Raw genomic sequence first — 72,089 nt, 5'->3', positions numbered from 1 at the left:
CACAATGTTTGGTACGCGTGTCTATCTTTGTTTGGTGTAATTGTTTTCGTGTACTAGTTGTTGTGTTATGGCTATTAACCATGCGCGTGTGTTTGCAGCTGGTAAGTGGGTTTCAGAAATTGAAGGAGATTGCCCAGTTCGCGGAGGCAGATAGAGAAGCGGTGGTGAAGCTGTCTGATGAGCTGAAGAACGTCCAGGAGGCCTCAAAGATGGAACGCGAGGAACTGGAAGATTTGAAGAAAGCTCATCAAGCGTTGAGTCTGGCCAAGATGCTGAAAGACACTGAAGCCGAAGATCTGAGGCAAAAACTACAGGGGGCGGAAGAGAACGCCCCGGCAAATGACCGAAAATTGGTAGGTTGAACGAGTATGCCTTACACTGCAAGAAGGTTGCTCAGGACGCTACCAAAGCCTATGACGTTCTGGATGCAGACTTCATTGAACTGGAGGTGGACTACAACGCTTTGAAGACAGATCATGCACACTGTACATCTTACCTCGGGGTAGAATAGGTGCCAGGAGGAATTAGTAGTGCTCCTGTTGCTCCAGAGGGCGTGCCTGCGATTGCGATACCGCGAACTGATGCCGCTGCGTCTGATGTGCTGATGAGTTTAGACTTGGATGGAGTATCTGTTATGGTGACTGGGAGGGAGGCTGAGATTGATGAATCACTCATGCCTGGAGAACTAATTGTTGAGCCCAGAGAGGGCGAGTTGTAAGGTGGTTATGTAATGCTGTCAGCTTATAAGCTGTGATACAATAGAGCTGGTTTCCTGGGGTAACCTAGGCAGCTCGTCTTCTTTTTATTAGTATGTTCCGATACTGTGAATGATCTGGTATCCCGTTCTGTTTGGGGATACCCATGTGAGGACGAATATTGTTTAGTCGGGTTGGATTTCCTGAGTAGTCTCAGCAACTCGGCTAACTTACTATGTTTCCAGCTTGTTAGGACAGGTCGTCGTTTGTGTGTATGCCTCGCTTGTTGGTTGTTCCCCTACTGTGTATGACTTGCTATATTGATCATAATTGTGTGTGATGATACTGTGTATAACAAAACCTGGCGGGTGCATTGCAGTGACCCCTTCCCTGCATCTGACTGGTAAGCTTGTATGAGCGTTTTGTTATTAAATTGCTTGTAGCTGTGAGGTGTTTGCTCGTAACGAGGCGACCAGGTCGCTGGACTCTGGTTCGTGAAGTAGGTCGAATGGTGTTGTGTTCAGTGTCGCTAACGGTAGTGTTCCCTCGCGTGCGTGACACGTGGAGGGAGACGAGCGGTTCAAGGAATATAATGATGGCGGGCAGATGGCGTTTGGCGTCTCAAGGTAATTATGGGGCGCTTAGGAAAAGACGTTTCCTATTGAATAAAACTGCTCAGCAAACACCAAAAAAGGTATTTGCTCGTCTTCTTGCCGAAGCTAAATCTGTCTTCTCGCTTTTCTCTTCTGCTGTGCATCATCTTCGTTGCTGCTCGTTCAGGTACGTTGATTCTCCTCTGAGAGTGTTATCTCATCAAGAAGAATTTGGTATAAAACTGTTGCTCATGTGACAGTACCTATGTTTGTTAGGTTTTATCATGGCAAGGTGTCGTCCCTTCATGAGTGGAGAAGACAGCATGAGAGAAACGTCTCCTCTGATAATGGAGAGGATGGAGTTTGAACCTCACGCACGTGGTGATCGCGGGAAGAGGAAAGCGGCTGCTGTAGAGGCGAAGGGTCATAAACGATCTAGGAGGGCTGGACGTACAGCGGGCGGCATTGTGTTTAGGTCACCGCAGCGGGTAGGCGACACGGATCGTCACGCTGCGGGGTGTAGCGACCTAAGGCAAGGTCGCTCAGTCGCTGGTGAGAGTTCGTCCCCACGCTGTGGTGATGTGGGGAGCGAATTCTACTACATGGGGAAGACGGGGAAGAAGCGTATGGTGAAACGTTCAGACTGTAGCTTCCACTTGGCGCCCATAGCGACCAGCGTTCTGAAGGGGATCGTGCTGGATGGTGACAAGGCAGAGGTGAAAGATGAAGGCATGGAGACGCTGCTGGGGACGATGGACATGGCCGCTTGTTTGGTGAGTTCATGATACACTAGATGATTATGTTGGTTTTCGAGGCAACCTGACTCTTTAACTTTTTCGTGCAGTTTCTTGCAGGATACGATAAACTGAAAGATGTTGTTCAAAACACGGAGACTGATGACAACCCTCACGTCGAGCTCGGGTGTATGCGAGCTGCGTGGGGGGCGGACAAGAGAAAGCTGGAAGTGATGACTACCAAGTACCAGAACATTATGGCTGAGAATGGTGTGTTAGTGATTGATGTGACGGAGTTAGAAAGGGAATTAGCTGTGGTGACTGCTTATGCTAAGAAGTGTTAGAAGGTGGCGCGCAAAGCGAAGAAAGCGTATACCGAAGCCTATATCGCCTACGCCGCTCTGGACGAGAAGTATGATGCATTGAAGAAAGCGACTGTGAGCGATGAACAAGGGCAGGGGATGCGTGTGATGCTGAGATCTGCCCGGCACACTGCTTCGACCAGCGCGGCACCAGAAGATAAGCATGTCATAATCTAGATTAGATGATGTCATCTACTTTTGTCCTTGTCAGCCATAATTTGTAAGTGCTGTTTACATTTTCCTCTCTTACATGAGAGTTAACAATAGAGCTGTGTCTTCAGGCTTGCCTGAGCAGTTCGCCTTTTTATTCAGAGAACTGGTTTCCACGAAAGTGGCAGTTCGATACTTTGTTAACTTCATAATGAACACCGATCTGGATTTTCTGGGTAATCCCAGCAGATCGGTGGATGTAGTTGTTCTGATGAATGGTCAGATAATGTTATTGGTTATGCTGCACATGCATGTTGTCGTGTACTTGTGTGTAACTAGTGTGCTACTTATGATTCTAAAACTATTCGTCCTGTTGTTTAGTCGACCCTAGAAATATAGGTCTTCGACGTGACAGGAATTGAAGAGGCTATGTAGCATGAAAGCTCTAGAGAGCTGTCTGCTCGCGGAGAGAGTTCTCGTTTAGTCGATCCTAGAATTATAGGTTCTCGACGTGACAAGAAGTGGAAAGGCTATATAGCCTGTGAGCTCCGGAGAGCGTTTGCTCGCGGAGAGCGTTCTCGTGTAGTCGATCCTAGAAATATAGGTCCTCGACGTGACAAGAATTGGAGAGGCTATGTAGCCTGTGAGCTCCGGAGAGCGTTTGCTCGCGGAGAGCGTTCTCGTGTAGTCGATCCTAGAAATATAAGTCCTCGACATGACAAGAATTGGAGAGGCTATGTAGCCTGTGAGCTCCGGAGAGCATTCTCGTCTATGAGAACGTATGGTGTGTTAAGCGTGTGAGAGCGGGGAAGTATACTGGTCGTGCAGCGGATGCGAACTGTAGGACATTCTGATGCCAGTAAATGGAATAGCTTATACTTGGTAACATAAAAAGTTAACTTTGAACTTACAGTGCTTTTTCAAAAGAAAAAACAGAATCTACAACAACAAAGGTTTTACTGATAAAATCTTTTCAGCAGATAAGTATTCCATGGTCGAGGTAATAATTTCCCTTCTTGAGTTTTTATCCAGTATGCTCCGTTGCCCACAACACGTTTTACGATGTACGGACCTTCCCAATTAGGGGCTAGCTTGGAGTCGCCTTTAAGTCTTTTTAGCACTAGATCGCCAGCCGGAAAGATCGAGGATGCACTCGTTTATTGTAGGAGTTCTTCAGAGTTTGTTGATAAGATGCGGCTCGGATGGTGGCTAAGTCACGCCGTTCTTCGAGCAAATCGACCTCTCCTGCTAAGACAGAATCATTGTGTCCGGTCTCAACGAGCTCGGACCGAGTCGTAGTAACCGGCTTCGGTCGGTGGGAATGATGACTTCGCCATAACACAAGGAGAGAATGGAGATTCGCCAAGATCGACCGAAGCCGTGGGTAATGCGGTGAGCCCACAAGATGTTCTCCAATTGGTTCGGCCATTGGCTTTTGTTCTTTTCAATCTTTTTCTGCAAGTTTTCTAAAATGGCTTTGTTGCTGGCTTCTGCTTAACCATTACTCTGAGCGTACTGTGGAGTAGAAAATGCATGAACTATCTTCCACTTGGCTAGGAATTCTTTAACGGTTCGGCCTTTGAATTGGGGTCCATTGTCCATTACGAATGTATGTGGCAGCCCAAATCTAGTGATGATATGAGTCCAGATGAAATTGCGGACATGCGATTCCTTGACATGTGCTAAAGGAATGGCTTCAACCCACTTAGTGAAATAGTCGGTTGCCGCTAAGACGAACCGAAAACCAATGCTTTTCTGGGGGACGAATGGTCCCATAATGTCCATACCCCACATGTGAAATGGACATGGGCTTGCTATATTGATCAGCTCGCGTGCGGGTTGAATGATGTTGTGGCCGAATGTTTGGCATTTTAAGCACTTGAGAACGTACGCTTTGGCATCGGTCTGCATACGGGGCCAAAAGTAGCCTTGGGAAATTGCCTTGTGGGCTAAAGAGCGACCTCCGGCATGGTTTCCACATTCTCCCTCATGAATTTCGGCAAATATCAATTGGCCCTGCTCTGGAGTAATACATCGCAAATGCGGTCCACCATAGATTTTCTAAATAACTTATCATGTAAGACGCAATAACGACGCGCTTGATATTGAATTTGTCTGGCTTTGGCACGCTCTAAAGGGAGCGTGCCCTGTTGGATGTAGTCCATGATGGGCTACATCCAGGTCTGGCGCAATTGATCGTCAGAGAGAGGGAACAGATCGGTTATAACTAGGGCATGTTCGACCTGGTATGCAGATCAATCGACGACCTCAATGAGGAGTTGTCGTGGAGCACAACTCGGTGTTTGAGTGGCTAGGTAAGCTAGGCTGTCTGCGTGACGGTTCTCATCCTGCAAAAAATGGTGTATGGTAGATTTCTTAAAAGAAGGCAACAAATGATGAACGACATGAAGATACTTCGAAAGGTTATCTTCCTGCGTAATGTACTCCTTAGCAATCTGGCGAACGACCAATTGCGAGTCACTAAAGACTTGGAGTTCTTGCACACCGAAATCAGAAATATCCATCTGAAGGCCCCATGATCAGCGCTTCATATTCTGCCTCATTATTGGAAGATGCAAAGTCGAGGCGAACTGATTTTTCAACCATAACTCCTTCAAGAGACACTAAGACGACGCCGATGCCACTCCCACCGGGGTTGCTAGAGCCATCTACAAAGAGAGACCAGATTGAGTTGATACGCTCTTTGACAACAGCGAGCTCCATATCTGGTTCCCAGTGCGGGTCCTGAACAGGGAAATCGGCGAGGAAATCGGCTACGACTTGACCTTTCTGAGATATGCGAGGTACAAACTCCATGTGGTGCTCACCGAGCTCCTCGGCCCATACGGCCATACGAGTATTTTTGTTTTCTTTGTGGAGGAGTTTCTTCAGTGGAAGGTCGGTCAGTACGTTGATCGGATGGGCCTGAAAGTACAGCCTGAATTTACTTGCCGAATACACCAAAGCAAGTACGGCTCGTTCGAGGAAAGAATAATTCTTCTCAGCTGGCGTGAGTGTCTTACTTGTGAAGTAGATCGGCTTTTCTGAGTTGTTCTCCTGTTTGAAAAGAACCGAGCTGATTGCGAAATCTGATAGTTCCAGGTATAGCCCCAGTGTCTCTCCGTCTACTGGTGTGGCTAAGACGGGAGGTGTGGTGAGGTATTCTTTGAGAGTGGCGAATGCGTGATGGCATTGATCGTTCCATGAGAACTGCTCGCCTTTCTTGAGGAGTTGTAGGAACGGACGACACTTGTCTGACGCCCTGGATATGAATCGATTAAGTGCAGCGACCATGCCTGACAACTTCTGTATCTACTTTTTCGTTTGTGGATCAGGCATGTCTAAGAATGCTCTGATTTGGTCAGGATTTGCTTCGATCCCGCGTTGTGACACTTGATAACCGAGAAACCTACCAGAGGACGCTCCAAAGAGGCATTTCTCTTGGTTCAACTTCATTCGAGTGCGGCGCAATCTGGAGAACGCTTGCTCAAGGTGAGTAATATGGTCGACTGCTTTTTTGCTCTTGACGACCATGTCGTCAATGTAAACCTCCATGGTCTCTCCTAACATGTCCCGAACATGTCGCTTCTAGATCGCCGATAAGTCGCCCGCCCGTTCTTAAAAGCGGAGCGGGAGGACGTTATAACAATAAATTCCTTGTTCAGTAATGAACGAGGTCTTCTCTTGCTCTTCCTCCGCGAGTGGGATTTGATTGTAGCCGCTGTACGCATCCATAAAGGAAAGGAGTTCATGTCCACAAGTCTGGTCGACAAGTCGGTCAATACGCGGTAGGGAAAACTATCTTTCGGCGTTTCTTGATTGACATTCGCGGAAATCGACGATAGCGAATCGTTCCATTCTTTTGGGGACCGCCACTATGTTAGCGACCCAATCAGGGTAGTCCACCTTTCTGATGAAACCAACTTGCTTGAGTTTGTCGACCTCGTCATTAATGGCTTTCTGAAACCGCAGAGATAACCGGGCGAGGTCACCGGGCTTAACCGGTTTAGCATTAGGATTAACATTTAATCGATGACAGGCTACACTAGGGTCTATACCGGGCACATCGATATACGACCAGGCGAAAACATCTTTATTCATAGCTAGAAAGTTTACAAGTTGTGCTTTGAGTGTAGGGTCAAGGTTAGCCCCTACATATACAAACTTGGGATCATTATCAGTTCCTAAGTTCACCGTTCTCTGTCGACCTGTTGAAGTGCTGGCTTGGGTGGCGACGCTTCTTCGCGTGGTGGTACTTCAGCGACCTGAGGGAGAGTGCACCTATTCTCCCAAACTGGATCGGCATCTGTGTTGACTAAAACAGGGACTGGAACGGCTTCTGTGGTTGTACTAAGAGGGGCTGGAGTGACTGTCGGCATGGAGACGTGTGGGGGAACACATGTCTGTGAATCCATAGGGATGCGAACTGGTGAGATAACAATAGTAGAGGGGCCCTCTGGGGGCGGGAATATGGTAGGGACAGCAACTGACGTGACTTTGGGAATCCGTTTTGATGGAGCGGCAACGGCTGGATTGACTTCTGGATTGTAAATGGACGACTTCCTCTTCTTACTGGAGCCCCCAGCGTGCTGCTTTGATGCGTTGGCTCTGACCTCTGCAACTAGGTCTTTGGCCATGGTATAACTGATGGGCTCGCTAGTTGTGTGGAGTGGTGTATTGTTGGTCTTTCCTGCTGACAAGATTTGGTTACAATGGTATGCTTCCAGTTGATTACTTCTCAGCTCCATCAGTCCTCTGGGGCCCGGGAAACGGAGAACTTGATGCAACGTTGAAGGTACAGCTTGCATTTGGTGGATCCATCGTCGTCCTAAGATGGCATTATAGGACGACGGGATGTCCAGGACGTTGAAGCGCGTATTGCAGCTGACTTTGTCCTCTTTAGATCCCACTGACACTGGAAGGATAATATCACCGACAGGGTCGGCCCTGGAACCATTGAACCCATAAAGGGGGGCAATCGGATCTATTAGAACGGACTTGGGTAAACTCATTTCTTGGAGAGTGTGGTAAAATAAAATGTCGCATGAACTCCCCGGGTCGATTAAGACGCGCTTTACTGTCCAGTCACTGATCTTGACGTGGACGACTAGGGCATCATTGCGAGGAAGGTAAACCTTGCTAAGGTCGGCCTCTGTGAAAATGATATCGCCTGAATGGCAATCTGAGCGACGCGGAGCATGTGCTGCTTGGGAAGTAAAGTGATACACTTCTTGAAGAGCGCCAACACGACGTCTTTTCTCTCTGGATGAAGTAACTGAATCATCGGAAAAAGTAATCATGTGAATTGTTCGGGCATTGTCGCGATCTGAGGAATGTTGTCTGCGCTCGTGACGAGAACGCTCTTGGGGACGTCCTCTACGGTGGGGACGAACTTGGAAGTCTTGATGATGACGGCGAGGGAGAGAGCGACTGCGCACTCGGCGAGGTGGAGATCGGCTATGCACGCGGCGAGCCATGAGCTTATGACGCAAATCACCGTCGGGAATGTTGGTGTACTGTTTAATGTGACCAGCTTCGACAAGGTCTTGAAAATAGTGCTTAAGCCCCTAGCACGCATTCGTGTCATGACATTTGGCTCTGTGGAAGACGCAATATGGCTTGTCAGGTCGATCTGCTGGCTGCTTCACGTCTGGGCGGAAGTACGAGGTTCGCCGGATCTTGTCGAGGATGTAACTAGGAGAGCGAGTCAAGACAGCGAATTCTCTGTTGTTATCTTGGCGGGTCCCAGCCTTAGGTGCCAGCGACCTGGATCGCTGTTTGGTACGCGGAGTATGATCAGAGATCGCTGCTACCTCCTGGTTCTCGGCTAAACCACTGGACTTCAAACTTTCTTGCAACTTGATATACTTGTCAACACGGGCGTACAGTTCGGATAGCGTTTCCGGGCGTTCCTTCATGAGCGATCTGGAGAGGTCGGTATTACGCACTCGACAAGCATTAGAAAATGCCAGTGTGGCAAAAGACTCTTTCAGTCTGCTTTCCATACACAACAGTTCAGCTTTGAACCGTCCTAAGAATTGGCGAATGGTTTCATCTTCTCGGAATGATAACTGGAACAGCGAATCGAGATCTGCCTTCTTACGTCTGTTATGCACATATTGGCTAGCAAATAGGTCAGTAAGCTGCTCAAAAGTTTTAATAGAATCGGGTTCGAGAGAGAAGAACCAATCAAGTGCGCCATCCTTGAGACTGGTCGGAAATAATCGACAGTGAAGATAATCATACTCAGAAGAACTGTAGAGGGCCAAACTCTGAATGTATCGAGCCACATGTTGACCGGGACAGGTGCTGCCATCATACATGGGGAAACGTGGCTGGATAAAATCTTGAGGAAAGGATTTGCTAAGAACGTTAGCAGTGAACGGAGACGCGCGGTATGTCTTGAGCATTTTTTGAACAATTTGGGTTGCGTCTTTTCTGACTGCACTTTGGCCTATCCTATATGACAATTCGTTAATCTGCTGATTAACCTCGTTGATGCCATTTTCAAAGAACATTGCCGACCGGTTCTTTGTTGATAAAAAGCCAACTTGGGCCCTTAAAGTAGCATTTTCTTGCCTGAGCAAGGAAATGCTTTCATTTGTTACACCCAGTTGTTCTGCAAGATGTTGAACCTGAGCTTCGAGGCTGACCATGCTTCGTGGGCTTGAGAATTGGAGAGTTTGTAGTTAGGGTAACGTGATTTCTCAAGTAATCGAAACCACAGACGGTGCCAATGTAAATGAGCGTTTTGGTTTTCCTTAGTGTTTGCGATAGGAGAGGGAAGAGGGTTGAGATTTTCTGGGTGGACCGAGTTCGCTTGTGAGCGAGCTGCCTACGTATCCTCTTTCTTTGGTATTTTCTCTTTTCCAGGGAGAGAGGAATCAGGCCCGACGTAGTTCAAATAGGTGGTATTTATAGGCTTGATGATATGTCAATTGAGAGACACGTGTGTTTCTTTCACACGTGTAGAGTGGAGATCGTGATGGAGTGTTGGGCTGGTTATATTATAAGTCATGTGATGATTGGGAGTTGGTGCGGCCACCCCTATTTCCCGGTGGTGGGAAGTGCAAGTAAGATCCTGGTAATGATTACCCCTAGTGGTGGCCTTATCCGAAGCGTTCTGTTTTTGGCCATGTGTTCGTACCGAGACATCTATGTTTGTACCACCTACCTGAAAGGAGCTACTCACAGATCAGTCTTGGATGTCGATGTACTGAGTTCGCTTATGCAGCGCACATATGTGTTCTCGAGAGAGCTGCTCACAGGTCGGTCGTGGAGGTCGATGTCCTGAGTTCGCTTATGTTGCACGCGTGGATGATAGGATATCGCTCCCCTACATGTACCTTATCTGTTCCCACTTGGAATATTAGTCTGACATGATATGGACAGCATGAGATGTATGATTCAATTTAATCCTCTTAGAGATGTTCTGCCTACGTTTTCATATACTTGTTTCTCCGGATATACATCGAGTTTACAGTAGAGAATACATGATGACAATATACACAAGTTGATCACTAAGCCTAGTATAACAGGTAGATCTCAAACAACAAAGACTCTTAAGTTTAAAAGAATGAATAATAAATTCGGGTGAAATTTTCACCAAAAACTATGGATCTTAAATTTAGGATCATCATCAAGACATCAACCTCCAGATATGTTATGCTTAATATATTATAAAAGTGGCACCTCATTCTGCATCAAAATAAATAAATGGTTTCTCATCTCTAACTGTTTAGACAGTTGTCACAAGGAGAAGGGCCATACATACAACTGTTTCGGTGGAAGCATTCCCCAAAGTGCATGAGAAGAGACTGCCTCCGACATTCATTCTGAAAATTCACGACAACAGAGAAACAAAAAGAGTTAGTTTAGGAATATTTAGGGAAGTCTGATTTCGTCATTGCAGGGATAATTGAGCAGGAAATACATTTTAGTAAATTACAGATGTACTGTTCGAAGACATGTTAAAATGTGCAGCCTATTTTGCAACCCAGGAACTTTAAGCCCTAAACAAGACTAAAAAGTTATATGCTTCTTAGAGCATTTGACAATAATTACGATTTTAAACGTATGTGTGGCACTGAGGGAAGTTGGGTACCCTGAGGATTGTTCCTCGAGAGTATACTGGAAAGGCGCCTAGCCCAAAGGCTTTAAGCTTGCTCCAGAAAACATTATTCTCCCACCTCTCAGGTTTCTTCAAGATCTGAAGTTCTTATGTGATTGACTCGAACTCTACTTTCACTGAAGAAATTTAGGAAAATCCCACGCCTCTAACGTGGAGGTGATTAAGTGGGGATTACATCAGCACTACTGTGGAGTGGGTCATCATATAGTGGTATCACGGTCAACGATGATGGGGGGCGATTGTGATACGAGTGCTTGTCCTACAAGGTACGTTGGTAATGTGTGGGGGGGGTGGGGGTGGGGGTGGGGAAGGGTTGATTTTTGACACCCGGACTTGTAACTTGACTATATGGTGCAAAGGCGCCTAGCCCAATGGGGTGAAGTGTACCTCATAACTTCTGTGATCGATTGGACTCTACATAGCACCGAGGTGAGATAGTTAAGCAAGGAAAACATCAGCAGACGAGAAGATAATCATAGCAAGAAGAGAGAAGGTAGGGGATGTCATAGATGCAAAAACACGCCAACTATATTCTGCCCAAGGAGAACCAAGAAACTGGTCTAAATGTAAAACTGATGTGAATACCTTTAGTTCACAGTACCGCTGCATTTTATGTGCTTGGTCCATGCTGATCTTAAAACTTTGACTTTTACATCCTTTACCGCTACGCAACATGCATACAACCCGACTGAAGTCTTTCTTCTGGTACAAAACAATGCATACAGCAGGAAGATTATCTCTGCCTGCCCTACCTGATTCTTGGTAATAGCTTTCAATTGACTTTGACAAGGTGTTGTGGATGACAAATCTCTGCGAAAGGTTTTAAGTAGATAACATTAAAAATAAAATATACAGGTATGGCTCGGTAAATTTGCATCAACAGACAGATCATAATTGGCCGATCATAATTCATACTTACAACATCAGGTTTGTCTATTCCCATTCCAAAAGCTATAGTAGCACATACAACATGCACCTCTCCTGTGTGCCATTTCTTCTGAACTGCAACTCTCTGCCGAGCAGATAAACCCGCATGGTAATAAGATGTCTTTATCTGGCACTTGTCATTCAAATAAGCAGAGACTTCCACACATTCGCTTTTTGAAAGACAATAAACAATTCCACACATATTGTGGAAACGGTCACTTATTAGTTGACCAAGCTGCTTCAGAGGATCCTTAGCTTTCCCCATTACTTCATACTTCAAATTTGGTCTATCAAAGCTTGTCTCGAAAACGAGGGCATGAGGAATCCTTAAAGTACTTAGAATATCCTGTTACCAGTCTACCAAGTTAGGAAGGCGGATTTGCTACAAAATTCCAGAAGGATTATCTAGTAAGTAACACATTACTTACTACCTTTCGAACGGACTGAGTAGCAGTTGCAGTTAATGCCATTATTGGAACACTGGGGAAGTTCTGCTTTAGACTTCCTAATCCTCGATAGTCTGGACGGAAATCATGACCCCAGTGACTGGAAAGCACAAAAAATCATTTTGGCAATTGTTTATAAAATAATTCTCAGGTCATAACCAACAAGATAGTACAAACTTAGATAATAGCTTGGGAGAATGTGCCAGTGACTAATACTCTTCCTGTGGAGCACATAATCCAACCATTGGGACAGTTTAATAACATCTATTCATAGTTCCGTACGCTTCGTAAGGCATAGAAATACAGCAAGAGCTGGATTATTTTACAGTTACAAAATGTGAATTCAATCTCATTTGAATTCCTCAAAAAGTGGTCAGATAGACAAATGACTAAGTGCATGGACTAATTAGTGCTCCAACTAAAAATATAAAAATAAAAATAAATTAGTGCTCCAATCAAAACTTAAGAAAAAAAAAACACATAAATAACTTAACACGAATCCCTTCAATACATACACCAAAGTACATACCTCACACAGTGTGCTTCATCAATAGCAAATCCTGCGAGTTGACCCTGTTTAAGTAATGGTTAGACCACCTTTACAAACACTATAACCAATCTATGACTGCAAAACTTTGGAATCCATACGAGTTAAAATGAAGATCATCTATCATTATTTATAGATTCAAAAAAGTCACCTTCTGATGCAAGCATCTTAAGATTTCAATAAATGATTGGTTTCCTGCAATTCTTTCAGGAGTAACATATAGGAGCTTGCACGATGGTGTGTTTTTCCTAGACACAGGAAAATTAGTTGAATTAGTATAGTAGAAAATGATGGTCATAAGGACAGCTAGTCATCATAGTAGTGGGAAAACAATGTACATCTCCTTCTAGCGCATAAACAATAAACATTTTTTTCTGAAATCCCTTAAAATGATAAAAAATTAAAAACCAGCTCTTTTCCTTTTAACTTATCAGCCGGTGGATTATCGTTTAGAAAAAGGGAGACCAAAGAAAGAGCATATGTCTCATATTGAAATAGGTAAGAACAGAGAAAAAATGGAAATCCTCACCTCAATTCTTGAAGGACTGCTGCCGCCTGGGAAGCAGTTTGTTGAGAATTCAGAAAGGTCGCTGGTATTCCAAACTTGAGATTCAGTGTGATTATCTGATCTTGAATAAGAGAAAGTAGGGGGCTCACAACAACAGTAACACCTGGATGCAGAGTTGCTGGAAGCTGCATATTGCAGACATAAATTTGATTCCTAAGCACTCTAAAAGAACTATAAATAACCAGTTAAGTACAAGTTGGCAATTTTGTTGCTTATCGCTTTTTGTTTTCTTTGTGTTTTTTATCAATAAGGCATAGTGTATACATTCCAAGAGAAGGATACAAGAGACCAACCAGACAAATCCTAGCTGAGTAGTAAGTTTCATTCACAGGCCGCTAATTAGAGCTACAACCCACCCATCAAGAAGGGGAAAAATTATTTAGAGAAAAACAAGATTTTCAACTCAAACTACCCTGTGTATTACATGACTGTACTTCTGATCAACACGTTAGTTTAAATATCAAAGGACTGTCTTACTGTGTATCCTAATGATGGGAAATGAGGCTACACCTATAAACAAAAGTTACTCACCTGATAGCATAGACTCTTTCCACCTCCCGTGGGCATAAGAATGAAGCAATCTCTCTTTTCTATAACTGCTTTACAAGCATTATGCTGCAGAGCTCGAAATGTTGTATTACCAAATATTACAACATTTGCCAATTCAATATCGTCCAATGCCTGTAAGGCTGCATAGCCTAGAGTTTCGTGTTCCTGATCTAATAATTCAGAGCAAATTCTCTTCTGAGGCTTTGATGAAACCGAATTTTGAATAATACTGCCTCTACGCTCCTACAAGAATGAGAACATTTCAGAAAGTGTCGCATGGCACTGTTATGGAACATCTAGACATACAACTGTAATCCTAATAAAAGAAAGTCGCTTACAGTGGATGTTGAAGATTGTTTGTCCGCACTCTTCGCAGATGTATGCTTGCTATTTCTATCAAGACACAAGGATGGACTGGAACCAATCTTCTTCTCTTTGGCAATGATGAAATCTGAATCCGAATCATCAGTAGAAGAAGACAAATCCAAGCTCATTATATTTTCCTCATTCTGGGAGTTTTCTGAATCTTCAATAACATTGATGTAATCTGGCTGAGCTTCTTTGTTGAACATGCTACTCAAAGTTCCACAAACTTCTGATTCCATGGCTTGTAAATCATCCCAATCCTCACTGTCTTGCATAAACTCAGCCAAACTAGCAACATAATCATCACCACAATGCTCCACACTAATAAATTCTCTCCCATCTTCTCCTGCAAAAATAAATAAATGAACAATCGACGTGACGTGTCATATAATAAATAAATTAGGGTTTGTTACCGTAGAGATCAACCAAACGGTCTAAGCATTTGTTAGCGGATTCTTCGTTGAAGCCGAATTCGAGAGCTAAGCTAATAAGCCGAGATTTCTCTACTTGGAACGCAGCATCCATCTTCTTCTTCTTCCCGCTCAATCTCGTGAAATGAAAAATGCGCGCCAGAAAATGTGAAGTAACAAATTGGGCTTTTGTTTCGTTAATGGGCCTGGATATATGGGCTTTAATATTTCCAACACTCTCAAGTCATAAAATTCTGTTTGTAATTTGTACTATGAAAATATCTTACTATATTAGAAAAATACTAGATTTTGAACCCGGACATACGCCTGGATCTTTTAGGCAAGGCCAAAATATCGATATCAATGAATATATCGGTGTACCCAAAAACTGATATATATCGGATATATCCATTTTTTTGGTGACCAATCCAAACTATTTAAAATGTCGGATATATCGGAAATATCGGAAATATATTGGAAATATTGGATTTATATTAAAAAATGGTCAAAAAGTCAACTGATATATATCGTAAATATCGATTATATCGGCGATATAAAATTTTATATCGGAAATTCCGATATATATCGGGGGAAAAAATGGTTCTATATTCGGTGGATATATGTCGGAAATATCGATGTCGGTGTACCAAAATACCGATATATCGCCGATATTTTGGTCCTTGCTTTTAGGTATCTTTCGTGATGTAAAAGAAATATTTTGTTATGATAGTTTTTATATTTAATAAATTTATGGTCTAATTCAAGCACAAAATGTGTATGGCTCTTTCGCATAAGACTCCTAAGAGTATAAGCAACTAACCCAACCAATGAGACGGTGACCCACTACTAATTTTACTATCATCACTTGAAGTTTTCAAGTTGAAATAAAGTTTACAAAAAAAAAAAATCTTTCAAAACCATTATGCTTATTCTTGTGACTTGCATTGCTTGGAAAGACAGTTTGCAACTAGATATGTCATCCTTCCAAACCCCAAAAACATTACACGTATATATTATTCCAATTGCAGTTTTTTAGTACTGCCAACTTGTTTTATATGTTTGAATTGAGACTATTGAGAGTAATACCGAATTCGATTTACATATAAACCAACTTTAATAGCTGGTACTTTAATGGGCTTTGGGCTTGGCTATTGTAATTGGTCCAAACTTAGTTGTTATTAGAGTGAAGAGTACGTATCTCTTGAGTTAGAGCATGTGTCCTGATGTCTCCTATTTCGACCTTTTTTCGTGAAACCCGTGTCCAATTTTTTAGTTGAAACTTCAAACTGAGAATGAAGTTATTACTTCATTTCTCTTTGGATTAATTTGAAGTTATTATATTCATTTTGGATTTTTAAATTCCTTTTATGTTCTTCATCAGTTGCATTCGTCTCCTTCAACAGTTCTTCTTCGTTCTTGATAGTGTTATTACAGGTATTTATTTGATATATTTGTTTTTAAATACATTTTTTTAGTGCAATGAATAAATCCGTTCTAGAGAATTGACAATTGATTAAATATGTAGTAATGTATAGTATATTGTCGCATTGTTTATTGTTTTCTTGAAAATATACTACTTCGCTAACCATCCCACCTCAGCGCCTCTTTAACATGTCTAGTATTTTAGTTCACAGTAATGTGATGTAAGTAATGGTTCGGTTGTTGAATTGTTTAAGTAACATTGATGCTATGGGATGTTCTGAGAAGTCCATTCCTTTTTTGTTAAGATTTTTAAACTAATAGGGCAGATAAGTTGTTTATGTTCCTATGTGGGCCTATTATATTAGAGAAAGAAAATTTTGTTCTCCAATCTTTATTGTACTTGATCATGTATAATTGTGTATCATTGTATTAGTGTATATCATTAAATTGTATATTTGCATGTATGTTGCTTTGAGTAATCAGTATACATGCTCTAGTTTCTACATAAAAAATAAGGCCAAATCATTAATGAGGTCTTATTCTCACATTTTAATGATTCAACTACATTGTCCAGATAATTTAGATATATATCTTAATCCCTGTCTAGATGTTATTCTTAAATCCGCCACATACAATTTGCCGTGTGTGAAAACTATAATAGATTCACATGAATTTCCAACCTGAATTTCCTAGTACCTTGGAAAGCAGTGGAGGGTCTTTATGATTTTGGCAAGTCTTCTGCTATTGGTATTAGAATTTTTTTGTCAAAAAAGTTGGGAGAGCTTTTGGAAGTTTCAAGTGTCCTTGCTGTTGTCAATATGCCACCTAGCTTGGCAACAGTCTCAGTTGCGTTGCACGGAGTACACCTATCTGTGAGTTATAAGTTTTAAGGAACTTAAGCTTCTAACTTTAGTATTATATCCCTCTTTGCAGAGCTTTTTTTCCATATCTCATGGCCTTCACTTTGCAGGGATATTAACTATTAGGTTCCCCTAGTTCAGCATGGCTAAAGAGTATTGTGCGTAAGCATCTAAGATTAAGTATGGTGTCAGAGAAATTGTTGAAGACTTCTGCACAAATTTCTCTTAGTTGGGGACTCCAAATGGGTAACAGTGTGCTGCTTAAAAAGCATGGATGACGGAGAATCTTTACTGCTTTGATTGATTGGTCGATTCTTGAGGACTCTTTTGTGAAGTTCTCTGAAATTGAACAGGCAATAACTGATCTCTTGTAATACTTTTCTGGAATTGTAGGTAGATTTTGTTATTAGCGTGCTTTGACTATACTTAATCAATCAGTGCATGTTGTCCACTTATGCATCTGAAGCCATTTATTATTTCTTATTATTCAGAAAATAGGATCCCAACATATTAGTTCACTACACCGTAATACCTTTTTTGTGACAGGTGCCTTTCTAGATTTGTGACACCAAATAATCGTCATAAAAGTTGTGATGGAAAATTGTCGTCATTATTGTTGTTTGGCGTCACAATAAGTCAAAAAATATAGTTTAGTTTATTTTTTAAATTCGTAGAAAATAAAGTGACGGCAAAGAGGCATCAGTTTAACAAATATCCCAAGGCACGTGTTTGGCGTGTGCGACAATATGAGGCGTCAGCTACCCACCTCTGTGATTTCTCCTCGACTTAAAATTTTTCAGCACAACAGAGAGAAACCACTTCCCCCTCAAACTCCACCTGATCTCTTCTCCACTTTCTCAATCTATTCGAATTCCACCACCTTTTTGTTCATCTTTTCCAAATTTCGATGAAAGCGGACTAAAGGAGGTAGTTTGTTCATCTCAAATTCTTCTTCTTAAACAAAGGTGCCATCTTTCCAATAATTTAGTGTTAGTTTCTATGAATATCAGTTTTGTTTTTCGCGATTTTGGTTTTTGGGTTTGCAAATCTTGATTTCGTTTTCTAGTGTTTATAATTTCTTGTTAAATGAATTTGTTTATAATAGTTTCCAAGTTCGACTTACTGCACTACTATTGTGAAAGTTATACTTGTCAGTTTTTTAGAATTTTCATTTCATTTCATTTTTGTGAAGTGGGTGTCTTTCACTTCATTTAGAATTTTGATTGAGTTGGTTAGTTTAAACTTAAACGTTGGCTTGCAGAACAGAAGGTAAAAGTTTCATCTATGCTTATGTCCTGATACAGATACACCCATAATTAAGTATCTAAGCTAGGCACTCTCCTCTAAGATACTAAGTCAGATGCTTTTATATGCTTGTTGGTTTGTTGGTTTCAGTTGAATTAATTTTGGTTGTAAATTTATTAGGTTGAGGAATTAAAGCATTATTGCCCATTTCGATCTTGTTGTATTTTCTCTACTGAAGTTGGTTGTTTTGCTTATAATATTGAAATTGTTGAGTTAATTTTGTATCCTGCTGAAAGATTAGAGATTTGTGTGTCCAATTATCATCTGTATGCTTGTCTTCTATCCCCAGCTTAAAGAGTAGAGATTATACAGGGCATGCATGAATGTTGGTCTTATTTTAACATCTGCTGCTCCTTTTAATGTTTTACTTTAGTTTCATTTTGTACTGCCCTATATTCTTTAGTGGCTTATGCATTGAACACTTGGGAAAGTAATTATGGATCTATGTTTGGATAACATCTATTAATTCACTTATGTATATCACCAAATGTGCCCCTTGTTTGGGCTTTAAGGCTACAATGACAATTTTCTGAGAAAATGTTGGGCTTCTTGGACTGAGTCGAGTTGTGGTGATTTTAGCTGGTTTCATGATATTTTTTTTCTTTCCTAGGTTGGTTTTAAGGTAGGTTACATTGATACGCCGTATCGGACACGGATACGAATTGTCGGACACGGCAAAATATCAAAATTCGAGGTAAATGACATGCAATATGTGTCCGACACAGACACGTGGATATTGGATTTGGTAGAAGTTTATTTGATTATTGGATATCGGAGGATATATGGATATAGGATATGTTTAGGTGGGTTGTTAATTTGATCTTGGAGCAATAGAAATGTCAGTAAGGTCTATGTTTATTTAAAAGAATTAGTTTAACTATTCTTCATTGAATTTGAGTAGAGTTTTATTCTAATTGAAGTGGTTCACCTAAGAACTGTCATTTAGTTTCATTTGAGTTTGAGTTCACTAGTACTTTGCTAGGGAGTGTTGTGGCACATTTGATTAGATTAATTAATCTTTTTCCAAGAGGTGTTGTCTGGATATGAATATATGGTTGTATCCCCTACATTATCATTAATTAATTTATTCTTCCCATGGTCTATCATATGCAATCTCAGTGTTATGACTTAATTGTTCTTGTTTGGAAGGTACAAACCAAAGAGCATACCAAACATAGTTTAGATATCATCGGCAAGTGTCTTAGGATAATATATTTCCTATTAATGATGGTTTGCTTCCATTTTATTGAGTTATACAAGTTGTGTTCTCTTTGTACTTGTAGGACCCAAAAGAGGGGTTTTGTGGATGCAATTTGGTGATCGTTATGCCTAAGGCTACTGGCCATTTATTTTCTTCTCTTGGCTGCTAGTACTTCCCTAATTTAATGGGGTGGTGAGATTGTAAACTCATAACCAGATGGTGAACACTTTAGCAATTGCATTGGCATTGTATGTAATGTGTGAACTTTATGAGAAGGTGCTTAATTGTTAAATTTATGTGTGCCCTCTTTTTTCATATGGTATCATTTCATTTCCATCCTATTCATTGTAGTTCTATAATTTTCTAAAATAATTTTTGAAGGCCACCTTTACCTAGCCCTAAACATATTATACTATGCCTATATACAGGATATGCAAGGACAACTTGGTTAACTTCCTTAAATTGCATTGGCATAGTATATATATATAGTTTTAGTTAGTGTTACCCCGACCCCCACCCCCACATAGATGGGACATTAGGGTCCCCCTCCCCAAACACACAAAAAACACGGTCAACCCAAGTTGATTTTTTTTTGTGTGTACTTGGGGGGGAAACCCTAATTTCTCCATCTAGTAGGGGGGAAATCCTAATTGGCTCATCTAGGGGGGGGTAATACTGTTAATCCTATATATATAAGCTCGGTTTAGAATTGAAGTTATATCATGTCATGTGGCCAGGTTTGCAAATCTGTTTCGTAATTCAATAGCAACAAGTTATATTTGTTTAAATAAGGTTTAGGTTGTAGGTGGTATGGGCAAGTCATCGTGTCTTGTCTAAGGAAATCTAGAGAGTGTGCATATCTAATACTATTTTTAGTGGCATCAAAGCAGTTAGTTGAGCACATGGAAAGACTAATTGTGACGGGTTGCTATAGTGGTGTTACCACATCCTAGGTCCATAAGTTTGACTTGGTGAAAATATTTTGCATTGCATACTTGAGTGCATTTTGTCTTTATTGTCTCTAATCATTTACTTATGTTTATGTTTTTCTTCTTTGGTTGGAACCATAATTAACTCATTGCCAATTAAATTCTGTTTCAGCTATTACGTTCCGCTATGAGAAGGGAAGGATCATCTGCCAATAGTCTTGGTAACTCCTAAATATTTTGTTTTTGTACTTCAGGTGAGTTTGAAACCTTTTTTGTCACATCATTTCAAACATATCTTTAATGCCATTTTGAATATCGCATTCATTTTTTTCAGATGGAGTTGGATGCTTTGCTGCTTCAAGTAAACACCGAAAGGTAGTTTCACTAGCCTGCATTATTGCTAGTGTTACATTACTACTGTTGTTATTTCTATAAGTTTTCTCATTGTGATATTATGATTTTAGACTATGGCTTATTATATTTACAAGTGTTCTGCACGTTGCACCGACCTGCGATATGTAACTCATCATTGCCTTCAGTACCCTGCTACAGAAAAGTTTTCCGTTTCTTTTGTAATACCTGAGTCTCTCGCACTCTTTGTACCATAGGGAGACTATACCAGATTTACTTCAACCTTTGCGATTGGAATTTGAAAGGAAGAATTCTTCCTGTTATTGGTGTGTGGTCTATGTGATTTCTGTTTGACCTAATTTATTGTGTTGAATATAGGGAGATAATACCTATTACATGTGTGGTTCTCTAGACCATCTCATAAGACACTGCCCAACAGCTAGTGGTCAATATCCTGTGGCTTAGATAGGTAACGCTCATGTACCCTTGAATGTTTCGTGGTTTTAGAGGATCTATGATGAGTTTCAACATTGTGTTTCGGAGATGCTATTTACCCTGGTCTCTTACAAAATGAAGTCAAAGTAAATGCTATTCATGGTCTACCTAGACACTACACCATAACAACATTTTTGTAACACTGGGTTTTTCTGGTTTGTAACACCTTAGCCTTTCTTGAGCATGGCCAAAAACTTGATATGTTTTCCTTTCTATTCCAGTTTTTGTCTATGAAGCTTGCAACTGTCAATCCAATGGTTGATCTCAACATTGAGGAGCTCCTTGCAAAAGATGTATGTTTCCTCCTCCCCTCTGTTTCCTTTTCAAATCAGCAAAGAAGAAGAGGATCTTACATTCTACTCATGCTGAATTTATGTTTCTTTCAACACTATTATCACAGATTCATCAGTCACGGGGTCGTCAATCCTTGTATCCTTTTTCACCAGAGATGAATATGGTTCCCACCCAGTTACATCCATCTCAGCAGGGGTTGGTTCAAGTGGGTATGTCTGGAACTGAAAACCCATCAGATGCACTTAGGAGAACAATTAATCCTCAACTGATGGCCATGAATGGAGCTGGATACAAGGATTCCAATCAGGTTTGTGCTCTCTACTTCTCTAAATTTAAATTGATAACCGATACAGCTTCTCTTTATTTTCCTCTTTCTCTCCCCCTCTCCTACAGATAACTATTTTGAGAACTGTAATTGCAAAATTTATGTTGTACATAGATGTGGGATCATTTATAATTCATACTCGAATGCTTCCTTTAATCGACAGTTTCTCTACAGCATGCTTTTCCAAGCAATGTTTTTACCAAGCCCCGAAGATCTTAATAAAATGGTAAGCATTCTCATCTTCACGTCATTGTGGTAATGTGGTTCAATTATGTGCGTGCGTGTTGCTTAGCGGAAGTTTTTTATTACTTGCTACTTGTCTGAGAAAGAAACTGTGATTTACGTTCCTGATTTCTCATGTCTCGAAAGTACGTCGTGAGAGCAACAATGAACCTATTGAAATTACACATAAATATTTTTGAATGTGTGATTGATGTGTGTAGGTCCGATTGGGTGATACAGAATGGTGTATTCCTTTTGAAATTATGAAAGAGGATACCTTTTTTGTGGTTTTGAGGAAGCAGAATGGAGCTAGGAGATTCCTGAAGACGGAGATATGAGGCTACGAGGAGGGATCTTGGAGGGATCAAGATTTCTAGTTGTATTTCGTTTAAGGTCTGAAGATGGTCCTGTCAGGTATGTCCTTATTATATAAGTACTAATATTGTTTAGCATAAGGTGAGGTCTGTACTAGTGTTAAATTCCACCGCCTATACCTGTCCCTATACAATTTCTATGCATAGCCTTTTTTAGCTTCTTGCTAGTGGGGTAAGGGTCTATGGCTTTGGTCTATATTATTGTATGCATTTCTATGGCATCAATAAATCTTACTAACAAAACATAGCATACTATAGCCCATTTTGTTTAATTCTAGAATTCTTGCTTTGAAAGAAAGGTGAGTAGTTCGAAATTGAACTGTTACTTTTTTAATTACTTATGATCTTGTTGTCTTGGTAACTAGATCACATCATTTATGTTATTCATGGATACATTTTACATATAATCTAATAATTTATATGATGTACTATTGATAAGAGTTGGGTGTTTTTTTTTCCGCTCTCGTGGATCAATGATAATTTTAGAAATTTTAAATTAGCATAATTGTTCTTTATAAGTTGGATAGTGTTGTAGTAAACAAACATTGAAAGGTGCATCTTCTTTGACACAACGATTAATATTTTTTCAAAGGAAGTTGTAGCTGAGTTTAATTTCTCTGTAGGTGAAGGTTAGAGTGCATAGTCTCTTATTAGACAAGAAGTAAACTTGATTCTCTTATGATGCAGTTGATGACTTGAAGCTTGATTCTCCTGTGGTTGGAAGCCGATGTTTAGGAGTGCTGAAAAGGTTCTACTCTTAACAGTCTAAATGCTAGTAAACTTCATTTTTTTTGTGAAATCATGCATGTGGAAGAGCATATTATGTTGCGACTGCACGGTTAGTGAAAATTGTGTATATTGACTAATCAATAGCTTGTTTTAGTGGTTCCTTAATTAGCTTGTATTGACTAAGGTCTAGTTGAAATGAATTTTTTTCTTTTTATGAAGGAAAAATACACATCACCGAAGATCTGTAGCTGCCAGCTTGGTCCAGGGTGTGTATGTTTTAGAGCGAGACCGCCAAGAGAATCGTCAAGGAATCCATGCTCTTGCTTCTTAGGATGTGATATTGAGTTGTTGTATAGGGATTATATTGAAATAGTATGTTGGTAGATTCTGCTATATCCATACATTTATATCTTTTAATCTACATGTTATTCATTATTTAGTGATATATATACTTAGTCAAATTTTGGTGATGGTTATTACTAAGATTTTCCTTGTGTATAATTGCTTGTTTGGGGTTTATGTGGTTGTATTTATGCAGGCGATTTCAGGGAAAAAAAATATAAATAAGAATGGAAACCAAAAACAAATATTATTTTTTTTCAAATAAATAATAATTTGTGACGCCTGACAGGTGTCAGTAAGCATTTTTTAAAAAAAGACAAATTTATGATAACTGACGGCACTGAGGCGTTAATTTGTTTTGGCGCAAGTTATAGCGCCAGTTTTTTAGGCGTTAGTAATTCACATTTAGTGACGGCGTATAGGCGTTAGTAATGCACATTTAGTGACGGCATACAGGCGTTAGTAATACACATTTAGTGACGGCATACAGGCGTCAGTAAATATGTGAATTGTGACGGCATAATGGCGTCACAAAAATTTCTGACACCAACACAGACGCCTAAATTCCAACGCCCTATAGGCATCACAATAAATATTTCTGACGCCTCCTAGCCGTCACAAAAGTGCTGTTATGTTGTAGTGGTTATTCACTTGTGCTTATTGACTCGTCTCTACTTGTTCGGTTGTGCTTTCGGTGGTGTTGTTCATAAAATTAATCTATAATTTCTAGACATCAAAATTACGTATGTCGTAATAGATAGTACTATTTATGTCTTGGTGTGGTGGTCAGACACTATATATTAATTTTGTTTTTTGTTTCAAAGTAACTGTAAACTTACCAAATGCATGGTTGCATGACAATATTTTGATACATTGAGTGATAAGGTGTTGCAAAAGATTGGTTTGGGAATTGATACGCAAGGTTATGTCCATAAGGAGTCTAATTCAACAACCGATTTTATAACTTAGTTATCATTAAAAATGATTAAAAGTTTGGTTTTTTGTGAACGACTACCACGATCCTCGGTTGACTTTTTTTCAGTTTCCAATTCTTCAAAATCATCAACCAATTTGTATGACTATCGAGTCGGGTTCTTCTCCTACCCGTATCGAATAGAACATGCGTGCTGAGCAAAATCCGTAGTCATCTGTCTCCCTTGTTTGATTTCTTTTATATTTTATTGCATTTCATATATTAGATCGAGGACCTATATTTGTATTTTGTCCAATAAAAAATGATTCTATCATTGATATATCCGCAATTCAATATGGATGGATATATACCACATATATATGCCTCTCTTACTATAATTTTTCCCTATAATTTTTTATTACTTGAACGGTCGATATATATATATATATATATATATATATATATATATATATATATATATATATATATATATATATATACGGTTTGTCTAGAGTGCCACTCTATATCTGCCACTCTTATCTCACACTTCTCCTCAGCCGTCCGATCCCACCTCAAGATCTGATGATCTAATTCACTCAAAAATCGCGAAATTTCAAAATTTTGCAGTATTTCAAAATCGAAAAAACGAAAAAATGCGAAATTGGTTTGGAAGGTCTTCTTCTTCTCCACCCCAGAAACCAAGCTTCTCTATCGATGACCAAGCTTCTCCGGCTCCGCGATGACCAACTCATTGAAGAGTATCTCATTAGGAGAAATCAAAATCGACCATTACCCGTCAACAATATCAAACAAATCAATGTTTATAAGCATAATCCATATGACCTTGCAGGTGCGTTTAATTTGTTTATTATCTTGGGGTTTTTTTTTTTGTGAACATTTGTTTAGTATATTAATGCTTAAGTCATTAGTTTTATTAGCAACACAATTAATCTGTGGATTGAATCTAGTCGATTTAAAAAAGAAGGAAAAAAGGAAGAAGAACAAAAGGTTAATTTTTTAAGAAGTACACCTAAAGTATTCTAACATACAATTTCTACTTTTATATCATCGTTATACTTTATTAGTTTATTTATTTTTTTGCTAGAGGTCGTTAGATTAATTATTTCTGTCTAACGCAATGAACGGACTTAGTTATTTTTAATCCATGTCGATTCTTGTTTATGTTGTAGAGATGTTCAATTTACACAAAGAGGTTGATTGGAATGAGGTTTTCTGATGCCTCTGTTCAGAGTGACATGAAATTGTGGTCATTCAAGGTTACGCCTGGGCTGCTGACAAGCCTGTGATTAATGTCAATTACAAGGGTGAGGAGAAGACTTTTGCTGCTGAATAAATTTCTTCTATGGTCCTTCTTTGCAGTATTCGAACTGTTGGTTCCTTCTTTGCAGAGCAAATTAGAACGATGGAACTTTGTGCCAAATCAAACCACCTCCAAATTTAGTGGTTTAGGCTTTGGCACATCCTTTTTTATTGTTTTTTTACACAAATGCTCTTATATTTTTTGCTACCCTACTGTAAGGTTGCTTCAATTCTAACTTTGCTGTCGTTTATTATCTTTGATGCTATACTGTATAGGGTTTTAATAGAAATTTGTATGTCTGTCTGCAGAAACGAACGAAATGATGATGATTGGCTTATCGCTGAAATGCTTCGGGCAGTATCCTTACTTTTTGCCAAGGTCCTGATATTTCAAGATGGTGCTATAATATATCTGATACTTAAAGTTACTGAACTGATATCCATTTTGTGTTGTTGTGTCCTGGTGACATAGCTAGTTTGGATTTATGTTTCACTCCAGTATTTGTCTGATTACCATCTACACCTTTCTTCTTGTTCTTTTCTACTTCATGTCTTTTCCATAACAGCGTAAGTCAAAACTGTCGGAACTTAGGGAGTGTTGCATTGGGATTGAGATAAGAGAATTGGATGCAAGTAATCTTGATGCTTACACTTAAACAATAAACCAGTTAATTACTACATCGTTATGTCTTGTTGTTACTAAACTAACCATTAATTGTATCCCTACCACTTCTTCCGAAGATCTATTTATGATGACTGTTGTTTCCCCCTTTTGAGATCTCAATTTTCTTGTACAATCTGATAATTGCAGGTCATTGTCCACATGATGAAAGGCTAGAGGAAGTGAATTCCTTTATATGTGAATGGGCAGTTAACATGGAAAGAAGCTTACTACCCTGTTGATTTTCCAGATCATTATATTGTCTTTGTGTACTATAGCTTGCCGATGTAAACTTTTTAGTAGAGTAATCACTATTGTATCCTATTGATTATAATGTTTTACTACACTTTTTACACTTCATTAATTATAATGTTTTACTTGCTCCTTCTGGTTTTAACTAGATTCAGCCTGCATTAAGGTTAAAGTAGCATATAATACACTATTAATTTTGTTAATGTTTTAGCTGTCAGAGTTTTGTATGATGTGTTTGTATCTCTGCAAGTTTTGGTGCAAGTTTTGTATCTCTGCATACATAATTATTTTTACTGCAGAGATCGGCCCAAGCCCAGCTCAATAAGCTAAAACTGATCAGAACAAGTTCTGTAAGAGAATCAATAAGATGTTGCAAGTTCTGTCAGAGAATATAGAGACTAGAAACTGATCAGACCAAGTTCTGTTAGAGAATCAATAAGATGTTGCAAGTCACATAGCCCAAATTTCGAACTGCATGATCACTATCAAAGTTTATTTCGCGAAGTTTATTTTTCCGTCGAAATGATCACCGAAGTTTATTTGGTGTGCTAAATGATCACCGAAGTGGTGAGAGAAAAGATGCTTGCAGCAAATCCAAGAAGAACGAAATGGCATGGTTTTACAAATCATTTAATCTGTCGAGTTTTTTCCCGTCGAAATTTATTTTTCTCACAAAAGTTTATTTCGGTCAAGGAAGGGCAAACAATAGACACTGCAATATCCATTCTCACCACCTTTAATAGAAACATCCATTCTTCTCATTTAATCAGTAGAATTTCAATTAAAGTTCATCCATTCATATTAAAGGTCAAACTAAAGTTCATTTCAATTACACAGTACGTATCCAACCACTAAAAAAAAAACTAAACATTATCCATAAGACCTAAACCACCAATCCACCAATCAAGATTTCTTAGGAGACTTTTACGCCTTAGGCTGAGAAGCAGCAGGAATCTTCTCACCACCTTTATCAATCTTCTTTGGCAACAAAACATTATGAATATTAGGCAACACCCCATCAGCAGCATCAGCAAGCAATTTCCCCAATTCATCATCATTCCTAACTGCGAACAACACATGCCTTGGAATAATCCTATTCTTCTTATTATCTCTAGCCGCATTCCTAGCCAATTCAAGTACCTACAACAAATGACCGTTCTTCAAAACACAATTTTTTTTTCTACAAAGTAACAAATGGGCATGTGAAATAATGTGAAATCTCCAAGTCTGCAACAATTATTCTACCTGTAAAAGTAACTCAACAAAACCTCATTTTCTATATAATGAGCAACTAATGTTTCCGTGCATTGAACAGGGGCTTTAGTAGACGAAGACCCAACTACGTCCTCTTCGATATTGATTGATGTCTCTGTCTCCATTTCAATAAATCGAAAAACTTAAAAATATAAATAACTTAAACGGACAAAAATCCCAATGTACATAAATAGTGTAGATAACTTAAACATCAAAATTCTGACAGAATTCAAAACTCTGACAGAGTTCACCGAATATGTTAGTTCACCGAACTTTGACAGAGTTCACCGAATATGCTAGTTAAAACTTTGACAGAGTTCACCGAATATGCTACTTCACCGAACTCTGACAGAGTTCACCGAATATGCTAGTTCACCGAATTCTGACAGAGTTCACCGAATATGCTATTTCACCGAACTCTGACAGAATTCGAAACTCTGACAGAGTTCACCGAATATGCTAGTTCACCGAACTCTAACAGAGTTCACCGAATATGCTACTTCACCGAATTCTGACAGAGTTCACCGAATATGCTAGTTAAAACTTTGACAGAGTTCAAAACTCTGACAGAGTTCACCGAATATGCTACTTCACCGAACTCTGACAGAATTCGAAACTCTGACAGAGTTCACCGAATATGCTACTTCACCGAACTCTGACAGAGTTCACCGAAATTGTCGCCGTCTTTAAACGAGGGTATCAATCATAACTATAATCATAGCAACCTAAATTAAATCAAAATTCAAGTTTTTATGGTATAATGACAATCCAAGTGTCAATTAAAACGTTCCAATAGGCAAGCACCATAACCTAAAGTGCACTATAGTAATTACATATCTATCAATTCTATCCACAAAGACAGTCAAAAGAAGTTTAAATTTGAATTGATGCAACTGGTAGTTGAATTGCCAAATGATACCTGTCCCTTCTCTGGCTTGCTGCTGGTGTAATTGAGATGTAACGATGCTCCAAAAGCAAAGCAAGGTTGGTTGTTTTGTTGGAACTAAAATAGCACACAGGAATTATGTAAAGAACGAGCACCTCACAAATAGCACGCCATTACAAAAACAGAACCAAGCTAATTAAACAACAAATCAAACGAATTAAAAGTGGAAAAATACCTTAATCCAGAAGGTTGGTATCGGTTTGGGGAAGAAGAAGCCGAGAGAGAGAGAGAGACAGTTCTCCAATTCTCCAATTTCGCGTTTTTGTTAAAATTTCGTGTTTTTTGAATTTTGAAATAACACGAAATTTTAAAATATTAGAAATTTTGGGTGAATTAGATCATCAGATCTTGAGATGGATCGGACGGCTGAGAAGAAGAGTGAGATAAGAGTGGCAGATTTAGAGTGGCACTCTAGACAAACCGATATATATATATATATATATATTTCCGCCTTATCCCTAAGGCTAATAAGTTTTAAACTTCCCCTATAGATCGAGAGTTTCCTAATAGGAAATGCTTCATTTTGATAGATTTTACATTTAAAAATTTTACGATCTAATTCAAGCACAAATTGTGATGCTTTAGTTAAACCCTTCAATATACAAAAAGTTTTAACTACGCATTTGGTAGCAACTCCTGACACCACACATAAACACCCCAACTAATATATCACAATTAATCTATGTAGGTACAAACTGTATCAATAACTTATAGTAGTAAAAACTTATAAGTTATAAGTTATAAGTACAAAATATTCAAGTTTTTTTATCTTCCCCAGTCCCCTTAATATTAAACTTGATAGCTTAATTCGAAATTTTGTAGCCATCTCAACAATTAAGAGTCTCCATGTATATTTTCCCTACTCAATTTATCATCTTCTTTATTTTCTTCTTATAGATTTTAAATAAATTATGGTCTTTTTCCAAGTTACAGTTGGTCGATCTCATCCCTAGCGGTATTATGGCCACCTGTCAATATTTCTAAATAGGTATTTATTTGGACCAAGTGTGTTTTATGTTCCAATGCGCCTATTATCAGTCTATCCCATATGTCCCATTCCCCAAGCCCTTTTGAAGTCGAAGCAAAATCCCCATTTCTAGTCAAGGTTTTTGTGATGTTATGTCAAATAGATTCTATGTTAAGATGAAACCTAGACACGTACAGAACATAGTTTCTAGACTTTTTTCGTGATTTTTTGACAAATACACAATTTCTCTGAGTCAATTAGAGAAATTATATAATAGGAAAACACAAAACGGGACTCAATTATACGCTAGGCAACACAACTTCGTTTGCTTAATTTTTTGTTCCGATCAAAAGGTTACTTGGCCACAACAATAATGATCTTATTTTCTTTAATTCCAACATGAAAGATCAAAATCTATTCACAGGGGCGGATGGAGATGTCTTGGTGCCAAGTCTTGCTTAATTAAATGCAATGGTGGTCATTATTTTACAACTTTGAATTTAATGAGTGTGCTTCATTTCAAGTCCCATTATGCACATTTATTTTGGTGGTGTCAATGCCTATAATTTTATGATGACATCCTCTTTGCTAGTTAAATATAATTATTTTTGTGAAATTTGTGGGGTAATTTCTTTTCTATTTTTGAAGAAATAATAGCTAGTTAAAAATAATTATGTTTTAGAAAATAATTGTACATACTAATTTGAATTTCACTTAAATTGGGATAGTTGTACTAAAATAGTACCTCTTGTTAAATAGCTTATGTTGATCTTTAATTCCAACATTGATGAAAAATCTATACGTACATAATTTGGGAGGTAATAAGATCATGTTTCCTATTTTTTAGGAAATAATTAATATATCATGTTTCCTATTTTTTAGGAAATAATTGATATATTCTTTATACGTGCGAAATTTGTGTGGTAATTTATTTCCTATTTTTGAGGAAATAATTGATAGTTAGTAATTTTTTTTTCCTATTTAATTGCTAGTTAAACATAATTATGTTTGCAGAAATTTGTGCGGACTAATTTGAATTGCACTTAAGTTGTGAGAGTTATACTAAAATAGGAAACCATGTGGTAGAGGTAAATAGTCACTCTTTTGGAAAGTGGAAATTGAATAAAACTCTCTAAAGAGTCCACGTAGCATGGTAGAAAACATTGTAGAAAGCCACGTAGAAAAGAGAAAATATTATCTCTCATATTATAATGCCACCTAGGAGAGAGAAAAATCTTTTTAGAGGTCTCTGTATTAGTATATACTAGATTTTGGACCCGGGCATACGCCCGGGATCTATTAAATATTTTGTGTGCTGAAAAGGTTTTTACAAAATGTTTTACACAAATTTTCGAATCAGAATATATTTTTATTGAAAAGAAAGCGAAAAAAGTTAATGAGCAGCGATTATGGTGCATAAATACTTGGAAACTAAAAGATCAAATTGAGATAGCCTCTTCAGTTTGTGGTTTATGATATTAATCCATAATTTTCAAATATAATTATCTTAAACTCGATCTAGCTTGTATAATAGTTTTCTTAGATTTATGGTGATTTAGTGGCAAATTTTCGAATCAAAATATATTTTTATTGAAAATAAACTGAAATACATTAATGAGCAGCGATAATGGTACATAAGTACTTGGAAACTAAGGGATCACATTAAGATAGCCACTTCATTTTGCGGTTTAGGATATTAATCCGTAATTTTCAAATAGAATTATCTTAAACTCGATCTAGCTTGTATAATAGTTTTATTATATTTATGGTGATTTAGCGGCAAATTTTTGAATCACAATATATTTTTATTAAAAATAAACCGAAATACGTTAATGAGCAGTGATTATGGTGCATAAGTATTTGGAAACTAAGGGATCAAATTGAGATAGCATCTTCATTTTGTGGTTTAGGATATTAATTTGTAATTTTTAAATAGAATTATCTTAAACTCGATCTAGCTTGTATAATAGTTTTATTAGATTTATGGTGATTTAACAGTAAATCATCACCGCTCAGCTTACGTACTAATGTGTACAAATCACTAAAATAGATTGATTGTTTCCATATCCTCAAAGAATACACTACTCCCACTTGAAAAGATTTGTCACATGAACGTGTCCTACGAACGGGTGCCGTTATATTAAATTATTCTAAAAAATATTAGCAACTATGCATAGCTATGAGATATGAAAATTATATTAATTACTCATTTAAATTTCTTGCACCACTATGCATAGCTTTATAAAAAGGAAGCATCAAACCTTGATAAAACTCATCGACTTCTTTTTATTATTAGGTTTAACAATAGAAGTTTGATTGAAGTTTTGTGAGAATGCCTAATGTGGCGAAGATAATATTGAAGCTACTTGAATAGCAAGACATTCCCAATCACAATAAAAGAATTATGATAAACACTACTTAAAATGTAAAACTATATTTGTCGAGATATTTATTCCTCTTACATATAATACAAATATGTTTTAGGGTTATTAGTTCAATGCATTTGCATCAAGTTTCTAATTTTCCATTAATTATTCTTTGAGGTTAGTTTAATGTAGTACGTTGCATCTAGTTTCCAAATTCTCATTAATTATTCTTTGAGGTTAGTTCAATGCAGTTGCATCAAGTTTCCGATTTTCCGTTAATTATTATTTGAGGTTAGTTCAGTGCAATTGCATCCACTTTATGATTTCTCATTAGTTATTTATTAAGGTTAATTCAGTACAGTTGTATCCAGTTTTCAATGTTTTGTTAATTAGTATCTGAGATTAGTTCATTGCATTTGTATCTAGGTTCCAATCTCCCATTAATTACTCTTTGAGGTTAGTTCAATGTATCTGCATCCAGTTTCTGATTTCCCGTTAATTGTTTTTCTAGGTTAGTTCGAGAGTTTACAATTTCTATACAGTTTGCATACATGTAAGACTCTATTTTTATAAACTCACTTTCGTTTTGAGTTTCTAATTACTCATGTGAGAAAGCTAAAAAAGTAGACATTTATGCTTTGAGGTCAGCACGATGCAGTTACATCCGACTCCTGATTTCCAGTTAACTATTTTTTAGGCTATTTCAATGCATTTGTATCCAATTTCTGATTTCCTATTAATTAATCTCTGATTTTAGTTTAATGCAGTTGCATCCAGTTTTTAGTTTTTCGTTAATTATTCTTTGAGGTTAGTTCAATGCAATTGCATCCAATTTCCGATTTTATGTTAATTGTTCTTTGAGGTTAGTTCAATGCATTTGCATCAAGTTTCCGATTTTCCGTTAATTATTTTTTAAGGTTAGTTCAATGTAGTTACATCAAATTTATAATTTCCCATTAATTATTCATTTATATTAGTTCAGTGCAGTTTCATCCATTTTTCAAAGTTTTATTAATTAGTCTTTGAGATTAGTTCATTGCATTTGGATTCAGTTTCTGATTTTCCGTTAATAACTCTTTAAGGTTAGTTCAATGCATCTGCATTTAGTTTCTGATTATTTATGCTTTGAGGTTAGTTCGATGCAATTATATCCGGTTTCTGATTTCCCGTTAATTATTCTTTGAGATTATTTCAATGTATTTGCATTTAGTTTCCGATTTCTCACCAATTATTCGATGAGGTTAGTTCAATGCAGTTGCATTCGGTTTTTGATTTTCTGTTAATTATTTTTTGAGTTTAATTCAATGCATTTGAATTGCATCCAGTTTCCAGTTTCCCATTAATTATTATATGAGGTTTGTTTGATGTATTTGCATACCGTTTCCGATTTCCCGTTAATTATTTTTCAGGGAGATTTGCATCCAATTTCTAATTTCCCGTTAGCTATTATATGACGTCAGTTTAATGCAACTGCACCCAGTTTCCGATTTCTAGTTAATTACTTTTTGAGTTTAGTTTATTGCATTTGCATAAAGTTTCCGATTTCCCGTTAATCAGTCTTTGAGCTCTATTATGTATTTGAATCCAGTTTTCGATTTCCTTTTAATTATTCAATGTGGTGTGTAATACCAACTTCTACTGATTCATCTGTAGTGTCTTTGCAAACATGACATAAAAAGTAAATTATGCTTGATTTACTATGTGAGATCATCGAAGATTATCCAGTTCCCGATTTCCTATTAATTATTATTTAAATTATGCATGACTCACTATGTGAAATATTCAAAGATTATCTATGAACGAGTGTTCTCACTATGTGGAATATTCAAAGATTATCTATGAATGGGTGTTGTTATATTAATTATTCTGAAAAATATTTGCAAATATGCATAACTATTATATATTAATATTATATTAATCACTCAATCAAATTTCTTATAACATGAAAACCTCACTCTCCATTAAAAAAAAAACTCACATTTGATAAAACCCTTCAACTTCATTTTGTTGTTTAATAATAGAAGTTTGATTGAAGTTTTGTGAGATTGCCTAATAAGGTGAAGTTCATATATATTGAAGCTACTTGAATAGCAAGGAGTTTCCAATCATACGGAAAGAGATAAGATAAACACTATTTAAATGCAAAACTATACTTATCGAGATATTACCACAATATAACCCAACTATGTTTTGAGGTTAGTTCATTGCATTTGCATATAGTTTCTGATTTTTTGTTATTTATATTTTGAGGTTAATTCAATGCAGTTGCATCCAATTTTCAATTCCCGTTATTTATTTTTTGAGATCAGTTCAATGTAGTTGCATCCAGTTTCTGATTTCTCGTTAATTATTCTTTTCGATTAGTTCAATACATTTGCATCCAATTTCCAATTTCCTAATAATTGTTCTTTGAGGTCAGTTCAATGCATTTGCATCCAGTTTCTGATTTCTCATTAATTATTTCGTGAGATTAGTTTAATTCATTTTCATCCAGTTTTTGATTTCTCGCTTATTATTTGATAAAATTGCATTTGCATCTAGTTTTCGATTTCCCGTTAATTATTATTTGAGGTTAGCTCAATGAATTTGCATCCAGTTTTCGATTTCCCGTTAATTATTTCTTGAGGTTAGTTCAATGCATTTGCATCCAGTTTATATTTTTGAGATTAGTTCAGTGCAGTTGCATCCGGTTTTTGATTTTCCGTTAATTAATTTTTAAGATTAGTTCAACGCATTTGCATCATGTTTCTAATTTATAATTAATTTTTCTTCGAGGTTAGTTCAATGCATTTGTATCAAGTTTCCGATTTCCCGTTAATTTAATCTTTGAGGGTTAGCTCAATGCATTTGCATCCAGTTTTTTATTTTCCGACAATTATTTTTTTATGTTAGTTTGATGTATTTGTATCAAAGTTTTAATTTTCCGTTAATTATTCTTTGAGGTTAGTTTAATGAAGTTGTATCCATATTCCAATTTTCTATATATTACTTTTTAAGATTAGTTTAATACTTGCATTTGCATCTAGTTTCCGATTTTCTGTTAAATATTATTTGAGGTTATAGTTTGATGCATTTGCATCCATTTTTCGGTTCCCCATTAATTGTTTTTTTTTTATGATAGTTTCATTCAGTATTATATATTTTTAAAAATATTTGTCATTATTGCTTTGCCGTTATTTTTTTTTTAAAATTTCTATTATATATTTTGTGATGTTATTTTTTGTATAATTGTTTTAAGTATGTTTTGAGGCTGTGTTAAGAATATATTCGAAATAAGTCGGTGCTTTATTAAAATTGTATGATTTGTAATAGGGAATTAGTTTCTACAAATCACATATTTTTAGCAATTTTTTTTATATGATCAAATATATAAGAATTGGAACACTAAAAATGTTTGATTCGTAACCTTTTATAAATCACATATTTTTTAGCAATTTTGTTTATCTGATCAAATATATAAGAAGTGGAAATACACTCCAACTCTCCAAATATAAGAATTAGAAATACACTAAAACTCTCCAAAGAGGTTCTATGTACGTGAGATTGTAGGTAAGGGTGGCAGTTGTTGTACACGACCCGCTAACCCGACACGAATCCGACACGAAATTAGCGGGTTTGGGTTGGAAAAAAAGGCTTTTGGGTCATTTAAGGGTTGACCCGCCAAATAAATGGGTTGGGTTAGGGTCATGCACACATGTTAACCCGGGTAACCCGTTAGTATACCCGATTAGTTCCCGAGTCCAATGGGTCGGGTCATCAACCCGTGACCTGTATGACCTGTTTTAAGTCCTTAAACATATATGTTTCCGAATTTTATTAAATCTCATAATCCCAATTACCTAAAAGAAAATACTAAACAGAAAATGATCAACTAGATTTAGAAGGATAAGCCGACAATCCAGCATATAGAATATTATAGATTTATTCAATAAAATATATTATCACATACATTAACATTGAATCCTTACCCTAGTCTCAATTATATAAAGAGAACGATGAAACCGTCAAAGTCACAATAATATTTGCATTTATTTAATAATAGGTTTGCCCACGAGGTAGCAAAGTGGATAAATTGGACATGCATGGTTGTTGTTTCTAGTTTGGTTATGTTTTTGTTTGGCTAATGTGTTGTTTCACTTGTTTGGTTCAGCGCTCAAAGAGATGCATGTGCTTCAACAACTCTGCGCACTTTTGCAAGTTCTTTTATTATTTAGATTAATAAATATTCTTTATCCAAAAAAAAATATAACTTACGGGTTATCTGTTAACCCGATCCAAAATTGACCCGCTGGCTTAGTGGGTCACCCATTGGGTAACCCGTTACATATGCGGGTTGGGTTTGGATTTGGATTTGACAAACTTGACATGATTAGTAATTGCGGGTTTGGGTTTGCTCTCCTAACATGTGACCCGAGTTTGACACAACACGAACCCGACCCAACACGACCCATTGCCACCCCTAATTGTAGGCTATTAGAAAAGATTATATTTCATATTAGAGTTTCACATAAGAGAGAATAAAAACTAACTCTCATATTAGAGTGCCACATAAGAGAGAGAAAATCCTCTATTAGAGGTCTCTGCTTTAGTATATAGACTAGCTTTTGAACCCGTCCTACGAACGGGTGTCGTTATATTAAATTATTCTAAAAAATATTAGCGATTATGCATAGCTATGAGATATGAAAATTATATTAATCACTCATTCAAATTTATATCACCACTCTCTATAAAAAGAAAGCACCAAACCTTGATAAAACCCATCAACATAATTTTGTTGTTAGATTTAATAATAGAAGTTTGATTGAAGTTTTGTGAGAATGTCCAATGTGGCGAAGATGATATTGAAGCTACTTGAATAGCAAAACATTCTCAATCATAATAAAAGAATTACAATAAATACTACTTAAAATGTAAAACTATACTTTCCGATTTAATGTAAAACTATGTTTCGGGGTTAGTTCAATGCATTTGCATCAAGTTTCTGATTTTACGTTAATTATTTTTTGAGACTAGTTCAATATAGTTGCATCTAGTTTCCGATTTCTCATTAATTATTCTTTGAGGTTAATTAAATGTAGTTGTATCAAGTTTCTGATTTTCCGTTAATTATTTTTTGAGGTTAATTCAGTGTAGTTGCACCAAGTTTACGATTTCCCGTTAGTTATTCATTAAGGTTAATTCAGTGCAGTTGCATATAGTTTTCAATGTTTTGTTAATTGTTTATTGAGATTAGTTCATTGAATTTGCATCCAGATTTTAATTTCCCGTTAATTACTCTTTGAGGTTAGTTCAATACATCTGCATCCAGTTTCTGATTTCCCGTTAATTATTTTTTGAGGTTAGTTTAATGCATTTATATATAGTTTTCAATTTCCGGTTATTTATGCTTTGAGGGTAGTTCGATGTAGTTACATCCGGTTTTCGATTTCCAGTTAACTATTTTTTTAGGTTATTTCAATGCATAGCATCCAGTTTCCGATTTTTCGTTAAATATTCTTCAAGGATATTGCTTCCAATTTATGATTTCCTAGCATGTTAGTTAATCTATGATTTTAGTTTAATACAGTTGCATCCAGTTTACGATTTTCTAGTTAATTATTATTTGAGGTTAGTTCAATGCAGTTATATCCAATTTTCGATTTCCCATTAATTGTTCTTTTAGGTTAGTTCAATGCATTTGCAGCAAGTTTTCAATTTCCCGTTAATTATTTATTGAGGTTAGTTCAGTGCAGTTGCATCCAGTCTTCGATGTTTTGTTAATTAGTCTTTAAGATTAATTCATTGCATTTGTATCCAGTTCCAATTTGTTATTAATAATTATTTGAGGTTAGTTCAATACATCTGCATCTAGTTTATGATTTCTAATTATTTATGTTTTGAGGTTACTTCGATGTAATTTCACCCAGTTTCTGATTTTCTGTTAACTATTATTTGAAGTTATTTAAATGCATTTGCATCTAGTTTCTAATTTCCTGCCAATTATTCTATGAGGTTAGTTCAATGCAGTTGCATTCAGTTTTTTATTTCATGTTAATTATTTTTTTAGGTTAGTTTAATGCATTTGTATCCAGTTTTCGATTCCCCGTTAATTATTATTTGAGGTTTATTTGATGTATTTGCATACCGTTTTTCGATTTCCCGTTAAATATTTTTCAAGGATTTGCATCCAATTTCTAATTTCCCGTTAGCTATTGACGTTAGCTTAATGCAGTTGCATCTAGATTCTGATTTCTAATTAATTACTTGTTGAGTTTAGTTTATTGCATTTGCATAAAATTTACGATTTTCCGTTAATTACTCTTTGAGCTCAGTTTAATGTATTTGAATCTAGATTTCAACTTTCTTTTAATTATCCAATGTGGTGTGTAATACTAACTTTCTACTAATCCACTTGTAGTGTTCTTGCAAACATGACATAAAAATAAATTATGCTTGATTTACTATATGGGATTATCAAAGATTATCCAGTTCTCGATTTTCCATTAGTTATTCTTTAAATTATATCTAACTCACTATGTGAGATCTTCAAAGATTATCTACGAACAGGTCCTCTCATATTAATTATTCTGAAAAATATATGCAACTATATATGCAAAACTATTATATACAAATTTTATATTGATCACTCATCCAAATTTCTAATAACATAAAAACCCCACGTACGTACTCTCCACTAAAAAAAAAAAACTCACCATTGATAAAACCCTTCAACTTCATTTTGTTATTTAATAATGGATGTTTGATTGAAGTTTTGTGAGATTATCTAATAAGCTACTTGAAGTTACTTGAATAGTAAGACGTTTTCAATCATACGAAAAAAAAATAATAAAAACACCATTTTAAATATAAAACTATACTTATCGAAACATTCTCACAACATATAACACAACTATATTTTGAGATTAGTTCAATGCATTTGCATCCAATTTTTGATTTTATGTTATTTATTTTTTGAAGTTATTTCAATGCAATTGCATCCAGTTTCTGATTTCTTGTTAATTATTTTTTGCAATTAGTTCAATGCATTCCAATTTCCAATTTTATGTTAATTATTCTTTGAGATCAGTTCAATGCATTTGCATCCAACATCTAATTTTTCGTTAATTATTCTTTGAGATCAGTTCAATACATTTGCATCCAGTTTATGATTTCTCATTTATTATTCGATAAGGTTGCATTTGCATCTAGTTTCTGATTTAACATTAATTATTGTTTGAGGTTAGTTCAATGAATTTGTATCCAATTTCCGATTTTCCGTTAATTATTTCTGAAGGTTAGTTCAATGCATATGCATTTTTATTTTTATTTTTTTAGATTAGTTTAGTGTAGTACTGTAGTTGCATATGGTTTCCGATTTCCAGTTAATTATTTTTTAAGATTAGTTATACGCTTGCATTTGCATCATGTTTCTAATTTATAGTTAACTTTTTTAGGTTAGTTCAATACAATTGTATTCAGTTTCCGATTTTCCGTTAATTTAATCTCTGAGGGTTAATTCAATGCATTTGCATCCAATTTCCGATTTCCCCACAATTATTTTTTGATGTCAATTCGATGTATTTGCATCCAAGTTTTGATTTCATGTTAATTATTATTTTTTTTTCAATAACCCAACGTTAATTATTCTTTGAGGGTAGTTTAATGCAGTTCTATCAATATTTTGACTGTGCATTAATTACTTTTTAAGATTAGTTTAATGCTTGCATGTGCATCCAATTTCCGATTTTCCGTTAAATATTATTTGAGGTTAGTTCGATGTATTTGCATCTAGTTTTCTGTTTTCAGTTAATTGTTCTTTGACGGTAGTTTCATGTAGTATTATATATATTTTAAAATATTTGTCAATATTGGTTTGCCGTTATTTGTTTTTTATTTTTATTTTCTATTATATATTTTGTGATGTTATTTTTTGTATAATTTAATTTTCCATATGTATAGTAATTTGTTTTGGTTTGATATATAATTTATTTAAGCCCAACTTCCACTTTAACTAAATCCATAGTTATATAATTTATTTAAGTCAACGTCAAACTAAATCTCGTTATTCCGCTAAAATTGGAAATTATAAAATTCATAAATGTAATTGGAATTTGTTGTAATTATTGTGGCCGGAATTGTGATTTTTGAAATTCTTAACTACGACTAAATGTCTAAATCCCACAGTGGATGACACATTAAATTGATCCAACTTTATTTTTTAGGCCCATATATATAGTGCATACAACTTCATAGAGTTTTAGAAAAATCGTTTTTTTGTTGAAACTACTGTTTTTAGCAATTTAGTTGTCTGTCTCAATTTTTTTCCGTAATTAGTTATATTATTTAGGAAAAGTTAGAGACTCTCTGAAATTTTAGATAAAATTGTTTTTTTATTTATATCTTGCTTTTTCGTAATTAGTAATAGAATTTAGAAAAAACTAGAGTCTGGATATGTGAGTGCTCCAAAAAATAGATTGGTGACGGTATAACTATAATCAAAGACCATTAATACTGAGTAGTTGAGAATGCTCCCAAAGGACCCCACGCCAGCCCCCTTTTTCTCTCGTGACCGACACATCGATTTTATCTAAAAAAAAATGAATTCTAATGCCCTTTTTGGCGATTTCAATTGTTCGTAGTCCAAAATACATAAAAACCCAAAATAGATAAGTAGATAAAAACCTCATTCTTAAATCTTATCTCCATTCTTCTTATATCTTATCTCCATTCTTAAAACCTGGAATTTTTATATCATCGAATTGGACAAAAGAAAATCTCCCATCATCATCGAGAATGAGCAAATGGTTCCCAACAAATCCGCCCGACATGGCTCAAGCGAAATTAATCCCATGGGTATCAACCGTTACCTCTCCATTATATACATCGACTTCAACCCCTAATGATTCGAGAACTAATATCATAGTTCTAATGTCGAAAACATTAGGAATGTTATGAAGTTTTGAATTTCCGAACAACAAAGAGTTCCGCAAGAAGAACCGCCAATCTTTGAAGTTCATCACAAAGAAACTACCAGCCCCAAGCAAGCCTAAACAACCTTCTTCATCTTTTGAAATTCTGTATTGGGGCGTTGTAACAGATTAATACTCATGGGCATGATAGACATTTGATGTTTTGGAGATTCAGAAATTGTAGGAAAGTGATGCACGTTCGGAGACAAGTTTCCCCACTATCTAAAGCAGTTAAAACAAGAAAGATACTTCGTATTTTTTCTCTCTTTTCTCTTTTGAAGATAACCTCTGTTTCATTTATATTTTCTGTCTCACATGAGGTTGTTTCTGGGTATCTCTGCGATACTTCTACTGCTGTAGTTTTGTCAGAGAGTGTACGCCCTTTTTTGGCGATTTCAATTGTTCGTAGTCCAAAATACATAAAAACCCAAAATAGATAAGTAGATAAAAACCTCATTCTTAAATCTTATCTCCATTCTTCTTATATCTTATCTCCATTCTTAAAACCTGGAATTTTTATATCATCGAATTGGACAAAAGAAAATCTCCGGGCGATCATCGAGAATGAGCAGATGGTTCCCAACAGCGTCCGCAGATGGCTCAAGCGAGCGAATCCCATGGGTATCAACCGTTACCTCTCCATTATATACATCGACTTCAACCCCTAATGATTCGAGAACTAATATCATAGTTCTAATGTCGAAAAACATTAGGAATGTTATGAAGTTTTGAATTTCCGAACAACAAAGAGTTCCGGCAAGAACCGCCAATGCCGAAGTTCATCACAAAGAAACTACCAGCCCCAAGCAAGCCTAACAGCAAGAGAAGGTAAGATAGCTGAATACCCAATTCAAATAATTCACCAATCTCAAAAACGGGTCGAATCGATCTTTTCACTTGACTGCGGTTTTGCGAGAACCCAACCACGACATTGCTCCCCAAGAGAGTGCAGATACCCAAGGTATGGCTCATTGACTTTAATACTATCCTCAATAGTCAACATATTCAAAGAAAATTCTGCAATAAGATGACAATAATCATTAGTATCATTGTCTATCCCTTAAGCATTCGAAAAAATTAAGCACTTTCGAATACTAAAGTATAAAGCATTGCTTTGAGAACCAAGCTATGAGACTATGGCATTAAAATTACAACGAATGTGTCTATGACAAACGCTATGGAATCTCAGAAAGGCATGTTTTTTTAATCGAGTGCATAGCTACAAACAGCACAAGTAGCCAACTGAACCATAATTTTTGACTGAACCCAAACTTAGAATGACCAAACTCATAATACAAGGATTCGTTAGCATCTTACATCTAAAATATTCTTATTCATTCTCCGTCATTGATATTCCGGACCATCAACGTTACATTATGTACTCTATAAGAAATTACTAATATATGCTCCTCATCCAACTGAAGATTCAAACTATTAAGATTAATAATCACGTAGATCATGTGTGTTATGCATTATGTATTATATAAACTAATGTAATTGAGATCCTCCAAGTAGCAAAAAGATAAACAAGACAAGATGGCTTATATAGGCATTAACACCACGTTAAACCAAAATGAAAGAAAACCATGAATTATTATTACCTTCATGGTGTCTTGATATCAAGCCTTTCATCTTAATTTCCTTTCTGAATATCTGCCTTCCTCCAAATGAAAACAAAAAAAGTAAATTAGTGACTATCTTTGCCAATAAAACAATCAGAGACTCAACATTTTCAGTTTTACTAACAACTACAACAAGATATATATAACAGAAGAAAATTATGCATGAAGACTTACATGAGAAGTGAAACTCTTATTAAACAATCCTTTCCTTTTAAGATGGGGGAAAGAAAATGTCATTTGGAAAGTTGAAGAAGAAACAGGTAACATTGTATTCTTTGAAGAAAATGAAGAGAAGAGAATTACAGAGTTGGTATTGAGGTTTCGTGACCCGATAGCTTGGAACCACCAACGATAATGAACTTGTCATCCGAGCTTTGGGTTTGATTTGGGGACCGGGAAGCCGAAGCAGGATATTGGAGTGTTCGGATGAACTTCCGGAGGTCCTTTTGTTACCACCAGCTTATGATTATGATGCTCCCATAGATGAATATGGTGAGATAAGATTCTTCCGAGAAGTCCGCATGCATTGGTTGCTCATGAATTTTTTGGTTTTGATTGCTTTAAACTTCACGACTTGCAGGTTTGGTAAGGCAACCTAAATTTGGGCATCTAAAAAATCTTCATATGGGCTATTAAGCTCTGTGAGGGTGCTTTTTATTTTTGTCGACCCGTTACTACTTCTTTAGGAAGCTTCCAACAGTAACAATTTTTCTAATATCACGAAGTTTTCCACCTGTTCTATCTTGGTAACTCAGTTGCCTTAATCAATCATATATATATTTCAGAAAGTGTATTCTCTTCCAACTCCGAGGTTGTGCACCTTTCTCGCTAACTACAATTCCAAGTCTGCCGCCAAAGTTGTGTTCAAGAACAAGCACTATAACTTGCTTCCTTGGTCAATCAAAGATCCTTCCCGATGGTGAGAATGTAGTCTTTAATACCGCAAAAAGTAAGTAGTGTAAGCTATAAAGAAGCTCAGATAAACCTATTTTAATATCTTAACCAATCAATATATATATATATATATATATATATATATATATATATATATATATATATATATATATATATATATATATATATAAACATAATCGGAAGGTAACTAAATCCTAGCTGTTTAAAGATGTATTTTTGGCAGGCTTTTCCACCTGCTCCGATGCCCTTGGCGGCTTGGCCCCTATCTTTCTCTCTTTCGGTAGATTGACCGGATATTTCCTTTAAGTTCTTTCCCTTCTCTTTACTGGTAGATGTGTATACGTATTTTTAAGTATATGTCTTTCCCCTTTTCTTTCAATTCTATATATATATATATATATTTAAACCCATGATGGCATGGTCATGATATACCCTTGCTTCTCTTGCATTTAATTCTTTTACCTACTGAATGTTTATTCTTTTTGGAATAGCTCCATCTCCTTTTGAGGCGCCAAACTCTGTTTTTCCGAGTAGCAGTACAATATTGCAACCAAGGCAGTCACCACCAGCGCACCTTTTAGTACTTCAGGCAGTGTATCATTGAGTTTTGGATACCGGTTTCCACTTCCCACGGACTACTCAAAACCAGAGACACGGACCTACTGTTTTAGTAGCCACAAGTGGAGAAACCAACAAACAACAATTGAATTAATCTACTTCACTTTTGATTTTACGCTTTGACCATGAATTCGATCTTGATGCTTTCTTGCCAAAAAACACAGTTTTGATCCATTTTCTTAGAGATTTCCCCATTCCAAGAAGTAAAGATCCGGATAACCAAGTTGTTTCGAGCAACAAGCTCGCCCATAAGAGTGTTGTACGACTTTGATCCAATTGCAATAGCGGTTTGAGAGTCCCGGTTTTCATACCACGGATACCATGAATCAAGAAAGTCCATACAAACTACTTAAAAGTAGAAATGTTGATTTGCCTTCATTCTTAGATATGGAACAAACTTCATCGATGAAGCGAGTAAACCTTTTTTTTTTTTTTTGGGTCGACAACCTTGGTAAACGAGGAAGCCTATGTATAATATTATCCAAAGAAATTGATAATGCACAAGTTGCAATATGTGCATGCATCATAAAACATAAATGTAGATTTGATTGTCATCAAATAGAGGTATTAAGAAAATGCATACTACAACAATAAAAATATTCAAGTATAATATAGATGCTCAGCATGAACCAGTATGTTACATACTCACATCTTCCTTTTTCGGTTCCAAAAAAACTAAAATGTGCTTTCACGCAATTGTAAAAAAGTTACAAACACACTCATAACTTTTCGAATGACATAGGACATACTAAAAACACCTATGAAGGGTTGGAACTATACCCAGACTAAACAAAGATTTTTGAAGATTATAGATCATCATATGCAGGCCAAACCCCATTTCGATAAGACATCAAAAACAAAATGGCTTTGAGCTTTTCAGTTAGAAAATTCCGTACAAACAGAATTTTTCGCATTTTTCAGCCCAATTTCAGGTTTGTGACCCTCCACATCGAGCTATACCACTCTACTGCCCTATTGTTTCTCTGCATATTTTTAATAATCAACTGAGATGAGTTTAAGGTGGCCACATGGATCAACTCATCGACAGCTTAATTTTCCAAATATAGTATTTTCTATGTCCAGCAAGAGATATATGTACAGTATATTACTAAAAATTGACTTTTGCCCAGTTGGTGAAGTATGAGTACCACATGCTAGGACCCGAAACCCAGAATCACATGGACCATCCCAATTGCATGTTTGTGCCCCCCACGTTGAGCAACACCATTCTAATGCCCTACTGTTTTTTAGCAATCAATTGAGATAGGCTTGATGTAGGTACCAAAAAAAAAGTCATCAGATGGCTATAAATTTCCCAATGTTGTTATGCATATAGCACTGGAACTCCTTGAGTAATTGTTCACAAGGATGGTTTTAACTGGCAGTGACATTGGTACTGGATGTCTACTATATGGGTTTCGATGGGCATTTAAGGACGAACTAAATCATGAAATTAAGGCTTTTTAAATGAATCTCTCTGATGGTGCACCTGTAAACATACAGCCTAGAATAAACCATATTCAGTGGGCAGTGGTGCATTGTTACATATGGTTTCCGTATCTGCCATCAAATATGCCCTCCTAGCTGATGATTTGTGTAGCTCATATCTGATTGAATAAATAATTTTGAGAAATTGATATTGTTTAAGATTTCAAGAATGGCATGTTGAGTAGACAATAAGAAAAGGTATGTTGCCATTTCGAAATAAATGTTCATACTTAGAATAGATCCATCAGATGGGTTTAATAAAATACATCATTCGATGGGATTTAAATGCCATTAGAAAGAACTACATGACAAGTATTTTAGTTACAGGAGCCTGAAATGTATTGCAACCCCAACAGCAGAACACATTTTTTTAATCAAACAACAAGAACAAATTGTTCTCATGGGAGTTCTCTGTGCAGAAGCACAACTCTTTTAATCACTCTTTTAATTATTAGAAAGCTTACAGTATCCTATTTGACTGATTTTATGTATATAAACCAGTTTAAATGATTATAAATATCATCTCAAATTGATTTAGATATGAATTATTCAATTTAATATGATGTATTAGCAGACTTCATTTAAGTCTAGCAAGGTTAGTTTTCATATAGACTTATAGCAAGTAGAGAATGTCTGTCATCCAATTTACCCCTTGAATAGTCGAGATCAATGAATACATTGGATAATGATGTTGCATTCTCAAGGTAGTAATTAGCAATGTAACAGTACAGGTACCAAAAGACATATTCTTTAACAATGAAGACGTCATAGTTAAAGAATTCTCTGGAAGCCCTACATATTCTTTAGAAAAGGCACAAAATTCGGCTGCTTTTAATGCAATAAAATTTATAAAAGATAAACGTGAAATAGAAATTGAAGACTTCAATTTCAAAGAATTCTTGAAGAAAAGAAAAGAAGTTGAAAAAAAACAAATTTAATTTGACACCCTCAAAAACGTTATGCTAGATTGTATGATTCAAGACAAAGAAAACAAAGACAAGATCTTTGAGCTGAAGGAAACAATTAAAGAGATGAAAGAAAAGGAGAAAAGTAGTTGGAAAGATATGATATTAACAGCAAAGAAGAGAAGAAAGCTTTGACAATAAAAAAAAAGGAAATCATCACAATTATTACCAAGGTTCAATGACCTTAGCCAAATAAAACAATTCGTGCTACAAAATCTTGGTAAAGTTCCCAAAGAAGTACTGGGTGTCATAGAAAAAACCGGTTTGGAAAGCATTATCTCAGCTCCATTAAGATCCGGGCAACCATTGAATGTACTATGGCCAAGTGCTATCTACAAAGAAAATGTATGTGTAGCAGGGGATGCTTTGCATCCTATGACTCCTGATATTGGCCAAGGGGGTTGTGCGGCCTTAGAAGATGGTGTTGTTTTAGCAAGATGTCTTTCTGAGAAAGCAAACTGAAGAAAAAACAGATGATGAAGAAGAATATAAGAAGATCAGGAAAGGTATTAAGAAGTTTGCTGAGAAAAAAAAGTGGGGAAGTTTTGAGCTCATTGCTACATCTTATATTGTCGGTATGTTACAACAGAGCAATGGGAAGATCATGAACTTCTTTAGAGACAAGTTTTTGTCGTCGTACCTAGCTGGTTTGTTACTCAAGAAATCTGACTTTGATTGTGGGAAGCTCACCTCTTCCTGAACTGATATTAGTGAAAGATTATTGACAACCTGGGTCACTGGGTGTGCAGATTTATTCTTCTCCAGTCTCTTTAGTTGTTGAACCTTTCTTTGGCCATTTTCAGTGGAGATAAAATGCTTAGTCGAACTAAGATACTTAAGTTTCCTTCACAGTTAGTTGAGTCTTGATCAGTGAAGGATTGAACCTAATTGATCCCAAAGATCAATAATATGTGTGCTTTTAAGATACGAATTTAATGATATAATCATTATTTAGTTAGTAGTTTGCAACTCAAATCCTACTATATCCATGTGAAAAATGAGGCGAAGAAAACTCTGAGAAACGTTTAGTGTAAATGTTCTAATGACACAGGAAAACACATTCAAAGCCTCTTCTGAACATTCTTACTCTCAAATCAAGCAAGCGCTAATCTTTTACTTGGGAGGGTCACATGTAAACAGGAAAAGAAGAGTGCACAAACTGCACATATCGTTAACGCGATCACCCAAAAGAGAATTTATTTGAATGAACAATGGTTTTCATCAAGTTTCATCATGCTGTGATGCTTTACATCAATTACTCTTTGCAAGGACATAAATGTTGAGTATCAGTCTCACACCTTCTTCAATAGCAATGGAGGTGAGTTGGTAGCTATAAAAATATAATATTTACATTTTAATTCTTTAGACTTTTAGGAACGTATGCACTGGTAGCATGCTTTCCTTCAGTTAACTTCAAGTTTTCAACCCACTTTTTGTATCTAATATTTGTTTTTACAAAGATACAAGAATGGAGAATGTTGTTATGCAAAAATTAGTGCAAGTTATGGACCGAAACATATTTCAAGCCTAAGATGCTTGCCTTTAGTGGTTAGAAGATGTCTTTTGTTCTAATTGCTAGATGGAAGTCAGGTACCCTATTACAGTCTACAACAGCTAGCCGAAGATTATAGAAAATTTAGGGAGGTAAAATCTCAAAGCTGATTTAGGGGGTAGATATGGTTGGACAAGACCCTTATTGAAGCCACGTCACCCTGTTCTATCAATATAAATATATTATTTATTTAAGTAGATTTTAGGCTTTTGAGTCTTTAGCTATCTATGTAGCAAGTCCGGCCATAGGCCGGGCCAAATGGCTAGTATATATCTAATGATTTGGAATTCCTTTTTTTTTTGGTAATTAGTGTTAGAGTTTATAAAAAATTGGAAACTCTATGAAGTCTTGAAAAATAGAGCCAAGAGGGTATATCTATAATATATATCTAAAGATAGTAGATGAGTCCGGTTTTACTGTTTCAAAAGAAGGCTGCTATCCTAGCTATCCAACCAATAAAAATTAAGCATTTTAGGAGGTCTCAGCAAATTAAATATCTACTAGTTTTCCTATATTCAGGAGAAGCCCCTCACCCATTGCTCCCAAATCTTGCCAGATTTCCTTTTGGTAGTTACCAAAAAAAAAAGGACACTCAACTAAGGAAACAATACATAGTGAAGGATTATCATGCGAGTATTGGGTTATTTTTCTTCTTCCCTTAATCAAAACAGTATTTCACCGATTATTTAAGATAAACTTAAAATAATAATTGTATTCTTATCTTTTTATATTCTCACATATAAGAACTAGCACTCAACATTGTAGAATTAGTTGACTTGCATTGAGGACAGGGGAGGTGCATATCGACAAACTAGGTGATTCTGCATTACTGAAACTCTCGGTTGTTCAACGTCATTCATTGCCAGACAAGATCCAAGCCGTGCTCCTTCATTTCTTAAAACCTTGTTGACACAAACATCATTTGTATACGCCTTTCAGTAAAATTACCAGTATACAAATAATAAAAAGTTATTTGTATATAAACATGATTTTGAAGGTTCATATTATTTATGGACTTGTCAACATGAAGTGATCGAGCAAATGCAACTTCAGGTGGTACATCAGGTTGTATCCCTCATGCAGAAGATAGATTGAACTAGAAAACTTTTTTTTATTTAGTTTCTTATTCTTTTCGGGAAGAAGAATAATAAGATCAACCCAATGCCGATGTGTTGTTTTCTTAGTTGAGTTTCCTTTTTTGGGTAACCACCAAGAGGAAATCTCGTAAGATTGGGATAAATAGAGAGGGGTTTTTGCTAAATATAGAAAGTTAGAAACACTAGTATATATTTAATTTGCTAAGACTTCCTAAAATACTTAATTCCTATTGGTTGGACAGTTAGGATAGGCTTTCTTTTGGACAGCAAAATCGGACTCAGTATATAGACAGTAGATGGGGTGTTAGTAATAGTGGTTTTGTGTCACAGGGGTAAATAAGTTATTTTCTTTAATATTTTATTATATTTTTGTCAAAAATGAACCACTAATGGTTGACAAGTGTTATAAAATATTTTTTAAGAGTGTGAAATGACATTTCTACTCCTATGACGGACACAAATCCACTACTTTGTATTTTGTGTATAGTAGCAGAACTGTTATTTTGTGATTTTACAGTGGCAATTTCTTAATTTTGTAATTTTTTATTATTTTTGGGAGTGGCAAAACCATATTATTTCAAATTTCATATTTGTTTTTTTAGGCAGAACGGTAATTTACAATGACAAATGTGTCACGGGGCAAATTTATAAGTTCCAGAAAATACTATCACATGAAGGACCCACCTATATTTTGATAAAGAAAAATACGTGTGGCCTTATTCCACGGCTGTAGTGCTAAAACGTGCGTATTGAGCCTAAGATATGTATTACCATACGTTATTGAGCCTAACATATGAAGTTACCAAATAAGAAAAGACTACTACTCGACTGTCGTCATGCTCATTATTGAGCCTAAAATATGTAGTACCGTACGTTTTAATGTGTTTTCTCAGTTTTTCTTGAAATGCACTACTATATGACTATGTGACAACTGACAATTGAACCCCAGAAAGTAGCTGGTTGTTATTATGAATTGTGGGAAGGAAATGTGGTCAGTTGGCCTTGGGATTCGTCTCTAGTTCTTGGGATCAATTTCTACCGACATCTGGATTCTGGAATTACCTTATCCTAGCTTGTTCTTACCAATAAACTTCTCTATAAATAGAGAAGACTCCACAATCCAATGTAACCAGTAACCTTCTATCCAAATCTCCGCTCTTATCCTCAATATCCCTCTTGTCCATCCTTGTACGAGAAAGATGAAGGCTAAGGTATCTTACTTCACTATTTTCTTCGCGTTCACAATACTTGGAAGTGTTGTGAATGTCTCCATGGCAGCCACTTGTGACGTTACTCAGCTGGCCCCTTGTTTAGATGCAATGACATCTTCAGCTGCTCCATCTCCAACATGTTGCGCGCGCTTAAAGAGTCAAAGGACATGCCTTTGCCAGTATCTGAAGAATCCTTTCCTCAAGCAGTATGTCAACGGTCCCAACTCTCGAAAAGTTGGCACGGCATGTGGTGTGCTATTTCCCACCTGCTAGACTCATTCTGGAGTAGCAATTTCACAAATTAAGGCACTAATGGATGGTGGAATTCAAGATTCACGTATTTTGGATTCGGCATAGGCTAATGCTGATATATATATTACAGTAATAAAGGTCGTATTGTATTATGGTTTTTAAAACCTCTTATGTTTAGCTACTACTAATAAAGAAAAGGTTGCTCACTGAGCCACACATAGAACTATAAATTTATAATTCACAAATAAGTGTAGTTATTATTGTTGTATTTATTGTAGTAGTACTGTATCAAAATTTAACCGCATAAAGTGGTTTGTTTCATATTACCTAAACTGGGAAGACAGCGTACATGAGTGTAAGGGACATCCTACATAATACTCGCGTGATGTATCACGACACCTGGCAAATCTCATATGCAATGTACTCTACAATCAAGATATCTACCTACAACAGATGACGACTCCATGACACCTGTATAATCAGATTTTACAACCTTCGAAATCCCTATGTAATCTCTGATCTTACAGCCTCTCTCTTCTCTCTCCACTGTTTTCTTTTTCTCCTTCTTTCTCTCTTTTCTCTCTCTCTTATACTCCCTAACCGCTAACTGCTTCCTGATTCCACGATCTCCACCTCACCAGTTCATAACCGCTAACCGTCCACTACTGCCTCAAGTACCGCGGCCTATATCCTGTACTCTCACTCTCTGGTTTCTTAAGTTACCTCGGTCTTTGAGACATGTCATCCCCATGGTCATGAATTTGGTAGATACAAATGCCCCCTCTCGGCCCCCCGAACCTCGTGAAAAACTTCGTTTGGGGGTCCGAGATATTCTCAAATTTATCAATCCGCGGCCCCTACTTCTTTTACTTAATGATATCAACGTGTGCTTTCTCTCAACGGGCACGTGCTATCTCTCAACGGACACGTGCTTGCTCTGTTCTCTCACACGCGTGCTTAGCATGCCCCAGCGTCATGATTACCTGCGGGAACCCGACACCTCGTTCTTCGATATCCACGTGCAAACCCATCCTCGGACCATTTCTCTTGACCTTTGGATATCACTCTCACGAATATTACTTGCTTGCCCCTCGATGCCTCGAATCCCGCTCAAACCCTCAAACCCTTCATCTTTCCCATTATTCTTCCATCTTTCATTCTCTAACCTCGGCACCTCTCTCTCTTCTTCCTCTTCCCCTCTCTAATTAATTGTTCCGCTCTTCTTGTTAGCATCTTCCTCCAAATTCTCTTTACCGGTTTCTTGTCTCCGGTCATTTGTGCTTTCTCTTCCTTGCTTTACCGGTGCATTGAAGGTCGGGTTAAGCTCTCCTTCCTCTTTCCTCTTTTTCCATTCTTGGTTTTTATTTAGTTCCGATCCATTGTTCATCTCTTTTCCACGCCCGTTAGGTCGTGGGATATCTTTATCTTGATCGAATTTTGGAAATCCCTGCTTCTTTGCCTCGCCCACTCTCGAATATCATGTCTGCTTCGGAGTCCTCGAACTCCTCTGTCGTCCGATCTGATCGATCGGAGACCCCACCCTCTAGATCTAGTAACACCATCGCTGACGGATCGGACTCTCCCACCTCCGCGGCGACAAGCCCTGCCGCTATCCCTTCTACCTCGGGGAGATCGTTTAAGCTTCCCCCACCCCCCTCACACTACCGCAGACCCAACCTAGACGCAGTCAAAGCCGCTTATGGCATCCCAGATGATGTGCTGTTAGAGCATGTGTCAGGTGTAACTCACTTTCCCCATCTTGTAGAACCGCGGCCAGGGAGCCTGGTCGTTACCGTTGGGCAAATAGTAGCCGGCTTAAGGTTCCCCCTGTCTTTGCTTGACGTAGAAGTATGCAATCACTTCAACATTCCGCCATGTCAAGGCATTGGCAATTTTTGGCGTGTCATGTACGCTGCCAACTTTTACAACAAAACCAACTCTCCCCAGATCAAACTCCGCGATGTCATTGCCCATTACTTCATCAAAAAGAGTACCAAGTTTGGCAGTGTAGGCTATCAATCCTTTTGTAGTCGTCCACGAAAGAAATCTTTCATTCTTCACATCACCACCTCGATAAAGTGTGGCACCATTACCCTTTTGTATGTGTCCTGAACTTTTCCGTCGGCCGACATCCCTTCCGAGGTTTTCTCTAAGGCACTTACACTTTCGGGGGGCGGTAAGTGTATCTGAGCAGTTGGTGTGTCCTTGTATTCATTCTTATCCGTCTTTGACCTTGCCGCTAACTTTCTTTGTCACAGGTTGGAGGCCCGATTCTCATTCACAACTTTACAACGGTGTCTACTCCGCAATCTTTCAGAAACTCCGCGATCTGGGAAACGACCAGTGCGGCCTTCTAGGCATTGATCCTGAAAAAGCCACTCCGCTCCTTCTCGACCCAACCCTCAAAGACTTCGGCCCGTATCAAGGCCCTTTCTATCGTCTGCCTCCACCTAAAGAGAGATTGCCCAAACCTTCTCCCCCCAAGACTAAGAAGAGGCTACACCAAAAGATCTCTCATTCACAAGCCGAGGCCCTTAGAGCCGGCCGCCGCCGGGACCAAGAAACCCTCTACCGCCGCTCCGGACCAATCACCCCAAAGAGGTGTCCCCGCTCATATTCTTCCCTTCCCGATTGGGAGGGCGATTTTGTTGTCTCCGACTCCCCTCGCCCCACTCGAACATGGATGTCAACAAACTCAAGTTGTGGGACAACCGACCAAGAAGATGAGATCCCGACTTCGGCGCCGGGCCACCCGCCAAGAGGTGTAGAACTGCGGGTAACACCTCCACTCCTGCTGCCCCATCCGCCCCAGTAGCTGCGCCCCCACGGCCGTTGGTCCCATCGCGCCGTCATGGTAAGGATCCCGTGCCCGTTGGGCCTGAAATCTGGCATCCCGAGTTCAAGGCCAGGGATCGCCCCGTCACCACTAGAGACTCCGCTTTAGACAATGCCGCGGTGGCTGCCTCTCTGTTCTTCTCATCCCATCTTCCACGAGATCAAGCCTACGGTGACTCGGGAACGTTTGCTGGCCACCGCGCTGCCATCTACACTGGGTGGGAGAAGGTGAGTCTCATCTTGATTCTTTTGCCTTGCATCACTACTTTGTGTCACCTCTAACTCCTCTCGTGTTCACACCGAGCTGGATATAGGCTCGTCATCCGGGGATTGACTAACACCTTGGACACCACGGAGGTGTGAAGCGGAGATCCATGGGCAGACGGGCCGAAGGCAAAATATGCCAAGCCGGAGAAAGAACGCGATGACTATCGTATCGCGCCCTCAAGGCACACAACGACAATAAGGTCCGCGAAGGGGCTCTCCGTCGACAAATAAGCGGACCTTCAGCTAAAGCCCGACTAGTGAGAAGGCAGCAATGGAGGCCGCCGCGCAAACCACCCTTGAACAATCCCTGGCAGCTGCCTCTGACCGCTTCCGCACTCTAGCAGAAAAGAAAATCGCTAGGGAACTGAAGCGTCAGATGGCCGAGCTTACCGCTGCTGGGAGACTTCTTCCCTCGCCGCCTCCTGCCCTTGACCAAGCTGCCGATCCACCTGCTACCTCCCCTCCGCTGTCTGACAAGGAGCCCGGCACTGTCCCGGTGGCCACTGATGAGGTAGTAAACATATCCGAAGGCTCACCCCAGAAAGAGATGCCCGAGGACACCTCTACTCCCGCACCCGCCGAGGAGCAGTGATCGGAGTTCAACCTCTTTGTTTTATAGCTCAATATCTTTTGTAGTATACTTGTTCTTTACTTGGTGTTCTGGATATTATGCGTGCCCCGTATTTCTGGGTGTTCCCAGCGGGCTCAAACCTTTGCCAATTAACGATGTATTCCAGATATTTTTGGGGAAAATGTTTTTCCAAGTTGCTCAACTATATTATGCTTAGCTGTCTGTGACAATTTGTTTTCGGGGCCGCACAGTCCGCCCAAAATTTGTTTCTGGACCACCGCATCCGCGGATGGCTTCCCCTCTCACTGTCTATGGCAGCTGTAGGGCTATTTGGGGGCAGCTTAGTTCGCCCCCAGTTGGTTTCGGACCTCGTCGTCCGCGAAGGGCTCGTCCCCTCCGTTATCTTTCTCAGCCGTGAGGCTCTTTGGGGGCAGCTCAGTTTGCCCCCAGTTGGTTTCGGACCTCATCGTCCACGAAGGGCTCGTCCCCTCCGTTATCTCTCTCAGCCGTGAGGCTCTTTGGGGGCAGCTCAGTTTGCCCCCAGTTGTTTTTGGACCTCATCGTCCACGAAGGGCTCGTCCCCCTCGCTGCCTCTATAGCCGTGAGGCTGTTGGGGGCAGCTCAGTTTGCCCCCAGTTGGTTTGAGTGTTCACGGCCATTACACTGCCAAATTCTTTGGTCTCGATTGCTTTTGATTAGTTTGGCGGCATGGGCGACACATAACATCATCATACACTTAGATGAGAATCTCTGTTGATTCCAGAGCTTGTCTTTAATTAAAATAAAACTGTACAAAGCATCACTCATAAAATTTCTTCAACATTCTTATGTTCCAAGGTCTCGCGATGTCCTCCCCCTTCGTAGTCTGTAACCGATAGGTCCCGGCCCCGCCCTTCTCGACCACGGTGTATGGCCCCTCCCAGTTGGGCCCCAACTTTCCGTCCTTCTCTTTTCTGGTGGCTGGGGTTACTCTTCTCAGAACGCGGTCCCCCACCTGGAACTGCCGTGGCTTCACCCTCTTGTCATACTGCCTCTGCAATCTCCTGTGGTACTCTTCCAACTTGATGCGCGCCATATCCCTCCTTTCCTCTGTAAGGTTCAGGTCCGCAGCTAAAATAACTTCATTGACTCCTCCCTCTACGGCTCTGGTTCTCGTTGTCGCCTCCACCATCTCTACGGGAATCACCGCCTCCACTCCATAGGCCATGGCAAATGGCGACTCTTGAGTGGAAGTTCGTGGTGTTGTTCGGTACGCCCATAGCACCGATTCAACTTCGTCGCCCACTTTCGATCTTCTAACTTCTTCTTCAAATTATCCATTATTGTCTTGTTAGAGGATTACGCCATTCCCCTCGGATTGTAAGGAGCTGAGAATCCTTGCTTCACCTTGAATGCTTGGAGGAATTCGGCGTACTTTGCCCCGATGAATTGAGTACCGTTTATCTGCGATTATGGTATGCGGCAGCCCAAATCGGCAAATTATATTTTCCCACAGAAATTTCTTGACTTGCTCCTCCTTAACCTGCTGCAGTGCCACACCCTCAACCCATTTGGTGAAATAATCCGTCGCGGCCAACACGAACCTTCGTTTGCCACTGGCCAAGGGGAGCGGTCCAACGATATCGAGCGCCCACATGGCGAAAGGCCAAGGACTGAATACCTTATGCAAAGACTCAGCCGGAGCATGTATCAGCGGTGAGAATCTTTGGCATTTCTCACACCTCTTGGCATACTCCGTTGCGTCCCGCTTCATGTGCGGCCAAAAATACCCTTGAGATAATAATCGATGTGCCGTCGTCCTACCGGCAGAATGACTCCCACAATCCCCCTCATGAATCTCACTCAAGACCTCTTCTGCCTGTTTAAGCCCGATGCATTTCAATAACGGTCCGCTGACATTGCGTCTGTACAAGTCACCATCTATCAGAGTGTATCTTTGAGACACCTGTTCCATTCTTTTTCTCTCCCGTTTGTCCTCGATCTCGACCCGCCAAAGGAAACTCTTTATGGGTTCCCTCCACCCTGTCTCATTCTCGGTGACTCCCAAAACTGTTTCACCCTCTGACGTACTTGGTTTGTTCAGCACCCTAATTTCAACGGCTCGGCCCTCAGTTCCGGTAAAGATCGCCGCCACATATGCTAACGCATCGGCGTGTCGGTTCTCACCGCGGCCCAGGTGGGCGAACTTGATCTGAGTAAACTTGTTAGCCTTTCTCTGTAATACCTCTAAATATTTTGCCATCCGGGGGCACCGGGCTGCAAACTCTCCGTTCATTTGACATATTACCAAATTGGAATCTGAATACACCGTTAATTCATTCACCCCAAGATCAGCGGCCATTTCCAACCCTGCTATCACCGCCTCATACTCTGATTCATTGTTCGAAGCTGCGAACCCCAACTTCATCGATAATTCTAATCGGTTGTTCTCCGGTATAACCAACACCACCCCGATCCCGCTTCCGGTGTCGGTCGCGGATCCATCTGCAAAGACCCTCCACCCGTTTCTCATATCCCAAGGGTCGAATGGATCATGACTAGGATCGCCCTCTCGTTCCATAACCATTTCCTCTCCCCATGTAGGGTCCTCGGCTGGGAATTCTGCCAGGAATTCTGCCATAGCCTGTGCCTTCTCTGCTGTCCTGACCTGGTACTCTATGTCGTATGAACTCAGCACTACCGCCCACTTCAACATTCTTCCTGACTTTTCCGCTTTCAGGGCCTGTTTGAGTGGTAAATTTGTCACCACCACCACTAGAGTGAGCATCGGCACGGGTTTTAGTTTCAAAGCTGAGAAAACCAACGCCAGAGCGAATTTCTCGATCCTGCTATATCTGGTTTCTGCATCTAACATGGTTTTGCTCTGAAAATACACCGGCCTCTCTATCTTGTCCACCACCCTTATCAACACGGAGCTGATTGCGTACTCCGACACCCCCAAGTACAGATACAGTTTTTCTCCTTGCCCTGGTCGCGACAAGATAGGGGCTCTTCCCAAATAAACCTTTAACTCCTGGAAAGCTTTTTCACACGCCTCGGTCCATTGGAAGTCCGTTGTTTTCCGCAAGAGCAGGTACAGAGGTCTACACTTGTCCGAGGATTTTGAAATGAATCTGTTGAGAGCCGCGATTCTTCCTGCCAACCTCTGGACCTCTTTCACATCCTGGGGTGATTGCATCTCTACCAAAGCCCTGATCTGGTCCGGATTTGCTTCTATTCCGCGGTATGTGACGATGTAACCCAAGAACTTTCCCGACGTCACCCCAAAGGTGCATTTGTCAGGGTTCAACATCAGCTTGTAGGTCCGTAATATTGCAAACGTCTCCTTCAATCCCTCCAGATGTTCCTCCTCGGTCATACTCTTTTCCACCATGTCATCTATGTAGATTTCCATTCCCGCCGATCTTGCTCTCAAACATCTTCTCACCTATCCTCTGAAAGGTAGCCCCGGCGTTCTTCAAGCCGAAAGGCATTCGGGTATAACAGTAAACTCCCCCCTCTACTATAAACGCGGTTTTGTCTTGGTCCGACTCATACATGAACACCTGATTGTATCCCATAGATGCGTCCATGAAAGAGAAGAACTTAAACTCCGCAGTCCGATCCACCAACTCGTCTATCCGCGGCATTGGGTAACAATCTTTCGGACATTGTAAATTAACATCCGTGAAGTCGACACACATTCTTACCTTTCCATTCTTTTTTGGAACCGCGACGATGTTGGAGAGCCATTCCGTGAATTTGCATTCGCGAATAATCCCCGCCGCTTTCAACCTATGTATCTCCTCCCGTATCCCCTGCGCATACTGCGGCTTTAAGCCTCTCATCTTTTGCCGGATGGGCTTGGCCCCTTCTCTCATATGCAACCTGTGACAAGCAAATTCTGGATCCAGTCCCACCAGATCCTCCACAGACCATGCGAACACATCATTGTTCTCCATCAACAAGGCGGTCAACTTTGCTTTCCAACTCTCCGATAAATCGGCCCCAATAGACACCAGTTTCTCCTCCTCTCCAGTACTTACGTTCACTGTCTCCACCTCATCCATTGTCTTCGCCCCCACTGGCAACTCTGGGACCGTTACCGCGATCTGTGATTGCTACGCCCCGTGTTCGCCCTCTTTCCGCGCCCCCTTGTCTGTTGCGCGGATCAACTCTCGAACCACCACCTGGTGTATTCTTTGAGCCGCGGCTTGGTCTCCTCTTATCTCGTACATTCCTCCCTTAGTCGGGAAACGGATCACTTGATAGTAGGTGGATGGAATTGCCTTCATCTCGTGAATCCATCTCCTTCCCAAGATGGCATTGAATTGCGATGTGGAGTCCACAACCATGAAACGGGTGAACACCGTTACAGGACCTGCAGTTACTGGTAGCTCCAGTTCCCCTATGGGTTCGGTCATGCTACCGTTGAATCCAAACAGATTGGTCCGGGGAGGCTTCAATTGTTTCTTCTCAATATTCATTTCCTCCATAGCACCGCTAAACAACAAATCAACTGAGCTTCCGCAATCTATTAACACCCTCTTCACCATGTAATTACCCACTGCAATTGTTATCACCAGCGCATCCTCGTGGGGAGAGATTACCGCTTCCAGATCCTTTGGTGAGAATTCTATCCTACCATCCCCCTCCGTGGCCCCTGGCACTGGTCGCGGAATGCTCGAGACCTCATTTATCTGCTGTAAGCTGGACGTCCTCCTGACTTTGTCCCGATGAGCATTCCTTCCTACTGTTTCCCCACTGAAGATGACATTGATGGTTCCTAGGATCCTCGCTACGGCTGGCGCTTCTTTGACCGGATGTGCCTCCCTGATGAACTCTCTCAGCAACCCCTTTTCTATCATTCTCTCTACCAACCACTGCAAAGCGAAACACTCATTGGTTCTGTGGTTTCGGATCTGGTGGTACGCGCAAAACGGCTTCTCTTCCAGTTCTCTAGGCGTGCTTCTCGGACCTTCAAAATACTGCATCCCTTTGATTAACGGCAATATCTCCTCTAAAGTTTTGTTCAAAGGAGTTGTCGCTATATCGCGGTATGGTTTTCTCTCGCGAGCGTCTCTCCTCGCTATGTCTCGACCTCTCTCAGCTTTGTGTGTCTCTTCCCTGTAAGATCCCCCTTCACGGGCCGCAGCCTTTCCTCTGTCTTTCCGGTCGTTCTGTCCTACACTATGCACTGATTTCTCCGTCTTCCTAGGCTCCTTAGCAGTTCTCTGCAGTATATCCTCATATCGTATGTATTTCTCGACCTTTGGATACAGTGCATGTAACGTCGTGACTTCGATTTTGGACACCGATTCATGGACTCTAGTACCCTGCTTCAACCCATGCTGGAATGCTATTACTGCGGTGTGCTCATCCAAATTCTCTACCCTCAACGTCTCCTCCTTGAACCTACACAAAAATTCCCTCAGCGTCTCGGCGGATTTCTGTTTGACATTGAAGAGGTCCGCGATATCCACTATTCTCCGTTTCTGATGAATGAAATGGTCCACGAATGCCTGCTCCAAATCCTCGAACTTCTTTATACTGCGCGACGTCAATCGGTAATACCAATCCGAAGCTCCCCCTTTCAGACTAGCGGGAAACATCATGCAGCGGAGTCCGTCATACTTACTCTCTTGCCACAGCGGCATCTGCTGCCTAAAATGGTGTAAGTGGTCCGCAGGATCACCCTTCCCGTCATATCGCTCGAACCTCGGTTGCGTAAACCTCTTTGGTACCTCGGAATTCCAAACTGAATCCGCTAGCGGGTTCTGATTAAGTCCGGCTACTACCTTCCTCACCACCCCTTGGCTTTCTTTTTCCGCCGTCCGACTTATTTCTCTATCCTTTTCAATCATCGCCTGGATCACCTCCAGCGTGACCGCTCCCTCCAGATCACCTCTTAGCCCTTGAGGCGCTTCCTCACTCTGTTCCCCCATCTCGCTATTCTCTGGCTCTCTAGTCCCCTCCCCTCTTTGTGTAGTTTCCCTTTCTCTTCTAAGATCTTCATTCTCCTCCCTCAATCTCGCTACTTCTTCCTGCAAGAGTCTGGTTGCCTCTGCCGTCGCGTCTTGAACTTCCTCTGGTGTTTCTTCCAACTCCACACTCAGAGCCTCTCCCTCATCGATTCCCTCTCTCACTTTTTTTGGTCTCCCTCTCCCTTTCTTAGTCATCGTTGCCATCCTATAACCCTTTCTTCTTGTCTCTAAACCGTAGGTCACTTTCGTGTGATCCCCACAGACGGCGCCAAATGTATAATCAGATTTTACAACCTTCGAAATCCCTATGTAATCTCTGATCTTACAGCCTCTCTCTTCTCTCTCCACTGTTTTCTTTTTCTCCTTCTTTCTCTCTTTTCTCTCTCTCTTATACTCCCTAACCGCTAACTGCTTCCTGATTCCACGATCTCCACCTCACCAGTTCATAACCGCTAACCGTCCACTACTGCCTCAAGTACCGCGGCCTATATCCTGTACTCTCACTCTCTGGTTTCTTAAGTTACCTCGGTCTTTGAGACATGTCATCCCCATGGTCATGAATTTGGTAGATACAACACCCAACGACTCGATTTGATTCTGGATTCTCATCACACTCAAAGTCGACTAAACTCTACACACTCGTTTAGCTCTCCAAATCAACTCAACTCTAGATGCTTAGTGCATGATTTCATCTCATGACATCATCACTTGCCAAGCTCATCATTACTATCATTATTAGCCCTGATCTTTGTTCACTAACCGTACTCTACAAGCAATATGTGGCATTAGCATAGTATCAACACTAGTTGCTCCACATGCACACACTACATCACACTTGTTCTTATCACAAATCACCTAATTTGGCACCTATCACAAGCCACCACAATATTCCACCATATCTCTACATCATTAACTTCCATCTAAAAAAATCATCATCGAGAACAACTGTAAGTATTCTCTGTTCTACATTCATATCACTACAGCATACGTGTCCACATACCAGGTCGTACATTCACAGTTCGTACTAAGCCATCAGGACGTAACAACAACTCAGTTAGGTTGTACCAAACATCAGATACAGTCATATATGGAAGCAAATGATCTACCGCGATTCTGGAGCTCAGTCAATGCACAAATCAATGAGACATTTACTTTGTAACATCAAGAGTAATGATGAATCATCAAGATAGCACAAAATATGGATCTACACTTGACAACGGCCTGGAACAAATAAGGAAAGTCAACTCAAACATCTATAAGTAGAGAGAGATAAACTACGTAAGGCTTGATTCAAGTTTACCGAAGGAACTTGATACGTAGGCAACTCTTGTCCCAAAAAAGAGTGCAGTCATTCCCTACCAACCACAACATCAGGTCGTAGACCTAAAATATTATACCTCTACATTAGCCCCGTCTGCTGGTTCGTTTCCTTGAGAAAAACACACATATTATTTTCTTAAGCCCACGAAGCTGGTCAGAAAACCACCATGGAAGCACAGCTTCAAGCTCTAGTAGATCAAGTCAAGTTCCTCCACGAGTCATTCACCACGCTTCAGTAAGAGAACCAAGCTATGAGCGAGCAAACCACTTCCAACACCAACAACGTGACTTCAGACGTCATTGACAACAATGCGGTCACAGCCCTCACAACAACCACTAATCAACGCCTCGATGACCTCACCTAGCGATTGGACAAAACAGGCGAAAAAGCCAGTGTAGTCTAGATCGTTTAGAAGATGCTCCAGTCATACAAGGCGTCACTATTCACCACAGAAGTCAGGGACAAGAAGCCTCCCATTAACTTCATCAAACTAAAATTCCTGTTGTACGACGGTAGCTCATGTCCAGGCCAGCACATAGCTCACTTCAGCCAGATCCCTGTGCTTTACAGCGCTCCAAACTGTGACTACCTAAAGTGCAAACTCTTTCCAGCCAGCTTGAAGGACGGAGCATTAGACTAGTTCTACACGCTCACTCTTGATTCAATCAACAACTTCGACAAGCTGGCCGAAACATTTGCAGTAGAGTTCATCCACAATAGGAAGAAACAAGCCGACCTAGATTCGCTGCTCCAGCTGAAGAAAGCACACGGCGAGACTATCTGCGCTTTCCTAAGACGTTTCAAGAAGGAACTCTTATCAATGGAGCCAGGCCTCAAGGACAGCTTTGCAATTTCTGCATTCACCAACGCTCTCCTAGACGACTCCGATCTAGCAGGGTCTCTCATGCGCAACAAACCAGAACACCTAGATGACCTATACCACAGAGTCGACAAGTACATGAAGTACGAAGAGTGGATGGCCCAGTGCAAGGGCAAAGAAGTCCTCATAGTCAGCGACAAACGGGGACCCAAAGAAAGCAACCAAAACTCATGCAATAACAAGGGCACTGTCACACCCCAAATTTTCAGAATATTTAAAATAGGGAATTATCCAAGATATAATTATCTCAATCATCAGCCTATTCAATCATCTGAAAATCCAGGATGAAACGAAACCCTAATACCATATTATCAACCACGATATTAAAACCTGAGATCAAATTTAAAACCAAAAGGAATAATCCTTCAATCACATTATTAAACTACAAAGAAACTAACCAACTCTATTATATCTGTCTCAAAAGCAAAACCATACACTTCAGAAAAACTTAAACTAGAAGACTCCAAGAGCAAATCCAAATCACGTGTCCTCATCCACTGCACTCCACCATCTATGTTTCCAAGAACACACCCACGTTGCAAAACAAAGCAAACATGGGTCAGCAAATTGAATTTGCTGGTATGAGTAAGACTAAATATAAAAACAATATGTTCAATATTTCAAATAAAGGAATATACTATTACAATAATTTCAACTTGGAAAACAAGTTAGTTCCGTTTTCTCAAAACGACATGTAGTTTTTTCCCAAGTAAGATTTTACCCTCAATATACAATTTCAAGAATCTCATATAACAGTACTCATCATTTCTACTTTCCAAAATAACTCACAACATAAATACCACTTACATTCTACTTAGTAAATGCACATATGATAACCTAATTAAATATGAGTTTGATACACCTTACCTTTAAGCCAACACATCATCTTAGGGTAGGATATTTACGTCCCTACATAAAAGATTAATAGATCCTATTCTCCTACAAAACAGTGTTAGACATCACAATAAAATGATTTATCTCAGCCAGTTAAATTTCCATTCTTAATCAAACCTCATTTAAGACATTTAAGTCTAATTTATATAACTTGGTTCGTCTCGTATATTTGGGGAATACCACTTCTCATAATACCTATATCAAGGGTAGTCATTCACATGACATCATTACGTCATAAAGTTTCTGCATGCATAGCCATAAATCTCATACAATCACAAGTCATTAATATTTTCGTAATAACATATCAAGTTATAGTCATTTTGTAATCACATAAAAGATCACCAACATTCACTAATATTATTCACAGTCACACTTCACATCTATAACATCACACAAATTCACATACTTTTAGTTCATTCAATTCCATAATGCATCTTGTTTATTAATCACTTATTTACTGACCTCACCTTTAGTTCCTACTCCACGATTTGCACTTCACACATTTGCCAAATCACACATACCCGTGTGCCTATCTCACACCGAGTACCACTACAAGACATATGTCCCAAGCGAGGATATCGCCTCCAGGGACATATTTACATCTTGCAAACTCGTAACTTGTGATTCACAGCCATCTATGGGCTTTCTATTCGCATAATCACAGTCTCTTATGGGCATTCAATATCTCAGGTCATTCATGGCACATTCAATGAATACCTTGGGTCATTCCCGCCACATTCAAGGAATACCCATCATACACTAACATGTCATTCATGGCACATTCAATGAATACTTTGGGTCATTCTCTCCACATTCAAGGAATATCCATCATAACACTAACATGTAGGGGTGTAATACGGGGCTGGTTGGGTCAACCGTGGGTCAAATAGTGATGGGTCGGGTCGGGGCGGGTCTAGGGGATACAAATCCAATGGTCCCGATGGGGCGGGGCAGGGCGGATTGAAGTCATGTCTTAGTACCATCACCCAGCCTGTTGGGTCAGCTTACGGGGTGGGTCATCCGGGTCGGGTGGAACTTATCATTTTAACCCAATTTCACTAAAAAAAAAACTTTCTAATTCTACAAGTAATATATTTCCAATTCACAACATAGAGAAAAAATGGAATCAATCAATAAAAAATAAACAAAAATAAAAAAAAGCTTGAACTTGAACCCAAAACTATATATGCAAATTTGAAACTTCTTTCTCGTGATTTACCATTTGTAAATTGATTATTTTTCATAGCATAATAAAATGAAGATGGGAACGAAGATTTATGGTACAAAACAATAAAATATAAACTAAAAGAATTCAAAATTAATACAAGGACGAATGATTCATCTTCTCTAAAATTCGAAAGTTGAATTTGAACTTTTAATATTTGCCCAATGTTCAAATTTAAATATTTGAAATTAATGTTGAACTCATAAGTTTGTGTTCATATCTCCCAAATTCCAACAAAAGTTAAAAGAAAATATAAACAAAATATAAAAATATTAGAGTTAGAGTCTTGAAATTGTGCGGGTCAACAGAGTTGGGTCAACGACTTTTGACATGGTGTGGGTCGGGCGGCTTGACGGGTCGGGTTTGAGCATAGAACCTACACCCATAGCCCGACCGGGTAAAAACGGTGGCAAGGCGGGGCGGGTCTATTTTCGGGTCGGTGCAGATTTGGGTGGCGGGTGAAGATCGGGTACTCTACTGGATGATGGGTCAACATTTTTTTTTACACTCCTACTAACAGGTCATTCATGGTACATTCAATGATTACCTTAGGTCATTCCCGCCACATTCAAGGAATACCCATCATAACACTAACAGGTCATTCATGACACATTCAATGAATATCTTTCTATCACATGACATCTCAAGTCATAATATATAATTACCAAATCCTGAGGCGTGGAGAGTTCTAAAAGTGTGGTCGACTTGTTGAAAATATTATTCTCAGCTCGATCACTTATCATTGTACTAGCATTAATCATACACAACAATTGATCACACGTGCATAGTTATTTTCACACATCAATGCAAATCAATCACGCATTTAAATATCATTGAACACAACACGAATGGTAATCAATCAAATACAATTCAAACAGCCACAATCACATACACAATTAAATATACTAACATTATACACATATAGTTACAAAAACTAATATATAATATATAATATAGTGGCTACACCTGTACATAAGGCTGCCTACGCATCCAATCTTTCAAGATTAGAATCAAACCTTATATAGCTCTTAACCAATAAATATCAACATCCTTGTATGTACCATTAAGGAAAACAACAATTTATACTATATAGAATCACATACAATAAGTTTAAAATACTCCCACAATCATATACGTAAAGTTTCATACCCAGAGATACACTATGAACCTTTAAATCCAAAAACTCACAAATGGATATTTCTTTACTTTTAATTTAAAAAACAAAAAACGATCTTATGAACCATGTCGGTACCAAATAAAACCACAGTCTAAAAGTAGACTACAAACACTATATAAAACACCCAAGAAGAGTTTAAGAGACTCTTAGTTCATTACTAGGCATATTTCCCAAAATAGGTTCATACACATAAAGGATAACACGGTAGGTTTTCTAGCCAATCTGTCAATGTTATAGTTTTTCCTACATTCATCCAAATGACTTGTAACTTAATTATTTAGAAACTAGGGTATGTAGACATACTTTTTCATGTATAACTCAAGGTCCTAACCTCAGTCCATCTAGAAGAAAATTTGGGTTGAAAATGGTAAAAATCCTAATTTCAGCAAATTGGATTTCTTACGGCCTATCTTCCGAATGGCACAACTCTTTCCATAGGTATCCAAATACATCGAGGCTTTTTGTGTTGAAAATATAACACACAGAAATTACTTATTTATGTTTTACAAAAATACTCAATCTCATTTTAAATATATGAAAACGAGGTTAGAACACAGTGCATAGAAACTGATTTTTGACGCACTGGTTTTTGTCAGTCAAACTTCCAGATGTCATAATTAATTCTATGGGACTTCGAATGCGATGAGGCCAATTGGAATAGAAAGAAGACTTCTAGATCTTACTCTTTTATGTTTTATAAAAATTCTAAATCTCACCCTAACTATTTTAAAATTGGATTTGAACACAGTGTACAGAAACTGATTTCTAACACACTATTTTCTGTCAACCAAACTTCCAAACATTATATCTATCTCCACAGACCTCAGAGTGTGACGAGGCTAATTGGGTTGGAAAGAAGACTCAGAACACTCACTTTTTCATGTTTTGGAAAGAGTTTGAATCTGACCCTAACTATGTGAAAACTCTATTCCAAACCAAGCACAGACCGGATTTCTGCAGTCAGAAAATTCTGATGTGCCAACTTCCGAAGGGTGTAACTCTTTCAACGTAAACCGAAATGCTATGGGGGCTTTTTGAGTTTGAAAGAGGACAGATAAAACTTACTTAACATGTTTTAATCAAAACATATATCAATTTCTAAAGACACTGAAAATCGTCTCCAAATCAGACAAAATTCCTAACTAGAACAGGAACAAAACAACATCAATATTGGAACTAAGTGTACGCCCATTTAAATACTTATCTAATTTAATAGAAGGGTTCATTGCTCAGGTAGGTCTTTTATACTAGAAGAAAATTAAGAGATAAGTTTAAAACCGATGTAAAGATTAGGCTTATAGCCTTACACTTGTAGGTTCATTATACAAAAGAGAACCAATAGTTAAAGATTCAAAACTAATATATAGGTTAAGGCCCATGCACATTAATGTCTAACTTAGTTTAGCTTAGCCTTATTATAACTAGGTGAGCAACAAGTTAAGGTGTACCTCCTAGGTAGTCAAAACAGTTCCTGCTTGGACTTACAGAATTTAAGTCCACATATCCTACGTAATCATCACCACTTATTTCATATTTTAAATATCATGAAGGTTAGCACAAGTTGTTATAATCAAATATTCCTTAGATCATCACCGACCATATAAGATACTTCAGCAACAAATAATTCATACAGACGCTTCAACTACTTAGTTCTCATACATATATATAAGCCATTTCTAATTCATAGACACTTCAAATGTTTATTCTAATATCTATAAGCCACTTCAAAAGCAAATACGTGACACAGACACCACTGGCCATATAAACTCATTTATATCAAAAGAAATCTTAACGTTAGTAACTTAACACAATATGCCCTTTTCTTTTGTTTTTTGGCTTTGATCAACATAACAATTTTTCACTTCAAATTTCCAATAAATAAATTAAGTACATCACTAATATAATTCATATGATAACTAATCAATTAAATTTAAAAATAATAAGGCTTAGACTACTCATCGGAATTAATCGAAAAACGAAAACGTTAGTTTACGTAACAAACTCGAAATCAGGCAAACTCGAAAACTAACGGTAAGGTGTTGTCTTCCTCCACCCCTTTATCTTTCAGGTACTCTCAAGCAATAGCTATCTCTCTCTTTTCCTCTTGTACGTCTCTCTCAGTTTTTCTCTTGTATTTCAAAAACCAGAAAAATACTAACAAAGAGGGAGGGTTCGGTTGTAACTAAACCCCTCTAACTCTCCCACATTTTTATCTTATCATATTTTATCATTATCTTTTCTTTTTATCTTTATCTTTTTTTTAATATTATTATTACTTTTTAAACCCTAATAAATAGGGAAAAATATCAAGAAAATAAACGGAGTGTTATAGGCACCACCTCCCACAAGCCATCATACACCAAAAGAGAATTCTCCAACTTCTCTAGGACGCCAAACAATATCCTAAAGAAGATATATACAACACCTTACTTCAAGCCAAACATCAACAGGGTGATAGCAATACTAGGACGTCCATACTGCCACTTTCACAAACTCCACCACCATGACACCGATGAATGTTGGAGTCTCAAACACTACCTCCAAGACTTAGTCAAAGAGGGAAAGTTGAAAGAGTTCCTGCCGGAAAACAACCTCAGGCATAAGCTGAATGCCAACTGCAACAGAAGCAGGAGCCAGAGCCATGAACGACCTGCTCGCAGAAGGAGCAGAAGCAGAACAGCCCGACGATCTAAATCTCTAGGTCGGTCGAGGCATAACAGGAGACAACACTCCTCCGATCACGACGAGAAAAAGGTAATCCACATGATTACAGACACCTCCAACAATGAAACCTCAGGTCTTGAAAAGCGCAGGCGAGTAGGAGCATTACAAGAAATCTACTACCTCTCCAACAAAGTTGAAGTAATCACTCCTACCAGCTCTCAAGCTACGACCTCCATATCATTTACCGAGAAAGATCTTGACAAGGTGTGCCTACCCCACAATGATGCCCTGGTAGTGCACGTCAAGATTAATGGATGGACAGTCAAATGGGTCCTAATCGATCTAGACAACTTTTGCGACATCCTCTTCTACCAAACATACAAGGATATGCACCTGCCAGACTCAGTGATGATAGAGTCAAATGCACCACTCTACGTGTTCAATGGAGACCGCACAGATGTCATTGGAGACGTCATCCTACCAGTTTCCATTGGAGAAAAAGAGGACATGGTCAAGACCTCAACACGCTTCAGTGTGATTGATGTCAAGTCGTCCTACACTTCCATCTTAGGACGCAGGTGGATTTACAAGATCCAAGCAGTTCCATCAACCTTACACCAAGTCCTACGGTTCCTCAGACCCTGAGGCATCATGGAGCTAAGAAGTAACCAACTAGAAGCTCATCGATGCAATCAAGTCAACACAACAACCATGGCCAAAACTCGGGTTGTTCAAACAAAAGAAATCCCAAAGCCACAAGATCCTCAAGCTTCCAGCCTTCCAGCATCAGCAACAGACAAGCTCAAGGAGAAACAAGCACAAATTAAACCGGGAGAAAAAGTCAATTTGGGTACAAATGATGACCCAAAATTTGTTTATGTAGGGGCTAATTTAGACCCCAAGCTCAAGGAGCAACTTGTCAAATTTCTATCTCTCAATAAAGATGTTTTTGCGTGGTCGTATATCGATATGCCAGGAATCGACCCTCAGGTAGCTTGCCACAAATTAAATGTAGATCCAACTGTAAAGCTTATCAAACAACGACCTAGGAAACTAGCACTCAAATTTCAAAAAGCCATCAACGAAGAGATAGAAAAGCTCAAAAATGTTGGATTCATCAGAGAAGTCGAGTACCCAACCTGGTTAACTAACATTGTAGCTGTTCTTAAGAAGAATTGATAGGTTCGATTTTGCATAGACGTCACCAACGTCAACAAGCATTGCCTAAAGGACAGCTTCCCTTACCAAGGATTGACATACTGGTAGATCAAACTTGTGAATATGAACTTCTATCATTTATGGACGCATATAGTGGATACAATCAGATACCACTTGTAGAAAAAGACCAGGAGAAGACGTCCTTCATAACCGAACAAGAAACACTCTGCTACAATGTCCTACCGTTCGGCTTGAAGAATGCCGGTGCGACCTACCAAAGACTTGTCACGAAGATGTTCAAAGAACTTACTGGGCGACATTATGGAAGTCTACATAGACGACATGGTAGTCAAAAATGAAATGGCCGACGATCACATTTCTCACCTACAAGAAGGCTTTGAAAGATTACGCCAAAATAAGATGAAGCTCAACCCAGTAAAGTGTGTATTTGGGGTAGCCTCAGGGAAATTCCTAGGATACCTCGTCTCATAAAGACATATTGAAGCAAACCTAGAGCAAATATGAGCTCTCCTTGAAATGCCAGAACCAACTTCCAAGTAACAAATTCACAAACTGTCTAGCATGGTTTTAGCCCTCAACAAATTCATCTCACATGCATCTAACAAATGCAGACCGTTCCTGCAAATACTCAAGAACGGTGCAACATTCACATGGATAGACGAATGCCACAAAGCATTCAACGACATGAAGGCTTACCTATCAACTCCGCCCGTCCTGTCCAAACTAAATGAAGGAGAAACACTGGGGATTTACCTTGCGACTACCGACTTTGCCATCAGCTCGGTCATCTTTTGCGAAAACGAGGGAATCGAAAAACCAGTAAATTTCACCAATAAGACATTGGTAGATTCAGAAAAGCATTGCTTTCCAATTTAGAAAACAATGTTATCTTTGTTATACTCTGCTCGTAAGTTTCGACCTTACTTCTCGGCTCACAACATCAAGGTCATAACAGATGTACCCATCAAACAGGTTTTGAGTTCTAACAACAAAACAGCCCGCGTGGCCAAATGGGTTGAAGAACTCGGAGAACATCACATCGAATTTGTTCCTAGAACGTCTCGCAAAGGACAAGTCGTTGCTGACTTCCCCATCGAAGATGTCAACTGGGAACCCGAGCCCATCAATTCACTCCATCAACCAAACACCCCAGACACATGGCACCTCTACGTAGATGGAACATACAACAATAATGGTAGTGGACTGGGGGCTGTGTTAACTTCACCAGAAGGAACTTAGTTACAAAAGTCAATCAAGATCGATTTCGCAACATCCAACAACAAAGCGGAATATGAAGCATTAATCACAAGCCTCCGCATGGCACAACAAATACAAGTTCGAACGCTCAAAGCTTATAGTGACTCACAACTAATTGTCAAATAGATCACCAAAGAATATGAGACAAACGGATCAAACTTAGCAAAGTATGCTCAGGTCGTCAATGATATCATCAGCTCGTTCACAACATTCTCCTCGGAACACATTCTCCGAGAGGATAACAGGCATGCAGATAGCCTGACTTTCTTAGCCTCGAAAACCCAAGATGCATGTCCCAGCATAATCTACATTAACATCTTAGAAAGGCTCGCCTACCAACAAGAAAGCGTCAACAGCCTCACGGACTTCCAGCCCTTATCTGAAGAAGAGATCACTCAATCTTGGATAGACCCATTCCTGAAATTTATCTTACATGGCGAGCGGCCAACTGAGGCAAGGAATGCTCGTGCCATACAATTTCGAGCCCCTAGATAACCGTGATCAACGAACGGTTGTTCTATAAATTTGTAGGAGGACCCCACCTAAGGTGTATAACTGATAAGAGCCCAAAATTGTAGTTTAAACCCTTTAATAGTATTCCTATTTAGCCAATTATGTTATTAATAATATAGGTTTATCACTAATTACGTGTTTTTGAGTATTTCAGGTTTCGGAGTTGAATAAATGTCAATTCGTTACTAATTAGGCGCTAAAAGGAGCTAAAGTGATTGCTACACTACAAAATAATCGATATCTGACGACGGACAAAAATCGTCGTGGTAGACCTACCCCGACGGATCAAAACCCTCCGTAGGCCGTCCTAATTTCCTCTGTCGCCATTGCTTTAGTTATGGACAAAATCCGTTGGGAGAGTCCGTCTATGCCGACGGTTATGTGTGGGATTGGATCCGTCATTGTAGGTGCCCTTTGGCGACAGTTATGTGTGGGATTGGATCCGTCATTGTAGGTGCCTTTTGGCGACGGTTATGTGTGGGATTTTATCCATCATTGTAGGTGACCTTTGGTGACGGTTTTGTGTGGGATTTTATCTGTCGTTGTGGGTGACCTTTGGCGACGGTTTTGTGTGGGATTTTATCTGTCGTTGTATGTACCTATGGTGAGAGAACAATACGAATTATAGTTGATGTCAGCTAGGGATTTTGTCCGTCGGATTTTTAT

General features: G+C 38.7%; 5 protein-coding genes and 1 long non-coding RNA gene across 10 annotated transcripts; 1 reads left to right on the top strand and 5 right to left on the bottom strand.

Moving 5' to 3' along the window:
* Window positions 1-8,101: 8,101 nt before the first annotated feature.
* Window positions 8,102-9,190, bottom strand: LOC147516691 (uncharacterized). Its single transcript, XM_086593353.1, has one exon. The coding sequence runs from the start codon at window positions 9,188-9,190 to the stop codon at window positions 8,102-8,104; it is 1,089 nt and encodes a 362-aa protein (XP_086449479.1).
* A 906-nt stretch (window positions 9,191-10,096) lies between these two features.
* On the bottom strand, window positions 10,097-14,613 carry RECQI1 (RECQ helicase l1). Its single transcript, XM_086594610.1, has 10 exons — window positions 14,482-14,613; window positions 14,041-14,414; window positions 13,685-13,945; window positions 13,115-13,278; window positions 12,737-12,833; window positions 12,568-12,611; window positions 12,024-12,138; window positions 11,585-11,938; window positions 11,251-11,475; window positions 10,097-10,369 (listed from the first exon to the last, which is right to left on the bottom strand). Exons 1-10 carry the CDS (start codon window positions 14,591-14,593, stop codon window positions 10,265-10,267), a joined length of 1,851 nt encoding a protein of 616 aa, XP_086450736.1. The 5' UTR covers window positions 14,594-14,613; the 3' UTR covers window positions 10,097-10,264.
* A 5,353-nt stretch (window positions 14,614-19,966) lies between these two features.
* On the top strand, window positions 19,967-23,455 carry LOC147516689 (transcription factor bHLH76-like). Of its 5 annotated transcripts, XM_086594608.1 has the most exons (8): window positions 19,967-20,449; window positions 20,530-20,570; window positions 21,263-21,334; window positions 21,442-21,642; window positions 21,824-21,886; window positions 22,104-22,296; window positions 22,944-23,004; window positions 23,205-23,455. In XM_086594608.1, exons 3-6 carry the CDS (start codon window positions 21,272-21,274, stop codon window positions 22,218-22,220), a joined length of 444 nt encoding a protein of 147 aa, XP_086450734.1. In that variant the 5' UTR covers window positions 19,967-20,449; window positions 20,530-20,570; window positions 21,263-21,271; the 3' UTR covers window positions 22,221-22,296; window positions 22,944-23,004; window positions 23,205-23,455. The 5 variants fall into 5 exon arrangements, with proteins under 5 accessions (XP_086450734.1, XP_086450735.1, XP_086450731.1 ...); XM_086594609.1 differs by lacking the exons at window positions 19,967-20,449; window positions 20,530-20,570 and adding an exon at window positions 20,671-21,015; XM_086594605.1 differs by lacking the exons at window positions 19,967-20,449; window positions 20,530-20,570 and having other exon boundaries at window positions 21,041-21,334; window positions 22,104-22,275.
* An 18,467-nt stretch (window positions 23,456-41,922) lies between these two features.
* Window positions 41,923-42,896, bottom strand: LOC147516688 (uncharacterized). Its single transcript, XR_015213720.1, has 3 exons — window positions 42,754-42,896; window positions 42,559-42,610; window positions 41,923-41,974 (listed from the first exon to the last, which is right to left on the bottom strand). It is a non-coding gene; the product is annotated as an uncharacterized LOC147516688 (long non-coding RNA).
* Window positions 42,897-55,680: 12,784 nt separating this feature from the next.
* On the bottom strand, window positions 55,681-57,723 carry LOC147516687 (uncharacterized). The gene has a single exon (XM_086593352.1). The coding sequence runs from the start codon at window positions 57,721-57,723 to the stop codon at window positions 55,681-55,683; it is 2,043 nt and encodes a 680-aa protein (XP_086449478.1).
* Window positions 57,724-58,450: 727 nt separating this feature from the next.
* On the bottom strand, window positions 58,451-60,508 carry LOC147516686 (uncharacterized). The gene has a single exon (XM_086593351.1). It carries the CDS (start codon window positions 60,506-60,508, stop codon window positions 58,451-58,453), a length of 2,058 nt encoding a protein of 685 aa, XP_086449477.1.
* Between the last annotated feature and the right edge of the window lie 11,581 nt (window positions 60,509-72,089).

The sequence above is a fragment of the Coptis chinensis genome, chromosome 2 (assembly GCF_015680905.1).
Source record: "Coptis chinensis isolate HL-2020 chromosome 2, ASM1568090v1, whole genome shotgun sequence".
In the NCBI taxonomy this organism is placed as follows: domain Eukaryota; kingdom Viridiplantae; phylum Streptophyta; class Magnoliopsida; order Ranunculales; family Ranunculaceae; genus Coptis; species Coptis chinensis.
The sequence above is the reverse complement of the archived record's forward strand: the minus strand, read 5'-3'. Positions and strand labels throughout refer to the sequence as shown.

Excerpts from the sequence above, each read along its gene's own strand:
- LOC147516691 (XM_086593353.1), bottom strand. The coding sequence starts at position 9,190 with ATGGTCAGCCTCGAAGCTCAGGTTCAACATCTTGCAGAACAACTGGGT.
- RECQI1 (XM_086594610.1), bottom strand. The coding sequence starts at position 14,593 with ATGGATGCTGCGTTCCAAGTAGAGAAATCTCGGCTTATTAGCTTAGCT. Across the intron at positions 12,834-13,114 it reads GCAGTCCTTCAAGAATTGAG|GAAAAACACACCATCGTGCA; the intron begins GTGAGGATTTCC and ends TCCTGTGTCTAG. Across the intron at positions 10,370-11,250 it reads AGCGGTACTGTGAACTAAAG|AATGAATGTCGGAGGCAGTC; the intron begins GTATTCACATCA and ends GTGAATTTTCAG.
- LOC147516689 (XM_086594605.1), top strand. The coding sequence starts at position 21,242 with ATGTTTTCCTTTCTATTCCAGTTTTTGTCTATGAAGCTTGCAACTGTC. Across the intron at positions 21,335-21,441 it reads AGGAGCTCCTTGCAAAAGAT|ATTCATCAGTCACGGGGTCG; the intron begins GTATGTTTCCTC and ends CTATTATCACAG. Across the intron at positions 21,887-22,103 it reads CCGAAGATCTTAATAAAATG|GTCCGATTGGGTGATACAGA; the intron begins GTAAGCATTCTC and ends TGATGTGTGTAG.
- LOC147516687 (XM_086593352.1), bottom strand. The coding sequence starts at position 57,723 with ATGGTGGAAAAGAGTATGACCGAGGAGGAACATCTGGAGGGATTGAAG.
- LOC147516686 (XM_086593351.1), bottom strand. The coding sequence starts at position 60,508 with ATGACTAAGAAAGGGAGAGGGAGACCAAAAAAAGTGAGAGAGGGAATC.